Raw genomic sequence first — 72,089 nt, forward strand, 5'->3', positions numbered from 1 at the left:
CCAAAGACAACTTTGTTTATCCAGACCCTTACTCACTTTGAATAGATGATGTATTTTTCTGAATAGAGAAGTAGGTTTGGTGATACAAAACTGAGAGCACTTCATCCTATCTATAGAATTTGTCCATCACATAGCTCAATCAATTCGGATCAGAATGTGGGTTTGAGGATAGAGACGTGAGTTTATTACTAAACGTTTGCAGAGATAAGGATTGAACGTGGGAGGAAAATGGACCAAATTCAGAAAGCAAATTCCCGAAAAAACTGAAACGAAAAAAAAAACAGAAGAAAACGTGGATCCATCCGAAAATCCCATCAATAATTTATGTTTGTTTAATCATAAATGGGGATTCAATTCTCCTTGGTTTCTCTCCATAATACTGTTGTGATTGTACTTCTACATTTGTTCTTTAATGTCTTATATATGGTTTTATGTCTTCCTTCTAACGAAGGTTATACATCAATACATGCAGTTGATAGTACAAAATAAACAGGACAATCAATGAGGAAGTTCTATGGTGATAGAATAGTTGTTAAAGCTTTCAGAGAATATGCTATCCATCTAAACATACACTTTAGATAAGAAATGATTGCTATCATAACCCGACATGACTGCTACCTAGAAAAAACATTGAACTACATAACAGCAACAAAACTCTTCCAAACATCCGTAGGCATCTAATAGGAATGTCAGCTCCAAGTCTAACAATTAATGGTCAAAAGAAGTTAGATGAAAACATCCAATTGAAAAAAAATATATATTAAAAGATGTTTCTTATCTATAAAATTAGAAAAATTCAGTTTTCGTCCTAGATACGTTTAGAATGCGCTTCACTGTATGGATTTTACGGGTTGTGGAATTTGCTGAATGCAAGCTTCGCGAGTGGGCTTACTTGCATGTCTAGTTCTAATTGCGAACATGCATCTATATCTTCTAGTAGAATTTTAAATTTCACTATTTTAGTTAATTAAATATCTTGTAAAAATGCCAAAATTTCATAAAAAAATGTTTTGCTCTGTAAAAGTGACCCATCCAAACATTGGGTGTAGGAAATTCAATTGAAAGTCATTCAAATATCATATTTTTCTTTCAAATTCTAATTGCCCATCTAAACGTAGGATAAAGTTGTTCTGCTTAAGCTTTAAGAGCCTATTATTTCTTGAGGAATTTTCGTAGTACCTTGAGACATAAATCCATAACGACATAAATCTTTAACGACAATGTCATTTGATACGTCTTTTACTATACATTTCTCATTTTCCAACACATCGCACTGATTTCCAGTGAAGGCTTGATTCCACTCTGCTTGTTTGAGACCTTCAACATCTCCTTCACCACTATCTTGCTGCCAATAAATCAAATGAAGGAAGCATATTTAAACTTTTCTAAATTCAGGGACATATCCATGGAGCAAGCATCTTGCTAATTATCCTTTTTCTATTGCCTATATCATACATCAATGACATTTTTATTCATCTCGAGGCAAACTTCCAAACATGCTTTTGAATTTATTCAACATGATTCAGTAAATATATGAAGCCGTTGTACAATAATTGTCTTCTTGTATAATTTAACAATTAAACCAACAGCTTCTTAAAGATTTGATGCATGTGACCTATATTTTCTTGCGCAACAATCTTATTTTATTTGATGCTTTTGTCTTATTTCTTTACTGCTCATCCTATATACTTCACCCATTTTTGTCAAAGTTTAATTTTAAATGAGCTACCACAGTATCAAGGAAAGTTACTGCTTTGAGCAACTTTCAAATGATCTGCAGATAATTATATAGTACGAGACTTTAGGCTTAAATTTGTTGTTAGCTGCAAGCGTCTTCTGATTTTTTACACTTGGTGACTTTGTTAAATTACTTTAAATAATCTCATATAAAGTTATACTATCATCAAAATTTTGGTCAGAAATCTTTAGTCTTAACACTATTGTTGTATACTTGTATAGGAAAGAAAATTAACACGAAAACTATAATATCTACTGTGTCTAAGCCATTGACGCTCATCACGAGGCTAGCTAATAGAAACACAGTGAAACAAAACTGAGGCTGCATGCAAACTTTAGATTTCTCCAAAGTGAAATAAAGTGCCTGCTGCAGGCAGGCCTCAAAACTGCTTGCAAATTAAACTCGGGAGAAGTAGGTTAGTAGATGAGGATGCCAATGCCAAGTATGCTCTGAGAGTAATAAAACTGATGCCGCGTTTACCCTAACAAAGTTTACCAGTTTTGATCCAGACTTCACCGCAAGTTAGAGAGAAAAAGTTACAACTCGGAAGCAATCTAAGACAAAAAGGGCGCACACATATGGAGAGAGATCAAATTACACCTGCATAACACCAAATATTACACCGTCAATAACTTTACCTAAAATGTGATTTTACTTGATTCAATTGTTGATATATAACTACACAAGGTGATTAATTTAACTTTGCAAATAAATGAACAATAATAAGATGATCAAATGCTTCATGTTTATATATATTTTAAAAATAGGATTAATTAAGTTTTTTGTCCCTCAACTATTTCAAATTTCGATTCGATTTTTAGTCCCTATCAAAAAATTGGCCCATTTTTAGACCCTATCAAATTTTAGATGATTAATTTTAGTCTCTCTAATAAAGTTTGCCCATTTTAAAGGAGCTTTCGATATAATGGTGAATTTTGAGATAAAATTATTCAATTAAAAATTATTGAATGGTGTCATAGTTGGTATAATTTACACTATAACATAATTTGATAAAATAAGAGAGAAAGAGCATATCTAGTGAAAATGAGTGAAGTAAATTTGAATTGTACAATTATGCATAAATGGTCAAAATTTAATGTTTGTGATCACTTAAAAAAGTCATTTAACTTTTAACACAATCTGTGTATTAATCTTAACACAATCTGTGTATTAATCTTGACCGTTCATGATGATATATCTAATAACCTAGATTTACTACTCACTCTAACATAAAAAAGGCTCCCTCACAAGATATATATATATATATATATATATATATATGAATAACATTTTACCTACCCCAGAGCTCAGTCCATGTCCTCTGCCTGTCAATTTGACAAAAAAAACTCCCTTCTATGCCAACGATGCCTGCAAATATCCTGTCATGGACTCGAGCATATCAGAACTACCCAATTGCTATATTCAGGGATAGATTATGCAACTTTTTTTTTTGGTGAATAATAGATTAAGCAACTTATGACATTTTTATTCATGTTTTTTGGTGACCTTGGCAGTCATGGATAGTATGATTCATTTGAAAGGCTGAATGCACACAAATGAAGCAAAAAAAATTATTAGCAAGATTAAGCTGAACAAAGTGATAGAAAGAAGATAAACATGATATCTCAAAAAAAGAGGAGGGAAGACGAAGACAGAGAAGGAAGATGATAAACATTGGTTTGTAAATTCAACATTGCAGGTGGGGTCATCTTTATGATGAATAGCTCAATTCAAACAGGTCATACACAAAAGCAAGAGACACTAGAAGACATGTCCCAACGACACTCCTCACCCCTGACAAGTGAACAAACCAAAAAACAGCACTAGAATTATTCTGAAATTCCTGAAGATGTATTATATGGTACACACTAGACAACAAAATACGAAATTCCAACAGATACATAATAAAATGACATGAAGATGAATGATATGTCAGAAAAATTTGCTAGCAAGCTTTAAAAACATACATGAACCAGTTTCTCAATTCAGAACATCCTTCTTGAAAATTGTTATCCCGTTAAGATTTTCAGTTGTTCAAATGCACATTGTATTTCATGCCTTTCTTCAATTGTCGTACTGATCCGCCCTGATGTCTACATAAAAAATAAAAGAAATAATCAAAGAACGCCTATTAATTTTTTTTGGGAAACTAAATACGTTAACAGAACAATAACAAGAATAATAAACTCATCCCACAGTTAACAGAACAGTCAGACAAACAAAAATGAAAATACATCAAATCATTATGTCACAGCACAAGTATTCTTTGGGAAACTTGCAATGTTCCATTACCAGATTTCAACCCAACCAAATTTAGTATCTACTAGCTTGACTATGTGTTTGTCTAAGAAACCATTAAGGCCTGAGCAGTGTTTTACTGCAGAAGCCTGAGTGCTGATGTAACTTGGACATAAACACCCAAGAGTTCATGGGTCAGATTAAAATAAATGCACCAAAGGCATCCTACCACAGTTTATCTAAGTATAATAGAAGCAACAATGGAGACATTGTTATGTTTCAAATCCATTACCAAACCTTTTTCAAGATAATGAATTATCTTGTCTTAAAATAGCCCATTTTACACTAAATTGTCAATACAGGAACACCTTTCCATGTAATATTGTAATTCATTTCATATCTTCCTTGAAGTTATTTCCTACAGAAAGCTAGCCAATATATTTAGCATAATTGCATGCAATAAGCACTCTACTTGAACTTTATGCTGCCAAAACAAAAGGTGATATTATGGATTAAATGATAAAGGAGTGTGTGCATGTATTTGGTGCAGATACACATCCCAAAAGCAAATGATCCCTAGTATGTTGCAGGCCACAAAGCCTCACTGTAGAGGATGTAACTATCTACATACAGTAGTATAGACAATCACAAAATACTGAAAACCTTTATTAAAACTCACAATTTTGTTTTATCCAACCAAAAGAAATTCTTGCAGATAAGTAATAGTTATGAACAGCAAGCTTCAAAATAGCAATCAATAGATGTTCTTGATCACTAAGGTTGAGCCTACCTTTAAAGAAAAAACTTTATGTATGACGTTATCAATATCTTCCTTGAATAAAGACATAATCGGTTGCAATTTAGCATCCTTGTGCATCAAAAAAAGTACAGAAGTGACAGCATTCACTCTATCCAAACAGTTCCTTGTATGTTGAGTGCATTTATCAGATATCGGTGACAAACTACTTTCAGTTATAGCTGATCCCATTCTCTTCAACACAAGATTCATAAGTTTATGGCACCGATCAAACAAGAAAAAACAAGGTAGGAGATAATAATGCCGAGTACTTAATTGAATGGAGGGAGTCCCCTGTTCATCACCATCTTCTGGAATGCACTGTGGTACAGTGAAATATATGATCAAGAAAAATATCAATTCATATCAGCAAAAATTAAGATCCGTTGCTTTAGGAAAAATAACAAAATAAAACTAAGATAAATTACTAGAAGTACTTACTAGAATCAGAAAACATACTAGGAATCTAGCAAAAAACTAAAATATATATAATAATTAAATCAATTCATGTTGTCAACAAAAATTAAAACCCAATGCTTTTGAAAAGAAAAGAAAATGATGATAAATTGCAAGAAGCACGTACTAGTTTCAGAAAACATAATAGGGATCTAGCATAATAATAATAATAATAATAATAATAATAATAATAATAATAATAATTGATAGATGTCTCTAAAGCAGGATGAGAAAATGAAAAGATCTTGGTTATTTGTTACAAATAATACCCTTGAGGCCGAAGGGTTAGTTTTATATACCCTCAACTATGGAACCTTCAGCCATTAAAAAAAACACTAAATTAATGCAAGAAAAATAAAAAAGAATCAAGTCCTAGCTCAAAAGTAGGGTGTAAGCACCCATAGAATGGTCAAGTCGACATTTTTCTGAAAGAATTCTCACTTCGGTTAAAAGGGTGATGTTGATATCTCTCGTTAGATAATTCCAAAAACAATTATCAACAAAGGAAATAAACCAAAATCAATCAACTGGGAAGTAGGCAGGATTTAGAAATTATTCCCACCATCTCCTATAAAATAATAATGTCTCGTAGATATTTTGCAGATTCTGCATTTCTTTTTAAAACTTGTCAATCTTTATTTTATATAGTAAGATATCATACCAAGCAATCATAATATTTCAAAGACATTCTAAACAATTTGACTTTCAAAACAAAATTAAGGACAAAATTAAGGGAGACATGTATGTAGGAAACAACATAGCTTCAAACATATATTGATGGCTTGTCAGAGTTTTTGGCAGCATACGCACCTGCACAGCATCCATCAGATATTCAGAAAGATGCTGGCCTAGAATGATAATGCTTTGTTCAGAAAGTCTTGTGGGCTTGGAATCCACTGTAACAAGCATTCTCAGGAGAGAGCAACTATTATCCAAAGAAGGCTTTTGTGGCTGTGGTACAAAATATCAGTAAGAGAAATGGAGGAGTCATTCTTCTAGAAAACCTCTAAATGAGCTAACAAGCAAGCACCAGAAAAATACAAGAAAAAAATCTGAATGCAAAAGAAAGCTCAAAACAAACAATTGTGTCAACTTACTATCTGATCAATTATCACTTTCTCTACTATCTGCAGAACAAGAGAATTGTCACCCATCTGTGCCATGTATGAGCAAAGAACAGTTGTCATTGACTTCAAAGTTTGGCAGAGTGGATCACTCTTAAAACCAGCAGAACCGATTTCTGCAGAATTAAAAAAGAATAACATTTCTGATGCCAGAAGACTGACTACCAAAAGTAGGTTTAAAAGATTGATAAATATAGCTATTTCAATAACCATAGATAACTAAATTAGCTTTTTCTTGGCCAGGGATGAACACAACTTTCCTCAATTCAGTAGCTTTTCTAGCTCAAGAACATGGAAAAAATGCTATATAAATATTGTTATTTACAAGTTACCAAGAAGCCAAATATAGGTGGTAGGAATGCAAATTGGATAGATAAGTACAGATGAAAATTAGCAATGTAGACAAGGTGAAGGGTAACCAACTATTGGGCTTACTGTGCCTGCAGTTAGAAGTTAACAAATAAAGAGGAGTGGTAGGGTAAGATGTGAATTGGAGGGAAGAGAAGGAGAGCATAACAGAATGGATAGCTAGAAGGAGAGTGGGGGAGGGAGATGTGAGGATCATACTAGGGGGAGAGAGAATGAATATTTGAGGGAAGGTAGCAGAATGAGAGGTATGAGGATTCTTGAGTGAAAAATATCTGGATAGGCTGAGTGAAGGGGTTCTTCCTCATGAAAGGGATTATTCTTATTTCAGTTTTCTTCATTTTCATTCTGCAAGGAGCTCTGCCCCTACAGTCTAGTTTTCCTTTTAATTATCCTTAATTCCATGTTGTAACAGAAGTTTCCCCTCCCTCTGATTAGTCATATTTCAGTATCAATACTGTTCAGTTTCCCTATTCAATTTTTGGGTCCTATTTCTATTACATGGAATATGTTGTTTTGCATTGCCAATTTCAACCCCTTCTAGTTTTTTCTGATCACTACTACTGAGTATAATGTACAAAAGCTCTAAATTGGAAAAGTGAAACAAGAAATGGATATTATCAGAAGTTACAAGTTCAAACAAGTAGTCCAAATAAATCTTTGTAAGCTACCAGGGGAAACTTTGAAACGCAAGACCAAGGTGATGAAAACACTCAAGTAATCTGCAATTTTTATATGTCCATCTCTATAGGCTGAATGGAGAACCTCTATGATCCTAAATAACACATAGGGATCTAGATCTGCACCTGCAATAAGTACAAACAAAATTAATATTCATAAGCTTTAAGCCAGAAACTTGTACAGAATTAGTATCTGAATCCTATTCCAACTTTAAAGGCATTGGCTACATTGCACATTAAAAGCACTGACACAGGAAGTGAGGATTGAGGAAAAAGTACCATACAAAAGTATCCTCCATTGCTTTAACTTATCAAAACACTTATTTCTCGTTAATATCAGAGTCCTTGTAGGCATCTCTCCCGGATAACTTAGAAACAATGTCTTATCACTGTAACATTTACTTTGGGGGGAAAGTCCCAATTTTAAAATCAACATTACAAGATTTTAACAAAAATAAACCACATTATGTACTTCTTGATTGAAAAGTCCCATCATCATTGTTTACTGGAGGCCATAAAAATAAATAAAAAATAAGGCTTCCAAGTCAGACAAATATCTTCATTTTTTTTATTTGATGACACACCAATTACATGTTTTTTTATTAAATAAATATTACTTAAATCTTTGAGGACATAGACTAAGATGCTTCCGAAAAAAAATTCCTCAAAAAAAAAAAAAATCAAAGTAGTTGGACTTCTATGCTATACCTCACATTTATTAATATTACTAGAAGTAAAGAAAGAACAAAGTTGGAAACTTATTCTCCTCAAATAACAAAATCTCACATTCAACTAATTCAAAGACAACCTTTTTCTCTTATATTTAATGTTTAAATTTAAATGATAAGCCTTTCAATAACTTGCCATCATGTATCATGGTAAAATTTAATAACATTTAATATTAATTATGCAAATGATAGTAGGTAAAATGTTAAGTGAAGAGATATGGTGAACTAAAAATTCATTAAAAAATATCAAGTTAGTCAAATTTAAAACATGCGCAAAAGCTTACTTAGGCAACAACAAGCTATTGACTTTAAAATAGGCAGGTCCAAATAAGAGAAATAGTAAAGGGAACATAAAGAGAGCTCTTGAGATTCTCTAGGAAGCCTGAGAAAAGGACCATAACATATCTGTCCTGCAAGATGAAAAAGCCAAAAACTTAGAAGCCAAAGAATAACTCACACAGGTAATGTATAATTAATATTGATGTCAACAGCATGTTCATGTTTACCTCCTTGACATGTACAATAAAAATCTAGCAATGAGTACTGTGTGTTGTCATACATACAAACAAGTGATGAATTCAACAAAGAGCATTGTCCAATACGAAGTTGAAGGCGTAACACAACCTATGATGAACATTGAACATTTTAGGTAAAACAAGACACTAAATTGCAGATTTAAGATCAATACTAAAGCACATTGATCTCTCAAAATTCTGTCAAATCCAGGAATTTCACATAAAAAGCTGCTTTTCGAATCAAAATAATGACTACCTGGGAGCAGGTTGGGTGTTTATCTCCAAGCTGGATAAGCAACAGAGGGAGCTCTCTAATCCATGCGAGTAAAGCATCTTGAAGTTCTAAATTTTCTGGATTGCTTGTCTCTATGGAAAGCATGCTTTCAATCTAGATTTGAACCAAAGACAAAAATAAATGTTAATATGGAAAGGGAGAGAAGAGGAAGGAAATAAATTGCTTTCATAAATCATAAGATTATCCAAAAGTCAAGAATTTCATTTCAAAGAAGTTCCTAGAATGATATGAAGCCAAACTTACAGGAGTTAGCATATCTTCAATAGCAGAAACACAGGCCAATTTCAGCAAGGAACCTGGCTTGCTTTCCCTAAATGTCTGGGTAAAAGCCTGCAAGTGCCACAATTCCATGTTAATAGCAACATCAAAACCTGTGGAAAGGAAAAACATAATTACCATAAACATGGTACAAAATAATACAAAACCAGAAAATTAATGCAGTGTTCAGTTTATTTACTGTTTTCAGTTTAGTTAATATATTTTCACTGATTAACAAAAAGGTCACCCTTTCTTTATTATTTTCAAGAAGTCACAAGGGACTGGGAGATGGTGAAAACAAGAAAATCAGGCTTCTACCATATCTCTGACAACATCTTGGAAACAGGAAACAATTGAAAATAGAAGATGACATTTTTTGTAATTATTGAAGTAATTGAAAACATACCATATCAACATATAATAAAAACTAAAAAGAAACCAAAAGCCACTGTAGAATAAAAAAAAATCAGAATATCCAAATTAATGGCTTCCAAAGTTCCAACAAAAATAAATTATTTGGAATTCATGTGGCAACTGTCAAGTCAAACCTGAAGAAGACGTGATGTCCAAGAGCTTGCCCCACGTGAAAGAAATTTAGGAATAAATGAAAGGAGCTGAACTAAACACTCTTCCCAGACAGCCTTACCAGACTGTGTAGCCCTGCAGAACTGTATACTAACAATTCAAGTCAATTTCAGATGTAGAATGACCACTATTTTCAACTGATAATGAAACTTAAAAAGGATTATGTTATGTATCAAACCTTCCCAAGCAAAGCATTTTCAAAAAATTCTAGAAATGTCTCCAACAAATTAGGAGGAAGACTCGTCCATTCATTTAATTCAAAAAATATTTTGGCAACGATCATGTTCAAGTCAAACAACCTATCACAATCCTGCAAAGTAAAAGAAGAAAGAATTAGTTTATTTGGAATTAGAGGAATATCACAGTCCTGCTGCTTCCCCCCACTCCATGTCACAAATGGAACCAGATCACCACAACACAGCAGAAAAAGGGTAATCCACCACAAACTTTTTATAGGGGTAAACTAATTTATTTTTGAAATATACTTGACCATAACATGCCAATTTTATATGAATAGTTCTATCTTCTCTTTAGACCACAATTTTACAATTATTGTTCTACTCACCAGTCCCCACTAAAGGGTAAAATCGACACACACAATCACACACCTTTTCAGAAAGATGATCAACCGGGTTGAGGGGGAAACGAGGAAATAATTTCTTCAAGAATGCAGAAGAGATGTTAACATCCCATACAGCTGCATCAGGTCCACCTTGAGAACTTGGGGATTCTGAATCCTTATCAGTCCCATAAGCAATAGACCTGACTATAAGATATATGCTATGAAGAATGGATATCATACAACCAAAAGACTTCCCTTCAAGACTTTCCATAGAATGAACCAATGGAATAAATTCCAGGAAACTATTTATTAATACTGGCACTAGATCCTTCAAATTCTTTATGATACAAGAAAAACCTACACAAACAGATAAAGCATAGAACAGGACTGTCAGACAATTGTTAAGAACATAAAAGCTTGACAAAACTTTTAAATATTTGAAAATTATGCAAACTCATGCAACAGCAGTCAATTAGTTATTTGTTTCAAAATCAAATTGTTTTTTTTTTTTTTTTGAAGTTAGCATACCATTAGAGCTCATAGACACATCAACTTCAAAGGCATGCAACACCCTTTGTCCAGTAGCATCCTATTAAAATTAGAAAAAGTATTAGAAATAAATTGGTGAATGCACAAAAGATAAAATAAAGTCAACATTAATCACAATGAGATGTTTCACACAGCAGAAACTTACCAGGTCTGAAAAGCCAAAAATATAAATCATAGTCATAACTCCCACTCTATTCATAGTATATGTATTTATCCGAATAGTATTGTGAAATTATGAGTTGTGCAAGATTACAAAGTACTACATGTATCCTGAGAAGAAGTTACAAGTTCCAGATGCACATAAATCAACCAATTTAATCATAAAGCTAAGTGGAAATGAAATGACAAAAGAGATTGCTAAAATGAAAATGCAAAGAGGTTTATGTCATGCATAGAAATAGCAAAACTTAAATTAAAAAGACTAACAGAGCATTTACAATTGTATTGTCGATTCATGTAAAAGAGTCTTTACTAATTTTCACAGCCAAATGAAAATAAAATACCTTATTGTGCAAATCAGTTTCTTCTTTATTCCATGGCAGGAGTGACAAGCAGCGAACCAGCCCAGCAAGAGCATCCTTTAGTTTTCCTTTGTCCTGTAAATAGTACTGGTTCCTCACTAGAATATCCTCATAATTCTGAAAAATCTGTTAACCATGCAACCAAGATAAGTGAATTCTAAGCATCAAATACAAAAATACAACTACAATAACGGGAGAGATATAGAACTCAATTTCAGCAACAATTGAAGAATAAAAGCATGCAGATGAAGAATATAATAGCGTGCTAGGAAATAGATAAAGAAAATGAAGGCACTGAAACCAATCAAGAAAAACCATGGGAAATAGAAATGCAATGAATTGCAGTGTATTTTGCCAACAGAACTACGAAATAAATTGCCGCAATAATTTAAGCAAATTTCCCAAATTCATCAGACAAATATTCAAACGGTATTAATAATTAAAAAAAAAATACTCTATTGACCGTATAGGAATTCAGAATAACAACATATCAGAAATAAGAATATTTAAAATAACAAGGAAATTGCACCTCAAGTAAATTTTAAGCTATTGTTATATCTGGTTAAACACTACACAAAATTCTATAAAAAATCCAAAGACATATTGAAGCATTGGCTTATTTTTTCTTCCTATTGTTAGGCAACATTTCAGTACAGAAAATATCATAAAATTCAAAGATCACTAGCATGAAACTGTATAACAAAGGTTTTGACATTGTGTCAATAAATTATTAAAAGCTTCATCCGTAGAGGTGGAAGTAAAATCCAATTACAAGAGCATCAGAGAAGTTTAAAGAGCTCACAACTGCTGCTATTGCATGAGCAAATAACCTTCACCCCACCCCCACCCCCCAAAATCACCATAGAACAAAGAGTTGCATCTTAAAACAAAATATGATTTGAAGGAGCAATCCTAACATGTCGGCAAAAGAAATTTTAAATATGGCAGATAATATCACCTTTTCTGCATAAGATGGTGAAAAGGAAGGAGGATAAAACTCAAGAATGAGGTCTAAAAAATCAAATGCCATCATCCGAACATCAACCACCAAATGAGTCATTGCATTAAAAATGTAAGGCATCAATAAAGAAACGATCAGCTCTTGATTGTCCTACAAAATATAGGGAGAACCAAGTAACATAATAAGGCAATTGAAGTGTTACAAATCCTTACTGTAATGATATATAATCATATAAAGATTACAGGGTGCATGAGGAAAAAAATAATTGGATCCTCGATCAGAATTCAAAAACAATGAGGATAGCAATCAGCTTCAGAGAGTTATAGAGTATTACAATCAAACATCTTAATGCATCATAGATCAATAACCAGAGACAATATAACAAATCATAAATCATGAGAAAAAAACCATTATTTACTTTTTCACAAGAGAAAAAAATATCCAATATCAATGTTCCAAGCCAACACCATATTACACCTTTCCTTGTTAAGGCTCCCCTAAAGTGCGTACCAAGGCTTTATCAAGCATAAAATTTTGGTGAATAACTATCAAAATGCATTTTTTTTTTGTGAACCTGGGGTATCCCTTAACCGGAAGCCAATGAATAATCCGTCAAGGTATCAAATATTGTTAAACTAATTTTAGACTAATCAGAAATTAATAATCCCTGACTGAAATCCTTTACAAATGCTATATATTTCAGTTTCTAACAGATGAAATTTTCTCTGCAAAATATTTTTCATAAGCCAACAAGAAGTTAGAATGGCTCAACATTTGTGTGGATCAGTGGTTTAGGGAGTAGGATGAAAATATTGCGCTTTTTAGCTGGAGTGAGGTTAATTTGGTGGGAGCATGATTCCATAACCTTTAACCATAAATTTCTTCTACCCCACCATTCCTGGGCATTTTGGGCTTTTGCAGTTTTGCTGATAAGATTTTAAAGGTTCTTCTAGTTCTGGGCTTCCAGTATGTACTGGGCTGCTCTTTTGAGTTGATGTGCATTATCATTATTTTTCGATATCTATAGTGTCCTATCCAACTTTAGGAAAAATCTTAATCCTCCTGCTGTTTTTTTCTTTGTTCTACGTGAACTCTATTATCAAAAAAGGAGAAAAAAAGCTGCAGCCTAGAATATTTTATCCATCCAAATGATAATGGTGCATCATCCCAATGTATTAGAAAAGTGATTTAAGTAAACAAAATGAAAAGTACCTCTTTACAGCAAGGTAAAATCACTACTTTAAAAAGATCATATAATGATTTTCGAACCACTTTATCATCATCACCAATGCGCTCACGAAGTTTTTCTACAGCAGCATATTTGTGCAACTTCTGTTCAGCTGGATATCTGGTGAATAAATCCTTAATACCAATCAATGCATCTGTAATTTAAAGGGTGGAAAAGAAAGAGTATTAAATATGAGGATTATCAAATTTAAATGAAAATTTGAATGCTTAACTGGATTAAATAACGCAATGACATTAATCTGTGACATTACAATTCAAAAAGACTAAGAGTATATTAGGAATAGAAACCAAGCCAAGACATTAAATCAATCAAGACATGCCATTAGATTAACTTTCATAAGATCCAAATAATATAATTAATGGCTGCTTAATTTTATTTTTGACAGATTTGGAAATAATGACTAATATTGACACAGCATCCATGGTACTGATTTTTAGGCTTCAAGCTTAAACTCGAACCAACTTGAGCTATCATTCCTCAAAAATTTAAAACTAAACCAAAACCAAGGTTTTGGCTTGGTGTTTCAGCTCCAAACCAAGGTTCATTGTTATTTGAATTCATAAAAAAGTTCCATTAATTATATGAACACAAAATACATTACAATTGTAATAAATAGCTAGAATTATCTACGTAATTCAATCAGTCACATTCCCTCCACATGATCACATGTTAGTAGCAAGTGCACTAGTATAAACAGGCCTCTAACTTTTAAGGTTAATAGCTTAATAAGCTAATCTCTATTAAGCTGAAAAATTTTGTTCAACTCAGCTTATCAAGAATAATATTTTTGAAGATTTTATCGGTTTAAAACATACAGAATTTGTTCTATAGTTATGTAGAGGATTAATGACACTAATAAGTACATTTAAAGGCAATTAGATAATTACAATATATTATAAAAAAATAAATATACCTCTACGAACTTTTGGATTGTGATGAGATGTTTGCTGGAGAAGTTCTTTTAAAGTCAAACCTTTCTTGTTTACAGCCAAACCTGCCTTCTCTGCCGCAAGACTCTGTTCCGGAAGAACAATTGCTGTTGAAGACATGTTTGTTAACTTATTTCATGACATTAAAGTCATTTGTAAATAAATGTTGTAAAACAATTAAAAAGAAATTCCATTTGTTGGGTTGTAAGAGAGAGATACGGAGGGAGGAAAAGAGAGATTCTATACTATATAAGTATTAACAGCAGAAGCAGATGGACATTCTTAAACTTCAGACAAAATATAAATATATTTTAATTTGACAGGATAGTGTAGAATTTTATTTTATGTTATTTTTTGTGAAAACTTTGAAGTATGGCAAAAGAAAACAGCTCAGATTGTTATTTGCATCAACAAAATCAAACAAGTTATTAAGTTAATACAAGTACAACAAATTTCACCGTGTCTTGCACTTTGCTTTGCTAACACAAAATGGTAGTAGACTATTAGGGTGTGCAAAAGAAGCAATTAAACTTAACCAATCCATAACCCAACGCAAACCACATTCCAAAAATCCATAGAATGTAAACCGATTTTCAAACCAAACCGGTTTATTACTTCTTAACAAATGGTTCGGTTAATCAGTTTCAAAACCATTTTTTTACAAACTTCATATATATATAACTAATTTTACATCAGTTCAAAACTGGTTTTAGAATAACGTTTGGTTCAAAAACTGGTTTTGAGCCAAATCCAGTTTTCTCCATATACCTATTTGGCCAAAAAACCAAACCAGATTTAAAAAAGAAAAAAGTGAGGAGGACAGAATTAGAGTAGGATTCCTCAAATGAGGAGGACAGAATTTCAGAGCAGATTTTTGTAATGTTTTCACATAGATCAGATTATGGTTCCATAGACGTAACAAATGTCAAGGGATCAGATCTGACCTGTATTATGTACTTTTAGTACCGCTGGTACTCATTAATATAATACTATTTTTGCAGGAAAAAAAAAAAGTGATATGGTTTCAAAACTCAAACTATATATCTAGTTTTAATTTGGATAACCATGCACACCCATTGGTAAATGAACATGTGATGAACAGAACCTATTTTAATTTTGGAGCAGAAGGGGTACCTTTAGATTTAATTTCAGTATCTGTTGTATTCTTAGGTGGTGGCAGTTTCCTCCCAACCTTTCGCCTTATTTTCTGAAAATTTTGAACAAGTGACCCATGTTTAAAAGCTACAAAATACTCATAAACAGAATTTTACACATGCAGAAATGCATATTATAGAGTTGGGCAGTGCTAGGGCCATAGGGGAAACCTTGAAGTCAATGCCCTTCAGTTTCTTTGAGTTGTTGTTGGCTTTAGAACGAGGCATCTTGCACTAATAATGAAACTGAAAAAAGCAGAAGCAAAAGCAAAAGCTGAGTTAGATTCTAGTGCCATTCAATGTACTAATTCATAGGAAGGGCGAAAGCGAAGGAAGAAGTACCTGTAACTGATTTTTAATGGTATTCACAATGCTGCTGCCTCTATGCTCCTTGTAGCAGCACAATGGCATGAGTGTCTATTTGTTTTGTTTGCAAAAGAAGGCCCAATTTCAGTTATACAAAACCGCATAAATGCAACAAATTCAATTTTTTTTACTAAACCACATATATTTTTTTCTTGGCATCCCTTAAAGCGAAGTTTTGGTCGGTCCTATGAAGCATGAACAAAGACACGGAGAGAATTACCCTAACTCAAATCCAATCCACTTGGGGGCAAATTCACTTAAAGGTATCAAACCATACAGCTCAAATAAAAGAAAAGAAAGGAAAAAGGAAAGGAATGAAAAAAGAGAGAAGTTTAGGGAAATTCCCCTGCCTACAATAAAATTGAGTCCATGAAAGTATCCGATGCTTATAAAGCATTTAGGGGATGGATTACAAATTGAATGCAAGAGATTCGCTCACAGACCAAACTCGGAGAACAGGGTTGTGAGCTCCAAATGCAAAAAAATAAAAAAAATAAATAAAAAAGCATCTTGAAACCTAATGCTGTGGGCAAGAATCATTTTAAGGGTGAAGATAAATGATAGGGAACATGCGATGCATGCCGCGCCAAGGTTTCATTTTTCATCAGTTAATAAAACATAACCAGAAATTAATCACAACAGCAACACCAAGAAGAAGAAGCTCACACAGTAGGTTGTGGACGGCGTCGCCGAGGGATGCAGAGCTTGGAGAATCTCGTTGCGATGCGTTGCCTCGCTGCGAAAGCGAAGGAAGAAGTAGAAGCCGAAGTCGGAACTCCAAGTGCTGCTGGCTGCTGCTATGCTACGAAGCTTTGCTCTCGTTGTAGCGGTGGCGGCAACGGACTAAGCCTTTAACGGCCCACTATAATTATGCCTTCCCCATATAACAAATATACCTAAGGTATGTGTGCTTGGTTTGATTTGATTTTCATTGAAAAAATCATTGGAATCAAGTTTAAAAAACATATCTGGTTAAATTTGATTTTATTTTCATTTAAAATAAAATCTCAATCAAACCAAATTAATATTTTACGACTTGGTTTCTTTAATTTTTGGGATTCTTATTAAAATATTATTTCATTAAAATTTATATACTTTCTTTTCATATTTTAAATAAATTTGCATTAAAAAAATTGTTGATAACAATCTACCATATTTATTAATATGTTAAATCCCTGAATTTTCATCTATTTTAAACTAAATATATCTTTAAAAAAAATGGTATGAAAGAAAAGTAGTATACATTAACATAACACTACAAAACACAATGATATTTGCATAAAATGCATAACAAAATAAATCAATTTGGTTTGATTTTTTATTTTATTTAGTGATTTTTTATTTTTATTTTAGATGGGTCTGAATTTGAACACCCTTATATATACCTCCATTATAATATTTTTTCCTAAATACCCTTATAATTAATTCCCAAATTGTTGTGTTATGGTGCAGAACATATTAGTAATTTACTACTCACCCTTAAGGATGCCATAAAAAAGAGGAGCACTGAAGAAATAAATTGTCTCACACCTAGCAGCACGAGAGAGGAGCTGCCAGCAACAACAACGGCCCTTAAACAGAAGAGACAGAGGCCGCAGGCAACGTCGTCGAATACAACTAACCGGGGGTCCTTCCCGTCAAGAGGGGTCTTTTCCTATGTTGTACTAAGTTGTAAATTCTCTTAGTAGTATAAAAGTTTAATTGCAAATTTTATTAACAAAGATTCTTAATTTTATAAATTTTATTTTTTAAACTTTACTATCCAACTTTAATAATTTTGTGAATTTATAATTTAATTTTTTTTTTCACCAATTTTATTATACAACTTTTAATATTTTATAAATTTTATTATTTAAATTTTCATTTTTTATATATTGTATTATCATGTTGGTAATAAAACCATGTAAAAAATTACTTTTTAACATTTTGTACATTGATTATTGATTGTATTTTTAATAGACGTAGAAAAATGACTTTCTTTATTAGATCTAATTTAATCGATATAAAAAAATGATTTTTATATTGGATATAATTATAATTGATATTAAAATCTAAATCATTCATCTTTGTTAATGATGATAAAATATACAAAAATAAAAAATTTGAATGATAAAATTTATAAAAATAAAATTTAGGTGATAAAATTTATCAAAACTAGGATAAAGATGCACTGTAATTATCCTTTAACACAAAACACATGTCAAAGATGGCATAAAAGACAGCATTTTTTTAGGATTTATAGCGAGAATTTTAGTTATTTCTATTTTGTGCTGTCTAGTAGATAATTTTTGTGTTGGATACCGATAATTTTCTTTGTAGGAAGTTATACGAGTATAAATACAAAAAATAATAAAGTTTAAATCTTTGGGACGACTGAAATTTTACGATTTTAGTATTTTTATTTTTAAAAAAGTTATAATCAAACTATATATTTTAACTTTTGTAGAAGCAACAAGAAAAACTTCTAAAAGGGTAATGGTGTTTTTTTTTTAAACAACTATTTGAAAAGGTTAAGATGTATATGTTCATTAAGAAAGATACTAATAATTGATATTCATAAGTAAAATATGCACTAAAACACATGAAAATTAGCAATGTTCCTCCACTTTTACCGTTTCTTTTTGTGTGAATCATTAGAAAGTTGATTTCCTATGAGTTTTACACAATGAAGATCTTAACATGATAATTTATACTATTTTGATTTGAATTTTTGTAGATTTCGAGCAAGGGAAGTTAAGAAGTGAAGTTTGAAGGCTCACGCTCAGCGCATGAATCTTGCTTAGCCAGTTTAGCTGCTCAACGGGAAGAGACCTGCCCAGCATGAAGAAGCAGCCTGGAGAGCTTGCAGCCAACATTGTTCGCGCTAAGTGTGCAGTCAGCTCGCTTAGCGTGTGTTTAGCTCGCTCAGCGCCTAGCCACTTACTCGCACTTAGCTCAGCCTGTGCACTTAACGAATAGTCGCGGATTGTGAAACCCAAGAGGCTTTAAAGTAGGCAAAAAAAGAGGAAGATATGACGTTTCTGGGGAGAAAGAACAAAAACCCTAGAGCATAGGTTGAAAGAAGACATTTAATAGCCCACTTCTTCCTCATTTCACATCACATCATCCACTTCCCTTGCTTTTTCCACTTTTTTTATAGTTGAGCTCTCCATGTTAATGGAGGGCTAAACACTTCATTGTTGGGGAATCTCCACCGAACTCTCTTGATGTAAAAACTCTCATTATCTATTTAATATTATTGTTATTGCCTTTGCTTCTTCATGTGTTTATTTTCATGTATTTTGCTTGATCATCCATTTATATGTTGTGTTAAGGTTTAAGCATTGGAAAATGTGGTTAATCCTTAGAACTTGGAAGAGCAACTAAAATTCTTCATTTCTAGGTATAGTGTGAAGTAATTTAGTAATAGATTACATCTCATTCGTCATGTTGTTCACTTAGTTTGGCTTTTGAGAAATCAAGAACGAAACTAGGAAGGATTAGACTTTTTCATATGAGGAATCATAGTAAAAGTAATTTCTTAGGTGTAAGTGACATTTAGAATAATATTAAATAGAGAAAAATCATTATAATTACATCAAGAGAGGTTCTGGTAAGGTGTTCCCTAACATAAGCAATCATGTATTCTCCTTGTTTCACTAAGCTCGATGTTTGTTTCTTTTACTAGGTTTTAACATGGAATTGCATTATTGTTTGCCTTGCAACACAAATGATTTACTTAACTTAGTATAAAGTCATTTATTAATCGCATACAAATTGAATACGCATTATTCGAGTGCAAGAAAATCGTTGTGGACACGGTACTCGATCTTACCATTTTAAATTACTACTTGAACGAATTAGTGCACTTGCCAATTAGTTAACAGATACACATTATGACAAATATTTTTTTCACAAAAATAATTATGGGAGGGCACAAATGAAACATATAAGGATATGACAAAAATTTAATTTTTTTATTCAAAAAATTATGAGATAATTTGTTATTTTGAATCCAAATTATAAAATATTCAAAAGACACATAATTTGTTAGCTACAACAACTTTATCATGTCATATATTTTGAATTCACGTTATCTACCAATTTTAACAACTTTATCATACAGTTTATATGAGCCTAACTCAACCCTAAAAGTTAGCTCATATAGTGAAGTTGCACTCACCTTATATGCTCTATTTTGACACAATCTCTAGTCAATGTGGGACTTGAGTTTTTTCTAATTCACCCTCTCATGCCCAACACTCTTTGGGCTTGGTGCGTGATCCTTTTGAATGAATCTAGGATAAGCTCTGATGGCAAGAAGAAATCTGGACTTAACTCAATCCTAAAAGCTAGCTCATAGAGTGAGGATTACCTCACCTTATATGCTTTATCTTGACACTATCTCTAGTTAATGTGGGACTTGGATTTTTTTCTAATTACTTGTATATATTATGTATTTTGAATTTGCTAATATATATATATATATATATATATATATATATATATAATAATTTAAATTATATTAAGATAATTAATATTAAAAAGGGTATTTTTAACAAATTTAATATTATGTTTTTGTGTTGTTCATATCCTTGTACATGATAAAAATTGTCATGTACACAATGTTCTCTTTTGTCTTGTATAATAGTGTGTATCAAATGCACGCATGGAGTCTTGAACACTTAAGAGGTGTGTATACTAGTTTGCAACAAATCTAGGACCTTAAGTCATGAGGGATAATCTATTTAAAAAAATAAAAATTAATAAGCACTACTTTTGTTCTTAAATTTAAGACTTTTTTTAACTATTTCATATCTTTTAAGAAAGTTGCTTAATATACTTCATAACATTTCAAAATTATCCTTAAAATTATTGGAATTCAATCGCTCACTTTTCACTTAATTATTTTCACTCCTGATTAATTAATGTTTGTTAGTTTTTTTATTCAATTCTTGTAAGAGATAATACATTTATCTTATTAATTAATACATAACCTTTATTATAAAGTAACTAAGGATATTGGGGTCAAAAAATAATTAATACAAAATATAACTTAAAAAAAGTCTTATAAAAAGGAATAAACAAAATTAAAAAAAGAATTTTATATTTAAAGACGGATAGTATTAGGGAAAAATTATAGGTAGGGGTTAAAATATAATAAAAAATAGGAGGGATAAACATACACATTCAAGGCATTTGTATGTAACTTTTTAGAAGGCCGCTCATTTAAGTGTGGATATGCCTGGAATACTAGTATACCTAGAGAGGAAAAGAGAAAAGATAAGTAATTAATTTGACTGGTAATAAGTGAGAAAGAGATATATAAAAAAAATAAAGAGTATTTGTAGTATTATTTAAGTGTTTAAATATCATGACTGATTGATTTTATCTCATAAAATAGTTTCATTCATTTTACTTCTTTATTCTCCTCTCATACAAATGGCGTGCACTACATTATTTAAAATGAACTCCGTGGAAACATAAAATCATGAGATGAAATGAAACCTACATGTCGCATACAGAGTAAGTTACAAGTTCATTACGTGGTGAAAAGCCAGGGTCAAATGATCACCCATTTATTATTGAAAATATAACAACAAAGAATATATATCATGCTTTCATTAGGCACAAATTAAAGCACAATATTAATTAAAGCCTATTTTGTGACTGATGCCTAAGGATACAATGAATTGGGGAATGTCTATATATAGTTTTCAATAAACACAAGTCTAGTCCCATTGGTCATTGTTGGGAAATGCAAAGTTGGAGAGATTAATAGTTGACTTTCCATCAGGTCCAACTGGATCATATGGTGAATCTTCCCCAAAGTCACTTGGCATTGACCTCCAATATAAACTAGGCTCCCACTCTGCTTCTTTGAGCACCTTCAATATCTCTTTTGTTACTATCTTGCTTCCCTCAGTTGAAAGATGAATTCCATCACTAAGAAATAAAAACCAAATTAGCCACCTAATCAAACTGAATGGAATATGCAAATTTGAACCTTTAGCTTTTTAATTGAGTGAAACATAAGAGCATATATACTTACATGAAGCAAACATCTCTCCAGTTATCCTTTTTCTGAATAGCAGACCATAGATCAATGGCCTTGACATTCATCTCATGGCACACTTCCAAACATGCTTCTGCATATATTAGACAAGCTTCATTTGTCCTTAGTAGCAGGCCATGTGGATCACTGGTTTCATTCCAACAATTTATTCATCAGAGGTTTAAAAATCATATTATAATTCCAAAGGAAATTAGGATAAGAATGTCAAAGGTTAAGGTTTTAATTATAAAAACAACCGGTCATCCTCTAAACTTATATGGCAGCAAAATAGATTTAATTAAGGTCTTGTAGATTTTATGCTGAATTCATTACCTTTTTTTTTGTGGTGGCTGTGGTAATTAGTTGCTGGGTTATGGCATCTACTCACCTTCCCCATCTACTCACCTTATTTTTTTAATTTTTAACTAATTATATTTTGTAATTTGAAACTATTGGTTGGATGACTGATAGTTGTTTCAATTATTATTTCAAACAGCTCTAAAAGGGAAGACCCTGTTGATGCAAGGGTTGCTAGGATTACTATTTGGCTTTAAGCAATTCAATTACTAACCATGAGGTAGTCATCTAAATTATGTAACAGATGATGTTTTATTCTTTTATCGCACTTTTTCCCTAATTGGCTCTTTGTTGGGTTCCAAAATTGTGGTTTGTATTTTAGCAAAAATAATTTCAATATTGTGTAATGGAAAGCACGTTACTGCTGTTGCTTATGTCTTGGTGTGGGGATGGTAGAGCAATTTTTGCAGTATCTTATTTAGATGCTCATGTTAGTCTGAATAATTTATTATGATTTATGATAATCCTGTTTGTCTGTGTTTGATGTGTGATTGACCTAAGAAAGGATATCTAGGTAGTGCTAAAATTATTATGAATTACTAGTAGTTAAGGTGAATATATATATATATATATATATATATATATATATATATATATATATATCTTTATTGAATAGTATAGTTCCTCTGCACCAACCCCTATATATGTTTGACCTTACTAATTAGTAAGAATTATGTTTCTCAACCTTCTATGGTCGTAGTGTTACGAGGCTAGGTAGTCTTTTTTTTTTTTTTTATGGGTTTTACATTCATATTTTTTTGCATGACATTATGACAGTGCTATGGATTTCTCCATGTTTACTACTACTCTGTTCTGTATCAAATGTCATTTCACATATGATATTTTCCATTATCCTCTTCCTTCATCAAAACAAGCGAGCACCCATTGTGTATACCTTAAACCATTGGTATTGCGATTTGCGAGGCCATAGCGAGGGATTAGCGATGAACATGTTTCGAGCGATTAGCGACACATTAGCGTGGGGATTGCAAGCGATTAACAACGAAATAGCGAGTAAATTATTAGTCACGAATTAACATGAATAGCAAGGGAAGCCACAGAAATATGAGGAAATAATCCCTCACTAATTGGCGATTTTCTTGCAATGAACAAGATGTAAATTCTTACATATCAATCATGCTATATTATATGAATTCAATTAGAGTGTATTGTTATCCCTTCACTTAATCACTAATTGATATATCATGTATAATAAATTTATTGATTTTTATAATAATTAGACAACAACTTTTGCTATGCACATACAAAAATAAAAATCAGAAAGAGAGAATAAAAAGAGAGGTTAAAGGAGAAAAAAGTTATAAAAAAAAGGACAGTGAACCCATGTAACATAGAATGGTGATAATACGTGGTGATGGTTGGATGGTTTTTATAGACTATAGATTATTTTAAAAGTTATGTTTGACATGATTTTTTATTAGTTTACAATTTAAAAATCTTTATACTAGCATTGCATGAAAAAAATTAATACTATAATGTATCTATCTACCTTTATGTGAAATTAAAATAACCAACTACAGTCATTACCTGTTGTTATGGATTTGAGCCTCATTGATGGGAGGAGTAGTGAGAAATATTGTGCGAGTCTTCTCAGAAAGGCACTGCCAATCATTAGGATTTGTATCAAACTTAGCAACCATCAACATAAGATCAAGTTTTAAGCACACGCTGCTCAAGAATTTCTTGAATGAGGAAGGATTTCTTCCACATGATAAATAGTACTAGTAATGATTAAGACAGAAAAAGTTACTCTAGTGCGAATGTTTACCTTCATATGGATAGCAATCTTTCTCATATTTTCCTTGTATTCCTCTACAGGTACGTGAGGACCAAGGCCATTTGGATTTGGAAGAGTAGAATCATTACCACCAAAGTACACAATCACCAATGATGGTTGCTCCTTGGCATCCTGAGTTAAAGATGAACATGAAAATACATTTCAAAAGGGCAATTCCTTGTTTAACAGTCTCAACAAGAATCATCGTAATTATACAGAGCTAAATGTAAATAAAAAAAAAAAAAAAAAAGCATTGCAAGTTGTGATAATTTGTTTTATGAGCTTGCAAGTTGTGATAATTGAGTTCATTCAATAGTACGTTTAGTATATAATCTTCCAAACATATATTTCAATGGTAACTTCTTCTAAGACAAGTTGAAGACATCATGTGCAATATTTTCAAGCTCATCTATATCAGTAACACGCATATTCAATTTGTGAGGTTCATTTGTAATAAACTTTCCATATCAAAACAAGGGGTGGGGGAAAGTGGTGGAGTTAACATTTAAGGAGAAAATCTGATTGAAGATTGGAATATAGCACTTAGATGAATACCTTGGGAAAAATTGTATCCAAAACCTGCAAAGCGCGCCTTGAATTCCAAGCAGCGTATCCTCGCAAAACTATGTCCGCCTAATTATGTCATGTAGGATATGATGATAAATATTTAGTCATTGACCAATGCATTATTACTCCCAAAAAGCATATTTATAAGTCTAGATTATTTGTGTAGTATTTTTATATATACTTTTCTTAATCGTGGATTATCTTGTATAGCAATTTTTTTCTTTTTATAATAATTACTTTAAAAATTACATTTAAGATAATTTCTTTACTGTCAAAACTAATTCAAATATATATATATATATATATATATATATATATATATATATATATATATATATATATATATATATATATATAAGTAAAATTATTAATATTATAATAAATAGAAGTTATGCGTGATGGAGAGTGCGTTAAGACCACCACTTCCCCAAAAATATTGTAATATGGTCTTCTTGCAGACTGGAAATAAGAATAGTATTCCTTAATAATTTAGTTTCTTCTTCCACTTAAATTATTTTCACTTCCCACCAGGGTTGATTAAGTTGCATATTTTTAGGCGGAAAAAATACATTTAAATTTTTTGCTTCACCATTTGCATTTTGTTTGACTTTTAAGGGACAAAATACCCGTTTGCATGCGTTTCATCTACACGAACAAGAGTGCACGCATACACAATGCAAAATCATTGCAAAGGATATGCTCATTTCTTAATTTAACAAAGATTGTTTGCTGTTCCTAAAAAATATATATGTCACAAGTCAATCTTTTGATTGTTATTCCTTAATAGATAAATATAATGATGAGAAGAACTAAAAGTGTGTATATTTTAATGAATAAATAGAGTGAAGGTTGTCCTCTAATATAGACTAATTAATTTGGTCATATTTTTAGTGATGTAGTTTTTTCATTCATTACCTCATGGCTCATGCTCAACATAGACTTATGTATGAGTAATATGATGAATGATCATTGATAAATTTAAAATAGACTCTAATATTATTTTAGGAAAAAAAAACAGTTTATAAGATGAGAATTTATCATGACATGATCTCTAGCATATAAGAAAATTTCTTATTATATCAACTAGAACAATAAATAATGTTAAGATAGAATTTTGTAGAATTGAGTCAAACTTAAATCTAAATTTTAAGATGACATCAAAATCTATCTTGAATCCATTAATTAATCATCTACCATATTATTCATGCATTAAATCCAAAAGTATTAAGGGTGAAAGGATATTAAGAAAAATCTAAAAAATATCTCATATCGATTAGAGATAATGTTAAGAAAAAGTTTATAAGTAGAGGAAAATCTTAACCTTATAAATTGATTTTGTAATGATAAATCAGATAAAATTATCATATATAATTATTTATAATTATAATTAGATGATAGTTTACAATTATTTTACATTCAAAGTATAAATAAATATTCCGGTCCCTAAAGTGAACTTGTTTTCAAAAGTAATTTTGTTATAAAGAATTACTTTATATCATTAGGATATCATATATTTTAGTGTATGTAGTCTTACAATATTTATATTAAAATATCTTTTGATTGATACAAATAATATTAATAAAAATAAGCTCAATAACTAATATATATATTTTGAAAGGAGCAACTAATACTTTTTGTTGCTATATTTAATTTCTTTTTCAGTAAAATATCTCACATTCTTAATTAAAACTCCTTCAAAGGTCAACAAAATCTCTAACACCTTATTTCTTCACAACTTTATTGCCAAAGGAAAAATTAAACAGAAAAATGAGTTGCTATCTCTGATTAAAGTAATGAATAAAGATTGATGTAAGATATTGTAGTGTATGAATAAAACTAGTCAAAATTAATATCAAGCATCCTCTTTCACCCAAAGAAACCAAATGAGTCACACATTCAAGATGAAGATAACAAGAAATACCTTCCGAGCATACAAGTGAGAAAGTGTAGCACCCCAACCTTCATAATAACTGTATTGAACAATGGAAGACCCAAACAGCACAAATTGTGGCCTTGATGTTCCTAACATCTTTCTCTCTTAAACACAAAACACAACAAATTAAATACACACCAATACAATGGGGCTGAGAATATATATAGTAGTTACACACGTTTTCCTTTTTCTAAGTCAAAGTTTTCTTATCCAAAACCGCAACCTTAATTTAATTATATGTAGTTTGTTTAAACTACCATGTCAATGTTTACAACAATTCAAAGGAAGTATCAGAACTGTCAATGAGCGCCAACTCAGTTTTAAATTAAAAATACACTTAACGTGTACATAATATTTTTGGTTTCTTAAAAAAAAAAAAACAAAATCTGTACGCCAAGAATTATCATACAATTTTGAAAAGGGAGTTAGTACAATAGTTTCTTCTTTGAAAAAAAAATAAAGAAAAAAGAATTGCACGTAGACTAAAAGGAAATTTAAGGGTTTAATTCGATTCCTGAACAAGCTAAGGACTTATCATACAGCAAGATTTCATGCATAAATTATTTGACTCGGTTTAATGCTTGGAATTCGTTTACCCTATGCCTCCTATAAACAGTATGTGATAAAAAAAAAATGCGTGCGAAGTGAGGAAGAGGGAAGAAAAAAATAAAATAACGTCAGACACAATCTTGGTTGGAAAATACTCCTTCCTAAATTCATACGAAGGGTTTGATTAAAAAAAGTTGTATGAAAAAGAAAGAAATGTTATTTTTGTAAAAAAAAAATTACGGTTTTGATTAAGATATTTAAAATCGAACCAAGTCAAGCATAAAACTTAAAATTAACCCAAAAAAATCAAGAACGACAGAAAAATTAAAGGACATTGGTTTGATTTGCCTTTTGATTTTTTGGAACCGTGCAATTCAATTCAATTTTCAATTTAGCATGCGAAAATAAAAAATCATAAGATTCATATTAGTGTTATAGTATACTACAAAGTAACTTTAACCTTAATGAGAGTATCACTTACTCTAAGTCTAAATCTAAAACTAAAACACTTAACACCAATGGCTCTCACTCCACTCTCCTCTCTAGTGGAATTCTAAATTGAAAATTTAAAATCGCTCTCTATGCCGTCCTCTTTGCGTTTGGGGTGACGACTCTCTCCAATGACAACACTTACTATTATTTTTTTTAAGTTTAGTCGTTGAAACTTGGAAGAACGTATTACATATTATTTGTAATTTTAAGTTTAATAATTTATTATTTAAGTTGAATGATTATTATTCAAGTTGAAACTCTAAGTTAATCATTTATATCATTAATTGTTGAATTAATTATTATTTAAGTTTTGTTCAATTAGAACAAATTTTTTAAGTATTTTTTAATATTTATTAGCTGAATTTTTAAACTGTAAAAATTGAACGGAATCAAACCTTAAAATATTGATTTGGTTCAGATTTGATAGATAATCCAAATTAAACTAAAACACACCGCGTTTAATTTTTTTGTTTGGTTCAAGTTAATTTTAAGCTAAAATCGCACAAAATTGCATCACAAATACCCCTAGATGTTCAACTATTGGTACCTATGATTTTTGTCACAGACCAAATTTAACCTTTGTATTGATAAAATTCATACATGAAAAAATGGTAACAATAACAGTGCTCTTCTTGGTCAATACAACAGTTTGGGCAAGAAACACAATCCTTTTCTTTTATTCCTTAACGTCGGTTTAATGTGCATACAAATTTCAACGAAAGTTTATCCGAAATGAATGAATGGTGAGAATCGATGAATAGGTGCCAACAAATATCAAAAGAATGGCATAAATCGATTGTTAGAAAAATCAACTTGGATTATTTTTAATTTATTATTATATGCCAACTCGATAAGATGACTCACATAGGACAAAACCTTCCAAATTATCACCGTGAAGCAACAATTTGCAAGGGCTGCGGAACACAATCAAAGAAAGACTTGGCTTACTTAGAGCATACGCTGCTCTTTCCAGGGATTCGGTGGCATATCTATATACTTCGTGTTCAAAACTAAAACTAACACTATATATAAGAAAATGTCTAGTAAAAAAAACGAATTCCAAGGATTTCCTACAAAAAAATTACAAGAACTAAACACAAAAAATGATTAAATTATGGGATTCGTGTTTTTTTCCTTGGTCATTGCTGCTAAAAATTTCTAACAATGACTGACGTAACTAACGATTGTTTGCGTCAACAAGTGTCAAGTTAGAAAAAAAAAATCATATTACCAATGCCACATCAATATGGACTAAACAAAAAAAAATATATAGGGATAAAAAAAATTTAAAGAAACTAATAATAAAAATGATATAATTTACAAGGATTAAGAAAAATAAAATGAAAATTAAAAAGACTATAAACCAAAAAATATAATTTATAGAGGCTAAGAACAAAACAAAAATGACATTTAGAAGGACAAAATAAAATTCTTACATTAAGACTTGGCATAACCTAATTTGGTTATATTATTATATTTTTTAAAAAAGAAATGAGAGAATAATAAAACAGCCATACTATCACTTATAGTTCTAACATTACATTTTCTTATGAAGATAAAAAAATAAATTAAAAAATAGTAGATTAATTAATAGGCATATGTCAATATGATAGTAAATGAAAGAAAAACCGAGGAAAATGGGAAGTTAAAATTGGACTTAAAAATGTAGCACTGAATAAATCATTAATGTTTCACAAAATCCATTTAGAATTTAACTCCAAAAGGTTGAGTAGAGCAAGACACTGTCATATCACAGGTTTAAACCATCATTCGTCTTCTTGGGTAACTTAAATATAGTTGTAAACACTCTTTGAACTCAAAGGTTTTTCCTGCTTCGGACTAGAGCAGTATTCTCTCCTCCTAAATTTCCCTCTACCAAAAAATCCCTTTTAGATTTTGGACCAGGTCTGAGCTTCAACAAAAATATTATTAGAATACTTCTTTTCTCCAACTTTTCTTTGTTAAATAACTAAGTTGTCGTTTTTCTTGTATTTTTACTAGTTTTTTCCCCTTACAAAATGTTATCATCTCACATAATAGTAACATGTTTAGTGTTTCTAATTATTAATTGACTTCATAAATTTATCAATTCTAATGTCATTTACAAAGCATATAAGCCATACACAAGTTGCACAAAATGAAAAAATATTGTCATACACAGATACAGGCCCACAATTGATCATGTGACTTTTGTTTCTATAATGTGCCCCCACCTATCCAACTATTGTGTATAACCTTAGTGAAAGACAACCATAAAATGGTGAAAATAACTAGGCAATTAGCTCAATCAAAGTGCAATTACAGTCACCAAATCATCCCACTCACATGGTGAAAAACCAGTGACAAATGATGCAGATATGTGAACTAAGAACAATATATTTTTCTTTAGCCACAGTTCTATATAAATTCCAGTTATTTTGTGATTATTGCTTAGGCTTCTATGAATAGGGGCATGTCTATAGTTTTCAAATACACATCACTCTAGTCCCATTCCTTAGTTTCAAGGAAGGTCCAGTTGGAGACATTCACAGTTGTCTTTCCATCAGGGCCAACAGGATCATAAGGTGAATCTTCTCCATATTCAGTTGGCATTGAATTCCAGTGCAGGCAAGGTTCCCACTCTGCTTCTTTGATGACCTTCAAGATCTCTTTTGCCACTATATTGCTCCCCTCAGAAGTAAGATGAATTCCATCCCTATCAAACACCACTCAAAAAATTGAAGAATAGGCACATTTGAACCTTGTCTATTGAGGAGCATGTGATGTGTGACTATGAATGCATATACTTACGTGAAACAAACATCTCTCCAGTTACCCCTTTTCTGGAGTGCAGACCATAGATCAATTGCCTTGATGTTCATCTCGTGGCACAGCTTCAAACATACTTCTGAATATTTTTGACATGATTCGTTGTTCCTTAATCGCTGCCCCAGTGGCACACTGGTTAAAGTTAAAAAATTTGTTCATCAGAGTCTTAGATCTAAATAATATAAATTCCAAAAAAAGAAAGAACAAAGGAAATAAGGATGTTAAATGCTCTAGGAAAGCAACCAGTCATCCTCTGAACTAGCGATATGCTAGCTATATATATATATATATATATATATATATATATATATATATATATATATATATATAAATTCAAAACTCAAAAGCTGTTTGTTTTAAGTGGAAGATGTCAAATTTTAAATACAGCCACGCAGTGTTACTCAAGGTGAATCTAAAGTCTGAAGAACAATATAAATCAATCAGGAAATGAGAGAATAGCACCATAAAGTATAATTGATCCACAGAGAGCGAGCGAGCGAGAGAGAGAGAGAGCGAGAGAGAGCGAGCAAGCGAGAGAGAGAGATACAGAGACAGAGAGAGAGAGGAACATTGGGTGGGAGAGGGTTAGGACTAGAGGTCAAGCAATAGAGAGAGACAGAGTAAGCTCTAAGGGGATCTCACGATGGGAAGACCTAGGAAACAGAGGAAGAAACCAGCAAACTCACATTTCAAACTGGAGGGATAAAAAGGATATATCATCCTTTTACTTCACTCGATTTTCTGACGACATCACGGAGAAGGAGCTCTGGTATCACTTCAGAAAGTGGGGCGACGTGAGGGAAATCATTATACCCAGCAAAAGGAATAATAATGGAAGGCGGTATGGATTTGTTAGATTCAAAGAGGTTAAAGACACTCATCACCTGGCAAAACAACTCGACGGGATCATCATTGGGGGGTTGAAGATGTATGTGAACATCCCTAGGTACAATAGGGAGGGGCCAAGGCAGAGAGAAACAGGGAACAAGCTACGTGATCGAGAAGACAGTAACCAGGTTGCAGCTGACCGTATTGATAAACAACATCACACAAACCAGGGATCATACGCTGAGGCACTGAGAAGAAATATGGGCCTTAAGGGGCCACGGATGCCTTACAACAGCTATTCCCAAGGACATCAAAGTTCCATGTCCCCGATCCACCTAAACATAGACCCCAACGACACCAATTGGTTGAAGGATGCGTGGGTAGGGCGACTAACAAATCCTGCTATGTTCGACAAAATTGAGGACGAGAGCTGTTATAGGAAACTGGACTGGATATATCACCTAAGTATAGGTGACAATCTAGTCCTGTTACTTGGACTTACCGACAGCGGAGCTGAACAACTCATGAATGGCGGACATCATGGGGGGAGACCACTGTTCTATACAATGGAAAAATGGAGCCCAATCTTATGCACAAGTTTCAGGTTGACATGGGTTCAAGTTTGGGGCATACCGCTTCAGGCATGGAACTTGAAGTACATTAGGAGTATACTGGCAGCAATGGGGGACATGGTGGAAGTGGACGATGACACAGAGGCGAAACGGAGGCTTGACAAGGCTAGGGTGCTCGTAAAGACACCATGGAGAGCGATAATCAACCACACAGTTGATGTTCACATAAGTGGCGAAAATGGCGAAAGCTTTAAGGTGTTTGTTGTTGAGGAAAGTGGAGGAGGAAGCCACGATTGTCGACGAAGACGTTGTAGCCTGAGTGGGTCGTCGGAAGAAATTGTTTTCGACGATAGCTCTCTCGGACATCTTACTCCGAGATCAAGCAACTCCTAGAACCACCGAGACGACGGGTGGACCAGTCCGACGAGGTCAGGCGGAACCAACGACCAGGATACAGACAGAACATTGGTGCCTGACTTGAGGAACGCCGACGCCGACGATGTCCAACAGACAATCATATTACCCAGCGGATCCCGTGTCTGCAGTTACGCACTGGGCAATGGTGTTAGCCAACGTTCAACAACTAGCACCTGTCAGAACATACTAGAAATTGTGGGACCAAACTCAACGGCTACATACCCAGATGACATGCAAACTGCACAGGGAATGGTGAAGTGTGTCGGGGACGTAAACGCTGCAGGAGGAGAGATGTTTCACGTTAAAGGAAAGAAAGGTGAGGGAGAAACAAGAGGCCCAGGAGGGGGAGAGATGTTTCACAACATTTGATAAAGCAGATGGTGACGTGGCATTTACAAGCAACGTGGCAGAAGCTAATGAATCTGGGGCAGGCAGTTTCAAAAATAAAGAAGCCCAGGTGGAAGTGTGTGAAGAAACAGTGCATGTGGAGAGGGAGGCCACTAACATGCAGGAAGAAGACCCAAATAATAATAAGGGGCTTTCTATCTGCACCCCCCCACAGCACAAACACCCCTTCGGCCCAAATCTGCAAAATAATATTGGAGGATATGGAAGCAGCTGCATGGTGTATACAAGAAAGAGATGGTTCCAAAAGAAAACTGCTGCGGGTCAGCCCTCATCCACTAAGGCGACACCCATGAGGCTCGATAAATCCCAAACCCAGCACCTCCAAAGAGAGGTACAAAGGGAGACTGCTGCCATGAGCCATAATTACTCCACAACACAGGAAGCAAATTACTCTACAGCACAGGAAGCAGTTCTCAACGAAGGCATCCAGGAAACTGATGAATTATTGCACTATCAAGAGGCTTCCGACATCTGGAATCGGACCAAAAAACTAGGGGTTACAGAAGGTGAACATTTGCATCCAGTTATTGACAGATTAAAGGAAATGGAGGATAGAGATAAGAAGGAAGTAGAAAGGTTGGGAAATAGCAGCGGTTATCCATGAATATAATATCCTAAAATGTCAGGGGATTAGGGAGGGGTGTAAAATGGGCAGCTATTCTTGGACTGATCAAGAAGGAGAATGTGTCAGTCAATTGATAAAACAATGTGTCAGTCATTGTGGGGAGATGCTGAAGTCAGCTGGGAGATACAGGCAGCTATTAACAAAGTAGGTGGTATATTATGCTTGTGGAGTGAACAAACATTTAAATTACAAATGAAAGTTGTTGGCATTGACTTTATTTTCTTGAGAGGAGAATGGGTGAGGGAGGCTCAACAAATTAGTATACTTACAATTTACTCCCCCTGTGAAATACAAAATAAGAGGCTACTGTGGGATCAGGTTAAACAGCTGAAACAATCCTTATCAGGGGACCTTTGGTGCATCCTGGGTGGTTTTAATAACATCAGGGATCTTGCTGAGAGATTTGGAATCTGCCAAAGGGGTTCAGGGACGAAGACATCAAGGAGTTCAATGATTGGATAGAGGATCTGGAGTTGGTGGAGCTGCCATGGCTGGGGAGAAAATTCACCTGGTTTAGACCAAACGGGACATCCAGGAGTAAGCTCGATAGATTTTTACTCTCTCCTGAATGGCTAGAGAGATGGCCTGCAAGTATTCAATCCACCCTTCCTAGGAATTTTTCATACCACTACCCTATTTTGCTCAGGTCTACATCAGTGGACTGGGGTCCTAAACCTTTTAGGATCCTAGATTGCTGGTTGCTAGACAAATCTTTTAAGGAAACTGTTATCAACTGTTGGACCTCCAATCAGCAATCAGGTTGGGGTGGATATGTCCTCAAAGAGAAAATAAAGACTCTGAAGCAAAGACTGAAAATGTGGAATAGGGAGCATTTTGGTGATATTCTCAAGAGGGTCAAGAGGATTGAAGAGGAGCTAAACAAACTAGAAGAGGATACAAGCCAAAGAAAGCTATCTACTCAAGAAGAGATGAAATTGAGACAACTGCAGGAAGATCTGTGGACAACCGCCCAAGCTCATGAATCAGTATTGCGGCAAAAGGCGAGAGTCAGATGGATCAAGCAAGGAGATTGCAATTCTCATTATTTTCACTTGATGATGAATGCAAATCGTAGGAATAATTATTTGAAGGGTGTCATGGTTAGTGGAACTTGGGTTCATGAGCCATCTACGGTAAAGGAGGAAGTCATAACATTTTTCTCAAAAAGGTTTCAAGAATCTGATTACCACAGACCTACATTGGATGGCATTTGCTTTCAGAAAATAAATCAGCACCAGAATGATAGGTTGACTACCCGCTTCCAAGAGGAGGAAGTTAAACAAGCCATATGGGATTGTGGGAGCGACAAAAGCCCGGGACCCGATGGTTTGAATTTCAAATTTATCAAGCAATTTTGGCAGCTTTTTAAACCTGACATCCTACGCTTCTTAGATGAATTTTATGTCCATGGTGTTTTCCCAAAGGGCTGCAACGCTTCCTTCATAGCCTTGATACCCAAGGTGGTTGACCCCCCAATTTTTGAATGATTATCGACCTATCTCCCTAATTGGATGCATGTATAAGATTGTTGCTAAGGTGTTGGCCAATAGAATGAAGAAGGTGATGGCTCTTATTGTCGACGAGACCCAATCTGCATTTATCGAAGGAAGACACTTACTGCACAGTGTCCTTATTGTAAATGAGGTGATTGAGGAGGCCAAAAGGAGCAATAAGTCCTGCCTCGTATTCAAAGTCGACTACGAGAAGGCATATGATTCGGTCTCCTGGGAATTTTGCTGTACATGCTGGAAAGAACAGGCTTCAGCTCCAAGTGGATCAAATGGATTGAGGGGTGCCTGAAATCTGCATCCATTTCGGTTTTGGTCAATGGTAGTCCTACGGGGGGAGTTTCTTCCGAAAAGGGGATTACGCCAGGGAGATCCACTTGCACCGTTCTTATTTAATGTGGTAGCTGAAGGGTTGAATGGTCTGATGAGAAAAGCTAGGGAGGAAAATATGTACAAGGCCTATCAAGTAGGCTCCAATAAAGTGAAGATCAGCATTTTACAGTTCGCAGATGACACAATTTTCTTTGGGGAGGCGAATATGGAGAATGTCAAAACAATCAAGGTTATCCTAAGGTCGTTTGAACTTGTATCTGGCCTTAAAATCAATTTTGCCAAGAGCTCTTTCGGAGCTTTTAGTCAATCTTATCTTTGGAAGCAGCAGGCAGCCACCTATTTGAATTGTCATTTGTTGGCTCTTCCTTTCACTTACCTGGGAATACCCATCGGAGCAAACCCAAGGAGATTTAATATGTGGGATCCTATCATCCACAAATGCGAGCGAAAGTTAGCTAAGTGGAAACAGAGAAATATATCCTTCGGGGGGAGAGTGACACTCATACAATCAGTGCTAACTTCGATTCCTATTTATTTTTTCTCTTTTTTCAGGGTGCCTAAATCAGTGGAGGATAAGTTGGTGCGATTGCAACGTAGATTCCTTTGGGGAGGAGGACCCGAACAAAATAAAATCGCATGGGTCAGCTGGGAGTCAGTGTGCCTGCCAAAAGAGAAGGGTGGTTTGGGTTTAAAGGACATCAACAACTTCAATACAGCATTACTTTGGAAATGGGAGTGGAATCTAATGCAACACAAAGGGGAGCTATGGGCTAAGGTGTTGGAATCAAAATATGGAGGTTGGAGAGGCTTGGCTGAAGTGGATAGGGTGGGCCACAAATCCATTTGGTGGAGGGACTTACAAAAGGTTCTTTTCAGCACACATAAAAGACAGCTTATTCAAAAGGGATTGAAGTGGAAGGTGGGAAGCGGAGACCAAATCAAATTTTGGGAGGATAAGTGGACCGGGGAGGAGGAATCATTGGCAGAGAAATACCCTAGACTCTATTTAATATCACTACAGCAGCATCAACTCATAAGGTCCATGGGAATGCATCAAGACATAGGGTGGGAGTGGAATCTTACTTGGAGAAGGGCATTGTTTGACAATGAGGTTACCTCAGCGGCTAACTTTCTCAGAGATATTGCAGAAAAGAAAGTACAGCAACAGGGTTCAGATGCTTGGGAGTGGTCTGGAGATCCAGCGGGCCAATATTCAACACGCAGCGCATACAATTTGATAGGAGAAGAAGCAGTAGCTGGCAGTCAGGAGGAGTGTTTCGAGAAATTATGGAGGATAAGGATTCCAGCTAGGTTTGCGGTGTTTGCGTGGAGGTTAATAAGAGACAGATTGCCAACAAGACAAAACTTGCGGAGGAGACAAGTACAGCTCACGGATACACTATGTCCTCTCTGCAGAATTCAAGAAGAGGACGCATCCCATCTATTCTTTCACTGCAGTAAATTACAACCCATTTGGTGGGAAACTATGTCATGGCTGCAAATTAAAGGTGTTTTTCCATTAAGCCCAAAGCAGCATTTCCTTCAACATTTGGGTGTTCAAGCTGTTGGTGTAAGGAATAATAGATGGCAATGCTGGTGATTAGCCTTAACTTGGTCCATTTGGAAGCTTAGAAACAGTATAGTGTTCTCTAATGCAAATTTCGAAGCTAATAAACTGCTTGAAGAAGCAATATTCCAACTATGGTCTTGGCTTAGGAGTTTTGAGAAGGATTTCACAGTGCATTTTAATCAATGGTCAAGTAATTTTCCACAAAGTTTTATGTATCAGCAGGGGACTGCATAGTTATGAGCTCTATACATGTAAATTCATATGCAAATTGTATCCATAGCTTGGTTCCCCCTCAGAATATGAATGACTGACTGTGGAACCATCTCTATGGCCTCTTTTTGTATTATAAGTACCTCTGGTACTTCTTTCAATATATAAAATATTATCTTTGCTGATCAAAATAAATAAATAAATAAATAAATCAGATAAAATTTTGGGAACAGATTTTATTTATATAAAAGCAAATCTAGTTCATGACTTCTATGGATCAGTTCTCTGGATACTCTTGGTATATTTGTTAGTAATCATATAATCATAGTATTGACCCAAGTGCAGAAATCTAAAGCATATAGTTATCTGTTTTTTCTTTTTGTTGAAATTTTAATAATTAAATAGCAATTAGATTGAAGTCAAAACCTGGTTCCATAAATTTGTGCCTCATTGACAGGAGGAGCACTGAGAAATATAAGGCGAGTCTTCTTTGAAAGGCTCTAGCAATCATAAGGATTTGTGTCAAACTTGGCAGTAATAACTATAAAAGCTAAAAAGAAGGAGATTCTCCAAGCAGTGCATTAAGAAATACTTTAAGGTTGAAAGGCGTTATTCTAGTGTGAAAGTTTACCTTTAGATGGGTACCAATCTTTCTCATATTTTCAATGTATTCTTGGAGAGGTACATGTTGACCAAGACCACTTGGATGTGGAAGAAGAGAATCATTACCACCAAAGTACACAATTACCAAATCTGGTTGCTCAGTGGCGTTCTAAGTTAAATAAGATGACAGAGCAAAAGGGTGATTCCTTGTTTGTCAGTCTGAGCAAGAATCAGATTCAACATGATTTGCAAACAAGAATCTTAAATAAACAAATAAAAAAGCTACAAGTTTTGATAATTAACTAAGTACTTCATTTTAGTACTTTGCAGATTGTAAAATTTAGAATAATCTTCCTAATATGTCCAAGTTCATTTCACACGAGTTGAGGATATCATGTGCAAAGATTCTTCAAACCACTCCTTAGCTACAAGGCTACAACCTAGTCACTTCCTAACTCTTTTCCGAGGTTCCATTTGTTTCTCAATGACAATGACCACAAATAGAATAACCAATAACTGTCATTCAGGATGAAAGGACGTAAGATTCAAAATGAAGAAAGAGGGTGAGCTTTTGAATCAACAGGGGTAACACTCATTGTTAATACCTTAGGGAAAATTTCATCCAGAACTTGCACAGCACGCCTTGAATTCCAACCAGAGTATCCTCGCAGAATTATATCCGCCTATGTCATGTCAAAGTGTAATAAGTTAAACTCATTGACTATCATAATGCATCCCATAAAGGCATATATAAAGGTAATTATCTCATTCAATTACTGGCCGAAAATTTAAAAAAGTTAAGGCATTTTATGTGCAATGCTTTCATATTAGTCTATTTGAAACAGTAAGATATTGTTCTAATACCATTGCCTTGTACTGGAAAAAGAAAGATTGGTAGAGAGTAGAAACCAAGTAGGACCATCATTACCACAAACTTTCCTCAATAAGGTGATTTGTTGGCAGAAAAATATTCCTCGACAATTTAGGTTTATCTTTCATTTTAATATTTCTTCCACTTGAAAACAAGTTGCATTATCTAGCATATTTTCGTATTATCCAATTATTGCCAGAAGAGTGTTTGTAAGCCACCCTTAGCCTCAATTCTACTCATCTACCCTTTACCAAGAGAGTGTACAACAATTCATAGCTATTATTTTGATATCTAAGAAGACTTCCACCCAAAGCTTTTATTTCTGTTCTAGTTGATCCCAATTCGACATTAAAAGTATAATTTGATTTTCCCCAACCAAATACTCTGTAAATACTACATATTTCATTCAAATTCATGAATCTACCTTCTTTTCGGCAAGTACTAATCTCAACTAAAATACTAGTTTTTAGTGTTGATGAGTTATGATTTGAATATACAATACCAATCTCTCTAGTTACAAAGAAAAAAACTTATACAATTTAAAAATTTACTCACACACATACATCACAACTCTATAGTCAATAGACATAGTCGTTCACAGTTTGATTCACAGATTGAAACCATAATGAGTATGAGACAGTAAGAGAGGTTTAAAAGTTCAAAGTTTTAAGGAGAAATGAAAGGTAGCATACCTTGCGAGCATACAAATGAGCAAGAATAGCGCCCCAACCTTGGAGAGAGTAACTGAGCTGAACAATGGAAGAACCAAAGAGCACAAACTGAGGTCTCACTGGTCCCACCATCTTTTCTTCTTCTTCTTCTGCCTCTCTCAAATGTTTTGGAACAGATCCGAACCCACCTCAATAATGTATTCTTGTTTTTTTTTAACAGACTATAATAACAACAACGGATAAAATCAAATATATTCAAATATGGCTGAATTTTAGGGTTTAACACAGTCACCTCAGTAAAACACCAAATCCAAGGCCAAACTACCGGAAGAAGTAATAATTTTTGTAAATTATTAAATAGGATACATTCTAAATTAATACTTACAAAAAAAAAAATAGATGCTAAAATACCTTACAACTTCTAAATACAAAGTTATAAATTAATTTATGACTTTTTTATTTTTTTACTAGAGTCATAAAAAATTTTGATTTATTTTAATTACAGCTTTGAATAGTAAATATTTTATTTTATTTTTAAATTTTTTATTAGAAGTTGTATATGATTTATGATTTTAAAATTACAATTTTTTTTAAAAATTAATTATTAACAAATTTTTTAAATGATTTATGCCTATGAAGTAGTAGATCATTTACTTCAAAACTGTTCACGGCCCGATCCATCTAAAATGAATTATACTAAATTTAATTAAAAGGAAAACAAACATCAATTTGGTCTCTAAAATAATACTTTTTCTGAATAATCCTTAAACTAAATAAATTATATAAGTAAATTTTCAAGTATAAAAAACTACATTAAGTAATTTACTAAAATATTTTAAAAAAAATTAATTAGTCTCTAAGTAAAATATATCAATATAAGGATTAAAATTCATAAATATTTAGTCATTTTGATATTTTAATGACTAAATATATAATTTTATTACTTGGGCTAATAAATTAATAGTTTCCTCCATTTAGTTTTGAACCCCTATCGAAATGAACGTGGCAATTTAATCCACTTTTAATCCCAAATTGACTTCTAATAAAAATTTTTAAACATTAAATATTTACAACTTCTAAGTCATAATTAAAAAAATCATGAAAATTACTTTTTTACAACTTTAGTAAAAAAAGAAAAAAAATGAAAAATATAAGTCATAAATTAATTTATGATTTTGTATTTAGAAGTCATGAGATATCTATGATTTATCTCTGTGTAGATATTAATTTAAATTTTATCCTTGTTTGATAGTCTAAAAAAATTATTGTCCCCTTTTGGCATTTTTGTCCAAATCCAACCACTTATAATTTTTCTCATCTTATTTTATTTAAAATTAAAGCTAAGGAGGAAAATAACTGCATTTTTTAGGAAACATTTCAACTCACGACACATCTAGGACCCCAGGTCAGTAGACAATCTATTTTGAAAAATAAATTTGATAAAAATGATCATAAGACTAAAATATATGAGATAAACAAGCAAAAACTTACACATGATTAGGTATTGAGTCTCTCTTAACTAAATATATAATAGACTAAAATAGAGCAAATTAAATATGTTCTCTTTTAACGAAGTTTTTTCCTACACATGATTAGGTATTGAATCTCTATTATTATACTTATGAGACTCATCAATCCACTAATTGTGTCGAATGATAACTGCTAAATAATTGTATTTTGATAGTAGAAAATTAGTTAAATATTGGCCTAAAATTAATTATTTAGCAGTTATTTGTGATTAAAAGTTAGAAAATTAATTAAATTGAATTTTTGGTTGCAGATATAAAAATTGGAGGTGTAACAAGCAAAAAGGGCAGGAAAATTGAAGAAAAGTAGAAAATCTGAAGCAGGCCCAGCCCACCACGCGCGCTAAGCGCGCCTATGAAGGCCCAAAGCTCACTTTAGTTGCTATAAATAGAAAGCTAGTCTAAGGGACAGAGACGACAACAGAACCCCATCATTTACTCCCTTTCTTTCTTTCAACCCTTCTCATTGTAAAGCCCTCATGACCATGAGTGGCTAATCCCCCTAGCTAGGGCCTGACAGGCCTAAAAAGCCAATGGAGCATTTCAAGAGTTATCAATAAAAAGAGGAATTCCCTCCATGTTCTTTATTTATTTACCGTTCTTTCTTTTTACATCCTGTATCTCTAAACTTGCTTTCTGTTAGGGTTTAGTCCACTCGGGAGAGGGTAAAGCCTAATTAGGGGTAAGGAATGAATACTTGCATCTGTTTTAAGGGTTAGGCCACTCGGGAGAGGGTAACGCTTAAGAGAACACTAAAATGAGGAAATTATCGGGTTATCTTTTAGAGGGTTTTTCTTCCAGTTTCTTTTATCTGCTTTTCTTTCTTGCTTATTCTGCATCTCGGACCTTGTTTTCTGTTAGTCTTTATGCCACTCGGGAGAGGGTAAAGCCTAATTAGGGATAAGGAATGAATGCGTGAATCGGTTTGAAGGGTTAGGCCACTCGGAAGAGGGTAACGCTTAATAGAACAATTAAAGAAAGAAATCATTGGGTTATCATGACTTAATGCCTCAATGCCCATGCTTTAGCAAACATCTAGAATGTAATCTTAAAACATCTTAGTTATTGAGTCTTCGCAAATGACATTTGGAAGATAGGTAATTAAGGTAGGCTTGTCATCGTGAGGCATCAAGGGCAAGTAGATGGATAGATGTGGGACATAATTAATTCACTGGTATTGATAACAGACAAATCCAGAATCCATATATCTAGGCTAATTATACTTGTTAGGTTTTAGCGATTTTAATATATAGATTTTATTCCCTATTTTTATTGTTGGTTTTTCTTAGAAGTAATTATTCCTTATTTTACTGTTGGGTTATAGGAGTAAGTATTTAGATTTAGTAGATTTAGATTTTATTTATTTGAATTTCGTAGAAGTAGTCATCTTTATCCCAATTTAAATATTTTATCTTTTATTTTGATCTTTTAATCTATTATCTTTTAATTTTATCTTTAAATATCTTATCTTTTCTTTTATTTTCTAATTTTATCTTTAAATATCTTATCTTTTCTTTACCTTATCTTCTATCTTTCTTTATCTTTTATTTTAAATTCTTATCTCTTGCTTTTAAATTGGGTCTGTATTAATTTAAGTACAAACAAAGTCCTTGTGGATTCGACACTCGAACTTCCGAGAACTTTACTACTTGTGACGATTTGGTACACTTGCCAACGAGTTAACATCGAACTATGTTGATACATAGATTTATAATATTAATACATGCTAAAAAACATCTTATTATATAATCATACTCCTTGCTATTCTAGTGAAGGTTTTAATTGATCTTTGTAGAGGTGTGTTGCCCTATCCATTAAAAAAAATACTCCTTGTCCTTTCGTGACTATTGCTTGGTGCTTGAATAATAACAAAGCATATCTTCCATGACATACTGCAAGGTAATTCCAAATTAATACTACATAGTTTCTACAAATCATCCCATTGCAACCATTTTTGCGAGATACAATAGGACTCATTAATGGTTGTTGTTCCATCATGACTTGGAGGATAATAAGTGTAGAAGCAAAGCTTCAAGCAAAGCTTCATGGTGAATGTGATTCAAAGGTGTTTTGATGATAACAATAATGACAATAAAAGATGATGACAAAGGTGATGAACAAAAAGCTCAAAGATCAAAGAACATCTCAAGTGAATCAAGAACAAGTCAAGAGTTCAAGAAGAAAGCCTAGAATCAAGAATCAAGATTCAAGATTTAAGATCTCAAGAATCAAGATCAAGATTCAAGACTCAAGATTCAAGAATGAAGAAAAGACTCAATCAAGATAAGTATTAAAAAGTTTTTTCAAAATTTTGAATAGCACATGAGTTTTTGACAAAACCTTTACCAAAGAGTTTTTACTCTCTGGTAATCGATTACCATATTGGTGTAATCGATTACCAGTAGCAAAATGAGTTTGAAAAAGTTTTCAAACTGAATTTACAACGTTCCAATTATTTTCAAAAAGCTGTAATCGATTACAATGTTTTGGTAATCGATTACCAGTGCCCTTGAACGTTGAAATTCAAATTTAAGTGTGAAGAGTCACATCCTTTCACTCAAAAGCTTTGTGTAATCGATTACACTAATTTGGTAATCGATTACCAGTGACTGTTTCTGAAAAAATCAAAAGATGTAACTCTTCAAAAAGGTTTTGACTTTTTCAAATGGGTTTTAAGTTTTTCTAAAAGTTATAACTCTTCTGAATGGTCTAAAAGTTATAACTCTTCTGAATGGTCTTCTTGACCAGACATGGAGAGTCTATAAAAGCAAGACTTTGTTTTGCATTTCAATAATCTTGAATACTTTTCATATTCATACAATCTTTTACAAGCCTTGAATCTATTTGAACTTCTTCTTCTTCTTTGTACAAAAAGCTTTCTGAAGTTTTCTGGTTTTCCAAACCTTGAAAACAACTTGTGCTATTCATCTTTTCATTCCCTTCTCCCTTGTCAAAGAATTCAAAACGACACAGTTTGAGAATTCTTTTGATTCTTCACATTCCCTAATACAAAAGTGTTCAAAGGACTAACCGCCTGAGAATTCTTTTGTATCCCCATTCACAAAGTATCAAAGGTTTAAGAGATCTTTGTCTTAACACATTGGAGGGTACATCCTTTGTGGTACAAGTAGAGGGTACATCTACTTGGGTTTGACTGAGAACAAGAGATGATACATCTCTTGTGGATCAGTTCTAGTGGAGGGTACATCCACTAGGTTCAAAGAGAACAAGGAAGGGTACATCCCTTGTGGATCTTTGCTTGTAAAAGGTTTTTTACAAGGTTGAAAGAAATCTCAAGGATCGCAGGTCGCTTGGGGACTGGATGTAGGCACGGGTTGTTGCCGAACCAGTATAAAAACTCTTATGTGTTTGTTTCCTTCTTCCCTACTCTTTTACTTTCCGCTGTGCATTTAATTTCTGCTTTTACTTTCTGTTAAGTTTCTCTTCTACTCCCCATTCTCTTAAGAATTTTGTAAAAGCCTTAGAAGAATAATTTTTTAATTAGTAAAGGTTTAGGAATAATTAATTCAACCCCCCTTCTTAATTATTCTAAGGCCACTCGATCCAACAATATGGTGAGTCTTTAGCAAATTCAATTGCCATTGACATCCAATGCAGACTAGTCTTCCAATCTACTTTCCTGAGAACCTTTAATATTTCCTTCACTACTACTTTGTTTCCCTCAGCTGATAGATGAACTTCATCCTTACGAAAGTCAACAATATGAGCAAAAGATCACCTAATCAATAATCAAACGAAAGAAACACTAATGCAAAAAGACCCTACAATGATAGTTCTAAATCACTTTCAAAGACGGTTTCGAACCGTCTTTAAAGTTAACGTTGTCAAAAGTCATGATTTTTTATGATGGTTTCATAAAAACCGTCTTAGAAAAGAATACCCTTAAAAATCGTCTTAGAAGGGTATTCTTCTAAGTTAACAGTTGTCTTAGAATATACACTTTTTAAAATGGTTATTTAAAAGATCGTCTTAAAATATTTTATTTTAGAAAAAAAAAATAAAAAATAGAAAAAAAATACTTTACAAAAACAAAAAAAGGCAAGGAAACAAATTATATATCTCAAGTCCTAAAATAATAATCTAATTAATGAATGGAGTAGATTCTATGGATCTCTACTTAATAAGGAGCACCAATCTGCTTGAAATCAAACAAAATAATTTGTATTTACATATAATGATCCAGAGTCCAAAAAAAATAATAATTAAATTATCCCTAAAATCAAAATGCTAGTTATCTTACCTACATTCCGATGCATTATGGGATTTCACTAACCACCAAGTAAAACAAATATAGGTATCTAAGTATTTGGAAAAGGTTTCTGATTTGCAGCATAAACAAAATAGATTGTAAGAAAGTCAACATCTTTTAATTGTAAAAACAAAAAAAAAAAATAGTAATCTCCACACCAGTACCAATTGGTCATTATCTGGTACACACATTGTTAATCAATAAACTGATTATGGAAATAAAGAAGCATGAGATAATATAATGATTCCAAAGTATCAAGTTACTTCAACATCATCTCTCCTCCGTCTCTCCCTGTATACCTTCATGTTCATATTTTAAGAAAACCCCACAAACCATCATCATCATTATTTACCATTCCCACCCCATGAAGCCTTCTCTTTGTCCCTCAAAACCATGATTCACCTATATAGCTTTATCATACATACGTTGCTACCTCAAAGTGTACAACTCCAATTAAAAAAATTATTTTGACTTTTGAACACAGTACTTACCATGGCACTCACTAAATTATAGACAAGCTAGGTTCATTTTACTGTTTTTATATTTTCGTGTTGCTTATGCAGAAGTTAGTCCAACAGAGCCTAGAGTTCGAGGTCACTCTAAATACCAAGCCTAATGCCAGAGTATAAGGAACTGGTACATGAGCAAAACTGACAAGTAATTAACGAACGAATTTTACTTACCTCACCAAAGTTGGATCCACAACCTAGCCCGGACAAGTTATCGAAAGGCATGACCGACGAAACGCGAAAGCCCATGAGGGAGGGCTCGACGGAGGAGGCTAGGTAACACAAAGAACCAAAAACGTTTTTATGAGATGAAGGAGGTTACGAGGCTAGGGATGGCACGACAGAGATCAAGGGCACAACGAAAGGTAACGGCGGCACGATTTTTTCTGAGATAAAATTTAATTTGCAAAATTGAAACAATGACTATGATGTCTTAAAAAACGTCGTTGTATTCATTGCCTGTAGTCAAATACGATAACATTTTTTTTTACTGAAACGTCGTCGTTTTATGAACCGCGTCAAATACGACTTCGGTTTTGACCAAAAATGTCATTGTTCATGTCGTGGTATTTACAAAAATGTCACCGCGTTGTATTCAATGACGGTCCCCGAAGCACCGACGTCGTATTGATGTTGTAGAATTTATGTTTTTCAGTAGTAATACATATGAGAACAAATTTTGTTAAAAAATACGATAATTAAATCTTCACTATAAAAATTTATAAATTAGAAAGGAAGTTAGTAGTTATATATCCACTCTAAGAGGTCAAATATTTAATCTTTTAAGGTCATATATACTAACTAGTGTCTTAGGATAATGGTTAAGGATTTTTATTAAAAATCATGAGAGTGTATTTTCTTCTTTTACTCCCTTAAGAGCATATGTACTTACGTGAAACTATCATCTAACCAGTCATCCCTTGTCTGAATTGCAGACCACAGACTAATGGCCTTGATACTCATCTCCTCACAAAGCTCCATTAAAGCATCTGCATACTCGATCTCTACAGGATTCATTGGTTCTTCCTGATTGCGTTGCACTGGATTCAGTGCAGCCAAAAATTCATTAGAAAACTGGTGGAGTACAAGGAGTTTATGGATTCTGATATGCATTCTAGCTAGTTAATTTAAGGGTAGATGAGATATATATGTAGTTATAATTAATGTGTTACATTTAGTAGCTAAAAATGTATGTGTAAGTGTGGAGCTAGTGAGTAAAAACATTATAATAAGCAAATAGGAAGCGTATTTATGAACCTGAGCTTTTTGCGGATTTGTTCTTCATTGATCGGAGGAGAAGTGAGAAATATAATGCGAATATGGTCCGAGAGGCTCTGTCAAGCATTATGATTTGTGTCAAACATTAATGCCACCAACAAATTAAATATTACGCACAAAAGACAATAATAATATTCGAATAATATAAGGGTTATATTAATATATTGGGGTGGATATGATGAATAAAGTTTGATGTGGAAAATTATTTATTTATTACCTTAAGATGATTAGCAATTTTCCTCATGTTTTCAACATATTCTTCAAGGGGTACATGAGGACCAAGGCCAGATGGGTGAGGGTGAACCGAATCATTACCGCCAAAATACACAATTAACAATGATGGTTGCACAGGAGATTCCTAAGTTCAAGAAAATAACAAGAGTCACTAGTTACATTTCAATATAATACATGAACAAGAATCTAAAAAATAAATAAAATTATCACATATTATCTAAAAATAAATGATAGCAGGAAAAAAAATAATTCACTTTTAAAGATTTTAGATGAAAATATAATGTCAAGTTCTCTTATGTGATCGTTTATAACTTATTGGTATAAATTTATCTGATGTTTACTTCCTTAAATTCTCCAACTGAATAATCATATGCTTCCACAAGAAATTGAAGAATTTCTTAAAAATCTTGCAAGAGTTATTCTTTCTTTTTTCTTTGATAGATGATCAGAACTTCATCTGAGTTTAAATCCTACTGAGAGATTTATTAGAGATCAGAAGTTATTGAAGAAAGAAAAAAAAAACATTTTATTTTTTCTAGGCAATAAAAAAATAAAGAAATAATAAATTTATTCAAGATAAGTATGTAGTTATAAAATATCGTCTGAATTCATCATATTTCATCCTATCTCAAATGTGATATAGTTCTAAATGGTGCACTGAAATTGAACAACTAGAAATTATTATTTATAACAATCAATTTTTCTTTCATCTTATTTTCACTCCTTAATTTTTTTCTTATCCCTTTTTACATTTCCTATCCCATCATATATTAGGTATATCTATTTCCCTCCTCCTTACACTCATGCATACATTTCAAATTTGGAATATACGTTTAGTTTTATCCTAACAATTCAATTCTTGTTTAGTTAATGACAATAAATAAAACAGAATGATTTTAAGAGACACAAAATAGATTCCAATGGATACAAACGAAATCTACGTGGCAACGAACATGTTTGCTCCGTACCTTGGGGAAAACTTTATCCAGAACATCCAAAGCTTGCCTTGAATTCCAACCTAAATAAATATCCTCGCAATATTATGTCAGCCTGTATGGCCACATCCGCAAGATATAAAAAACAGGTTCATTCACTTTAATATCGATAAGCACTACTAAAATCAAATTACTTGGCTATTTTTTTCTTTTCTAACTACTATATTTTCACTCAAACTTCAAATTTTCCACCTTTTTTTTTTAATGATAGAGATGATTGAAGTGAATTTTATTTCTTTAAACAAAATCTTACACATAATAAAAAATGAACCATTGACAACATGTTTATTTAGAAATCCAAATGTTTATTTAGAACTAGACCTGGTTAAATTCATTATATATAGTAACAACATTTTTTCACAGTTTTATAAATTAAGTTTGGTAATAATTAAGCGTCTCTTGAAGTGTACATTGAATCTAAACCCTTAGTTGAAAGAAAACTATATATAAAGAGAAGCATAATATATAATGTGTGCTTGCCAGCTTATGGAACTAGTTTAATAGCAGTTGTAACCATTAGAATTAAAATTGATGAAAAAGAGAAAGAAAAAAACCTTTCTACAATACATATTAGTTAGAATAGAACCCCACTGTGTTAATTATTTGGTAAGTGTACCAAATATTTAAATAGTTAAGATTCGAAAGTTCAAATGACGATTTTTATATGAATTTTATTTTGTACTTGTATTGTATAATTTTTAATTTATAAGAGAAGAGAAAAAATGACATAAAGGATGGGTAATAAGAACAATAAGTAATAACATATATTAGTAAACAAGGAAAATAGTAGAAAAGAAAAGAATTAATAGGGAATTCAATAAAATGAGAATGTTAGGACCTGACATGTCTTATTTGTCTAAGATGTATTTTTTTTTTTTTTATCAATCAGGTAAATTTATCTTACTCACATCTATTAGATTACTTGTTCCTAATGATGAGAATCATGAAACTGGCCAAATACAGGCTAAAGGCCCAAGTGGAGAAGGACAAATGCCCAAGTGGAGAAGGACAAAGCCCCCGAGTGGAGAAGGATGAAGGCCCAAGTGGAGAAGGATGAAGGCCCAAAGACAGAGACACTATCAAGACAATTAATTGTTGTTGAAGACCCAAACTAATTTGAAGGCCCAAGTTAAATATGTTTTTTAGTTATAATTTTTATTTATTGTAATTTTGGCCCATGTCTATTTTTATCTTTTTGTTCAGATACATTATAAGTATTGGTTTTTGTTTTGAATAAAAGAAAAACTTTTGGCATTTTCATAAAATTGGGTAAGAGTTTCTCTCTGGGTTCCTTGTTGAACCAATTATTAGACTTATCAAGGTAATCCTTGTGGCGTCTACCCTGACTTATCTTCCTTCACTAGAAGTGGCGTCGTCCAAAAACTCTACAGCCTGTATCAAGCGATCCGCCCCGTAAGGTTCACATCATCTGGTATCAGAGCTTCGGCTCTTGATACAGGTTCTATCCTATCCTATTATTTTTCTTTGTAATTTGTCCAGGTTCGTGTTTTGTCCTTGTTCTGTTATTTGTTTTCTTGTTTGCGTCTTGTTGCGTTCTTGCTTGTGTCTTTGTTTCGTTCTTGTTCTTGTTCTTGTCACGTTTTTGTTCTTGTTCTTGTTTCTTGTGTCTTTCAGACTTTGTGTAAAAAAAAATTTGTTTGAGTTTTATTTCAAGTTAAAAAAAAAAGTTGCAGAAATTTAAAAAAAAGAGAAGAAAAAAAAAAGAAAAGAAAAGACAAGAAAGTGGGGTGTTTGATCTTTGAACACGAAATTGAGGAAGTTAGAGGCTTTTTTTTGGCAGAAAATCGTGTACCAAATCCCCTTATCTAGATTCTCCTTTGAATTCTGAGCGTTTTGATATATAGTGGGCCTCAAACGGACAACCGTAGCAAAAGTTATGAGCATTTAAAGTTTATTGATCATATCTGTTATCTTATCTGTTATCCTATCTGTTATCTTATTTGTTATCATATCTGTTATCCAAATTGAATCTAATTTGTTATCCAAATCTGATCTATTATCCAAATCAAATCAAATCAAATTTTTTTATCCAAATCAAATCAAATATAATCTGTTATCCAAATCAAATCCAATCTGCTATCCAAATCAAGTCCAAGTTGTTATCCCAAATCAAATTTGTTACTCAGATAATTATATTGTCTTTCCTTTTATTTTATATTACCTTGTGTGTCTAATTCGATCCATCTAGGAACTTAAGAGGGAGTGAGTGGTAAAAGGCAAGAGTGAAAAAATCACACAAAAGCCTATATTGAGAGCATCAAACATGAGTGAACTACCATCAAAGAGAGAAACACGTGAGTAGAGTGTGGTGAGGTCCTGAATTTTTTTTCTAATTTACTGCAAAATTCTTTGTTCCTTAATCATGGCAAGAGCTGGTGACAATGGTGGTGTATATCATCAATTGGACGAATCTCAGCGCTTATTTCTGGACGCGTGAACTACACAAATGCAACGTTTGTTGAACCGTAACAAAGAAGAGCCCTACAGACGAATAGCCAAATCTTCCTCATTTACTCTTAAACCTCTATCCCCTAGAGAAGTGTGTGATGACCAAATCAGAATGAGAGAAAAGAGAGAACAAGAGAAAGAAAATAGTGAGGCACCACAAAGGAATATGAAAAAGAAGAGTGATACACCCGAGGAAAAGAGTGATACACATAAGAGAGAGAGTGATACACATGAGAGAAAATTTAATTATTTTTCAGAGGCGAGTGAAGTGAGGAAAGTGTTACCTGCTCATGAACCACTCAATCTACAGTATTGCAAAGACAGTAAAATTTCTACTGATAATTCTAATGAGTTTACTATTTCTATCTCTCCTAGTGTTCAACCCTTATTGCAGGAATTTAAAAATGTCTTTCCTAAGGAGATTCCTCATGGACTGCCACCTTCAAGAGGCATAGAACATCAAGTTGATCTCTTCCCCGAAGCTTCATTGCCTAACAGGCCAACTTACAAAAGCAATCCTCAAGAGACTCAACGTAAGGATGCACATGCCAAAGTTGAGTATTTGAAAAGATTGTATGACCAAGTGAAGGTGCAAATTGCAAAGAAGAATGAAAGCTATGCCAAGCAAGACAACAAGAAAAGGAAGGAAGTGGTACTTGAACCCGGTGATGATCTTGGACATTTGAGGACAAATGTTTTCCAAGAAGGAGGGAATGATGAGAATCATGAAACTGACCAAATACAGGCTAAAGGCCCAAGTGGAGAAGGACGAAGCCCCCGAGTGGAGAAGGATGAAGGCCCAAGTGGAGAAGGATGAAGGTCCAGAGGCAGAGACACTATCAAGACAATTAACTGTTGCTGAAGGCCCAAACTAATTTGAAGGCCCAAGTTAAATATGTTTTTTAGTTATAATTTTTATTTATTGTAATTTTGGCCCAAACTATTTAGAAGGCTCATGTCTATTTTTATCTTTTTGTTCAGATACACTATAAGTATTGGTTTTTGTTTTGAATAAAAGAAAAACTTTTGGCATTTTCATAAAATTGGGTGAGAGTTTCTCTCTGGGTTCCTTGTTGAACCAATTATCAGACTTATCAAGGTAATCCTTGTGGCGTCTACCCTGACTTATCTTCCTTCACTGGAAGTGGCGTCTACCCTGACTTATCTTCTTTCACTGGAAGTGGCGTCTACCCGGACTTATCTTCCTTCACCGGAAGTGGCGTCTACCCTGACTTATCTTCCTTCACTGGAAGTGGCGTCGTCCAAAAACTCTACAGCCTGTATCAAGCGATCCTCCCCGTAAGGTTCACATCACCTAATGTCTCATGATAACAAGCCTATTTTACCTATATATCTCCTAAATGTCTTTGCAACGATTCAATAGATAAAATGCATGAAGTTCTAATTCTAGATGTTTGCTTTGATGCATGAGTATAATGCAATCACTTTATTTCTAGCAATTATTTTATTAAGATATCCCTTCTTTTTAGTTCTATTAGAAATTACCTTCTGTCGAGTGACTACTTCCTAGAACAGATGTATGCAAAATCTTCATTGTATTTCTATTAAGAATTATCCTAATGTACAATACATCTTTTGGCTTTTTAGACATGTCAGTCCCTGACTAAAGGTTTTGCTTCTCATAGCCATAAAGACCTTTCATCTATTCACAAATATAGGCCTTTTAGTTAAACATTTTTTTGAAATAAAATAAAAAATATTGCACCATCCAAGTGTGCTTCCAAACACATTAATAGTTATTGACTTTATTTACATTTTTCTCAAGGTTCTTATTATTATTTCAGTCTGATTCATTGAATTAATGAATTTTATACTAAATTATTATTGTCATTTCTAACTCTTATTTGAGAGTCACACATGTGTGGTTCCAAACACATTAATTATTTATTGACTTTATTTACATTTTCTCAAGTTTTTTATGGTCATTTTCATTGTGTGATTTGTTTTGGATTAATGAATTTTATATTGTAAGACTTCATTTTATATTTTCTTAATATATTTATTAGAATATTCATTAATCACTTTTTATTTTTAAACCCCATCTCATGCTAATTTATAATAACAGAAAAATATTAAAAAACATTATTAGCATAAATATTAAGTTTTACTTTAAATGATCTATCATTAGTCATTTTCATGTTTATATACTTAACTTTAAACCCTAATTTAGGATGAGTAAACATAACTAAAGGACAAAAGAGAATCAATTGAGATTAAGGGTGAAAATAGGTTAGGCTAGGCTTTAAAAGGCCTAAGCCTAGCATACGATGAATTTTTGAGGTCTGAGCCTGGCCTATAGCCTATCAAAGGCTTTTATTTTGGCTCGGCCTGACCTTTTTAAAAGCCTAGCCTGAATAGCCTTTTTAAAAGCATTTTTATATTTGTTTGCTTTGGGGTAGGAACGTAATAGGAAAGTTAATGAAAAAGGAAATGTTAACTAGAATAGGAAAGTCAATAAAAATAATGAGTAATATAAAAGGGACTCACACCTAAATTGTAATTAAAGTCTTACTTGAGTATAGGAATGGAAATTATGGAGCATAAATGTGTAATCAAAGTCTGCTAGTTTTAAAAAAAATTAATTGTACCCAAAAAATAATATAAGTTTAAATTGATACCAAAAAATTATATATATATATATATATATATATATATATATATATATATATATATATATATATATATATATATATATATATATATATAGGTCGGCCTATCAGGCTTATAAGACTTTTTAACAAGTATACGCCTGATCTATTTAATTTAATAGACTTTTAAAAAAGCTTGAGCCTAACCTTTTAATTAAATAGGTCAGTTCAAACCAGACTTTATGTAGATCAGGTCGTAGGCCCCTGTAGGTCGACCTGACCTATTCCCAACCCTAATTGAGATGTGGGACCCAAGAATATTTACCCATTCATTTGTCTTTTTATTTATTTATTTAAAGAAAGCATTATTGGAGTGCTTGTTTGTTTTTAATCAACCTAATCGAATGGTAAATTCACGTTATCTGGCTGGCTGGATAGCTGCCAATCATGGCATATTATATTGCCACTTCATGTTCGGCAATTCAATCCAGCATAATATTAAATGTTTCATAATTGGATTCTGAATATTCTTGTCTCGGTGCAGTTATTGCACTTTATAAGCATTCTTTTCTGGTAAGCTTTCCTTTCTACTCCGGTCCTATTACCATATACAATAAACCTAAAATAAATTATCAAAAGACTAAAAAACTGGTAATCACGGTTAATATTATTATAAATTCAAATTTTATTTTAAAAGTATTTTTAAATTTAAATTTAAATATTATAAGTGATAATTTAATGTTAATACTTATAGTTCAATAAGTGAAAGTCTAATAAAAAAATTAGCAATAAATTAAGGATAAAAAAATATTTAACTCTAAATAAATTAAAAAACTAATCATTATTGTTCATAATTAGGAAAAAATACTATTTATTATTTGTATATAAGACGGGAGGTAATAATATATGATAGAGGTCACATTCTCGTGTAAAGTAAGTGTTAAATTTTATACCTGTATACCGAATCTTATCATCTTATGTCACAATTTTATATTTAAACAAATAGTGTGACCTAACATCTGAACAAAAAATTAAACAACACCTAAACAACTTCCTTCTCTCTTTCTCCATTGCGGGCGGTGGCAACATATGAGAAAGTGACGGATATATATATATATATCTTCGTTGGTAATTTCTCCATGATTAATTTTACCGAATGAAACTTTGTCATATTTTTTTAACAGCAAAACGAATTTTATTAAGGCTAATGGCCACGAAATGTGACCACACCAACAAAAGCGAATTCAATATAATCAAATAAAAGCTCTTTGTATAAACAGACAGAGATTGACAAAGTCAGCTCAATTTGCTAAAACATTCCAAAGGATGCAGGTTCGCTTTTGGCATGATATTTGGATATAATTGATAATGTTAGTCTTAATAAACACTTTCCCATTCCTATTTCAAGTTGCTTTCGACAAGTAGGATACTTGTGTAGTTGAAATAGTTGATCAGTATAATAATATTGATTGCATAATATTCCCAATAATTTCCTTAATAGTATTCAGTAGGTAAGAAAATATGTCTGCCTCACAGTTAAAATACCAATAGACGTATTCCTTATTAGTTAAAATAACTAGTTAATCTCAAAAAGAATGTTATCAACCTTGCAATATTTATATTATAAGTTGACATAATTTTCAATTTTATATTTTTTTATGATAAGATTGTTTGGGATTATTTAACCAAAAAAAGGTGTCGGCTTACTCTCTTAATTAACTCGTGCTCGAGTCATATATATTGAAAAAATATTCATAGTATAAGTCGTGGCAAAAGAGATGTCTAAATCTAAAAATATATTTTTTATTTTAACATGATAACCAACACATGTTGAAGGTGTGGCATACAAAGTATGTTTGAAATATTTTTTTTGAAGTGTTTCTGATTTTATCAATAAATAGTAATGTTGAAAATAAGAAAGTTAACTCCAAGATTTTGGTTGAATTTAAATGACAGAAGATTCTCCTAACATGTTACAATAATAACAACTTATTCTACCTACATAAATCAAGAAAATACTAATTATTTCAAATATACACATCTGCTTCATAATCTTTACTGTCATTGTTTTCTTTTTTTATAGACAAAAGACAATATATTACTTGTAATTAGTAGTATGGAGCACACAAGGTGTGTGCAACGTGACAAACTATACCAAGAAATGAGAAGAACATGTTACAGTGTCTTACATAGTCCCTTTGAATCAGGTAGAAAAATGTAAATTATATTAAACCCAAAATGATACAACAATAAATGGAACATACCCCGCAGTTAGAGAAAATCAAAAGTGCTAATACAAGAAGACCTATATCAAGATGCTAAAACAAATAGAAGAAGTGTATTTGTCTATACATAAGAAACTTAATCTTGCTAATACAAAAAACTTTATCATAGTATACATGTGTTTATTTTCACCTCCACACCTTTTTGTGGACTCCATGGAAGGCATGTGGATCTCTCACCATCTCCAAACCCCACGGATAATGCGCTACCAACCTCGTCCACGGAAGGCATGTGGATCTCTCACCATCTCCAAACCCCACGGATAATGCGCTACCAACCTCGTGCATGCATATATATTTAGATAGGTTAAAAGGCTTATCATAGTTATCACGCATACTTAATTATTTGTCTTTTTTATTCGCGGTTAACTCGCTCGCGTCACATTGCTATAGATCCTACAAACGTACAGTGATGAAAAGGATGCTCTCAAAAAAGAATAATTAACCAGTTTTGGATCTTCTGAAGATTATAAAAATAAATTACGTACACCCGGTGCAGTTTGATCTAACGGAATTCACTGAGAGTACGTATTTAATTATTTATTTACTTTTTTATTTATAAAACTTACTAATATATATTCAGTTTAAAAATTAAACTGTGCCGAAGATCTCAATCCTTAACCCATATTATAGTGTGTGATGTATTTACGAGTCAGAATTCATTGGAAGTACAATAGCAGAGGATATTATATATGCATAAAACTTTCTGCCAATTAAAAAATTATTCGTCTGAGTCATATTGAAGTTGATTTTTTTTAAACAATATCTTAAATTAGAACTTTTTGAATGGAAAAAATGTTATTCGAAGGCGAAACTCCACTAAGGAATATTGAAATTAACTCACAAATTAGTAGCTTTTTGACCCACATTCTTGCAGCTAAGTTTATTAAGCATTAGACTCTGATGCTTCCAAATTAACCTGATACCAATGAGTTTGAAATGTACACTTTTGTATTTGATTAATTTAATTGATAAAAACATCAACACTTTTATTCTTAAGTTAATTTTGTAACTAGTGTAGTGAGACATCAAAATTAAAAGATGGTTCAGAGTTACTTAATAATTTCTCCATAACAAATGAGAGTGGCAATTAAAGAGCTTACTGTGTATGAGATTGAAAGCTGAAAACAAGAGAGAATATAAAGTGTAAATTGAGTGGAATTTTAATTTATTAACACAAATTTAAGTACATGTAACAAATGAAAACTAGAATAGAATAATTAAAGCGCCCCCAAAACGTATGGGGTAGGGAAAATATCACTTTTCCAAGAGCTCCACTCCACACAACATAATTGAGCCTCTTATATGGTACGCAATATAAATACATAAAGTACTATATATCCCACTGCAAACACCTTCGGGAGATAATATGAGACACATTTATGGTTGTTGTTCCATCAGGACTTGGAGGATAATATGGTGAATCTTCTGCATATTCAGTTGGCATTGACATCCAATGCAGACTAGGTTTCCAATCTACTTCTCTTAGAACCTTTAATATTTCCTTCACCACTACCTTGCTTCCCTCTGCTGATAGATGAACTCCATCCCTAAGAAATTACCAAAATCCATTATCAGGATGAAGGAAATGCAGAGATTTTGAGTTATTTCCAATTCAGGGAGTTTGTGGTCCCTCATGTTTTATCCTTAAAAAGTTTATAATTTTTTATTTAATTTCTCACTTTTAATCATGGTTACTCATTTAAAAAAACAAAAGTTTAATTTTATTAAGACTTTCATACTGTCAATCAACAAAACAATTATTCAAAATATAATTATTATAAAAATTAATAAATTTATCATACGCATGACAATTTGATAATAATTTCTTTTTAATTTTAGAAATCATACTAACTAAAAAAATTTATAATAATGCATGCATATATAGGAGAGAGATCATATATATTATATACTTACGTGAAGCTAACGTCTAACCAATCCTCTCTTGTCTGAATTGCAGACCACAGATTAATGGCCTTGATATTCATCTCCTCACAAAGCTCCATTAACCCATCTGCATACTCTCCACAGGATTCATTGGTTCTTCCTGATTGCGTTGCACTGGATTCGGTGCAGCCAAAAATTCATTAGAAAACTGGTGGAGTACAAGGAGTTTATGGATTCTGATATGCATTCTAGCTAGTTAATTTAAGGGTAGATGAGATATATATGTAGTTATAATTTAATGTGTTACATTTAGTAGCTAAAAATGTATGTGTAAGTGTGGAGCTAGTGAGTAAAAACATTATAATAAGCAAATAGGAAGCGTATTTATGAACCTGAGCTTTTTGCGGATTAGTTCTTCATTGATCGGAGGAGAAGTGAGAAATATAATGCGAATATGGTCCGAGAGGCTCTGTCAAGCATTATGATTTGTGTCAAACATTAATGCCACCAACAAATTAAATATTAGGTACAAGTAAAGACAATAATAATATTCGAATAATATAAGGTTTATATTAATATATTGGGGTGGATATGATGAATAAAGTTTGATGTGGAAGATTAATTATTTATTACCTTAAGATGATTAGCAATTTTCCTCATGTTTTCAACATATTCTTCAAGGGGTACATGAGGACCAAGGCCAGATGGGTGAGGATCAATAGAATCATTGCCACCAAAATACACAATTACCAATGATGGTTGCACATAAGCATCCTGAGTTTAATTAAGAAAATAACAGAACATATATAAGGGTCATTGTTCATATATATGTCTCACTCGGAGCAAGAATCAAAGCAAATCACATTTATGAAAAGTTAACACCAACCACATTGTGCAAAGGATGAGTACAAATCTAAACAATTGAAAACAAATAGAACTTCTTAACATGTCCAACTTTTCCATTTAAGGCATTCAGGATATCATGTGCAGGATTCCTCAAGTTATATAATTGTCAAGACATATTTGGGAATTAATATTTGACTTGACTTTGTTAGGGCTTCTCTTCTTCTTAAAAATAGATTTTTTTTAAAGCAAGATACTTTTTTTTTACTGGAAGTCATTAGATTAATCTCTCAATAATGTAAAGAATTAGTTTTTTTATATTGATTGTAAATATTTTTTTACTAAACGTAAAGAATTAATTAAGAAAAAAATTAAATGATACAAATTACTAGTTGTTCGTGTCGCAGTTTCTAGATTTAAAAAAAACTTACATAAAAACATTCCACTAAAATTAATTAAAAATTAAGTAATTTAATTTTTTAATAAATTAAAATTTATAAAAAAAACAAAGTACGTGAAAGAGTTTTTGAAAATAAAAAATGACTTTTATTCTCTTTGCTTTTGTCTCTACTCATTCTGTTGTCAGTCTCCTCCTCTTTCTTTCCTTATTGTCACTCTTTCTTTTAAGTTTTTAGTTTATTAAATCTCTTATTCTAAATTTTAACTTCAAAATAACTAAAAAATAGTAATTGGATCCAATCCAACACTCCACAGACCATGTCAAATTTCATGTCTCTTTTAGAGAGATGTTGCATGCCTCCATTAATTGGTCAATGCCAGAGAAAAAAAATATTCAAAAGCAAATGAAATCTGCTGATGAAGCATTCAACATGCCGTTGTGTCCATACCTTGGGGAAAATTTCATCCAAAACCTCCAAAGCCCGCCTTGAATTCCAACCAGAGTATCCTCTTAAGATGATGTCCGCCTATGTTATCATATATATTAAACATTATATAATTTAGGTTCATTCATCCATGAAAATTGACAAAAAAAGTATATACTGGAATATACACTAAATTAAAAAATTGAATTTGATCTATCATTATTTTAAAAAAAAAGAAGTAATGATATTATTCATCCTTAGGTGGAACATTGGAGTTAGATATATATAGGAGAAAAACAGGAAGAAAGAAAAAAGGATTGAGAGAGAAAGTGACTCATGTAAATGAGTAATGTAATAAAAAGAAGAAAAAAAAAACAGAAATAAGAAGACAAAAAATATATATTTGATCTATTATATTATTAACAAAAAGAAAAATAAATATTGATATTTATCCACACCATTTAGGGGTGAAATATTAGGATAAAATAGGTGGAAAATAAGGAAAAAAGAAAAAAAACATAAAAATGATTTATATAATAAGCAATATAATGAAAAAAACGTGGAAGTGTTATATATATATATATATATAAAGCGAGTATCACATCCTTATCATAGTAATTAAATGTTTTCACTGTTTTATGTATGCATAAGTGTTACTAATCTTTTTGTGTGCATCAAGATATGCTTAATCATCGCTAATTAATTTTGAGGTGTAGAAATGACCATTTGTGGTGCGATTCCTTTCAAAAGAAATAAAATTGTGGTGTATATTCAAAGAAAACTCTGCTAAGAGTTTCAGGCTGTTGAGGAAGCAAAACTATGATGAAACTCTGGTATATAGAATCAAATTAAATGACCATACATAAAATGATGAATTAGGATAAAGAAAAACACCTTCCTAGCGTACAAGTTAGCTAGAATAGCACCCCAACCACCATTGTCGAAGCTCATTTGAATTATGGAGGAGCCAAATAGCACAATCTGAGGTCTCATAATTGGGCCAGCCATCTATCTATGAATAGAAAGTAGAAACTATTTATGTGTCTCTCCCTTTAGGCTATAGCTCAACCTTTCTCTCAAACACGTAGACTCACTATAGCACACTGCTCCTAAGACATTGGGATCTTTCGATTTATAGACGTGGAATAGTGAATATTCTTGCATATTTCTCTCTCTCTCTCTCTCTCTCTCTCTCCTTGTTCCAACCCCACCACGTTACATTTGCATAGTTAGCTGAATCAATGCATAGCTGTCATTTGTCTTATATATTATATTATGTTCACAAGTTGCCCTTTCGTCACAATGCATGATCCAATCCGATAAAATATAAGTGGTATCAATTATTTCTCAACACCACACTATGGATGATATTTTCTTATATTATTATTTTAAAAATTATTTTTTTATATTTATCATTTTGTTTTTTGAATTTCATCAACTGTTTACATTTTTTTAATAACCAATTAACCATGTTGAAACTTCTTATATTAAACTTTTATTTATATATTTCCTCCATTTTAATTAAAATGACTGATATTAATTTTAGTATTTAAATAAAATTCATACTGATTAATATTTTAAGGTTTTAATGAAACATTAAAACTGTTCCGAATTTATTTCAAATATATTACATCAATCTAATAATTTTGACTTTTGAGTGTGTCCATTAATTTTTCAATCACTACCACTATCACCTAATAGTTACAAATAATGTATTTATAGAGAGTAAGCTTAGTAAAATTATTTCAATAACATATTTATTGTTGTTTTTAATGTGTGACAAAAATTTGAAACATCGGTCATTTTGAAATAGAAAAAATATATACGAAACATATATAGTGAGAGAAATTTTTTTGGTATAAGAGTAAGAGAAATAATATATATATATATATATATATATATATATATATATATATATATATATATGTGTGTGTGTGTATGCATGTATAAGAATATTCTGTAATATTAAACACGCATATAAAACATTGATTGTAAGATTGTATGAGTAATATTTACTAATGTTTTTTTATAAAAAAAATTATGTAATAATTTTAATCATTTAAAAGAAAAAATATTGCACGGAATATTCAGATGGTTGGTACGAAGTTAACTCTTGTTCAACTACTTCATGATTGTGGTAATACAAAATGATACTTCACGATTGTGCACTGCATAGAGTTTTAAGAATATTAGTTAAAGTATTAATAATGGTATAATTTGATTAATAATTATTACAAATATAATAAATTTCATTATAATTTTATAGTATAAAGAAATATTACGTACATTGTTATTTAACTGTAGATTATAATGCATATTATGATTGTTTAATTATGTAATAATTATTTTAAAAGTTATATTAAGGTTAAATTCTAAGTAATTAATACTGTTAAACTATTTGCATTTACAGTGAAAAAAATTACAGAAAAATATATACGATTTTAATTCTTCTGAAATGTCTCAAATTCAATTTTAATCCTTTAAAAAATTGTCCTTTTTTTATCCTTCTAATTTGGATATATTACTTCACTTTTATCTTCTATCTTCAAATTAAGTAGTTATAATTAGCATTTATAAAATGTACATTGAGGATTAAAAGAATTAGAGGAACGTAAAAAGACAAAAAAAAAAAAAAACTAAAACTGAATTTGAAAAACTTTAGAGAATTTTACTCTATAAAATTAAATTATAGAGATATAAATTTAATATTGAGACATACATTATTATTGTAAAAATTCTTATGCTATTAATAAATTAAAAATAATTTTAAATATAAGTTTTAGAATATTTATATATTACAATAGTCAACAATATTATTATATATGACAATCTATCATTAATGATAATTTTTTTGTTACAGATTAAATGGCGATATTAAAATTCTAACACTATTTTAATTAAATTTTAAAAATATATTTCTTTAATTTCACACATGTATTTCTTTCATAAACAATTTTGTTTAAGGTACAATAAAAAATTAAATACGAACATCTCCTGCAATAATGGAGATTCGAATATGATTGGTTAAGTTACGAGGAATAAGCTCTGTTAGATCCAATCTCATTGATAATTTTTAAAATATAATTTAACATTAAATATTTTACATTATATTTAAAAGATTTTCCTTAATTTCTTAACTAATAGTAATATTTCCTTAGTCTTAATTGGATGCAATATAATGTTTTAAAAAAATGGATGCAATAATTGCCTTTTAAATACATTTTTCAACAAATTCAACTTTGTTTTCAACGTGTGAACCTTCATGAGGTGGTTTTATCATGGTGGGGCATTGGCCTTGCAGTATTATGTTTTATTAAATAGAAAGGTTTAAATAGTACACACGTATATATTTTTAAACCGTGTTTTTAAATTTTTGTATGTTTAAAATAATTGATGATATTGTAGTAGTTGATAAGAGAATTAAAAATAAAGTTTATAAAAAATATTTCGTTAGACTTTTTAATGACATTACATGTTATTAAATTGTTAATTTATTATTACGTTATCATTTAACGATATTAATTATTTGATAACAGAGATTAAAATAAAAATTTAAATATTTAAAAGACTAAAGCAAAGAAAAAAACTTTAAATTAAATAAAAATATCATATTTTATAATTATAAAAGGTTATTTAAGCTCAATAGAAGACATGAGGCATATCACAATTCTCTGTCACTGAAAAATTATTCATTTTTTAATTAAAGTGATATACTTTTATTTTTATTTTTTTCTTTTAATTTTAAGAATAATTTCATTTCATGGGTTGTTATTACCTTGACTTTTTTTTTTCTTTTTGTTTACGTGTAGTTATAAATTATTGAAGAAAACGTTTCTTATTTGATGTTGGTGTATAATATATATATATATATATATATATATATATATATATATATATATATAGATGAAAGTGAGAGGAGAGAACATCAATTATTGATTTGGATGCAATAATTACCTTTCTGATGTGGCTATATGGCCGTGGGACTCTCCTGGTACTACGTTTTATTAACAGAAAAACACGAATATATATATATATATAGATGAAAGTGAGAGGAGAGAACATCAATTATTGATTTGGATGCAATAATTACCTTTCTGATGTGGCTATATGGCCGTAGGACTCTCCTGGTACTACGTTTTATTAACAGAAAAACACGAAGCGTGTCACGATGTCTCTCGCTAAAAAAATGAATTGTTATTTTTTAATTAAAGTGAGATACTTTATTAATTATTCTTTTAATTGTATTTTACAGAATTATTCTTTTAATTTTAAGAACAATCTTATAGCTTGTTTACGTGTAGTTATAATTACTTACAGAAGTAAGGTTTCTTATTTGAAAATGTGTCTGTGTGTGTGATACATAAAAATTTAAACGATGAATATTCATGTTCGATAAAAATAAGTTTCTTTTGATAAAATCAAAGATATAGACAGGTCTAAATGTGAGTGAACAAGCCAAAGGCAGCTAAAGTCTTTGCTTTGGACGTTTAATAATATTAGTTTATTATATATATATATATATATATATATATATATATATATATATATATAAAATAAACTTAGCATGGAAACCTTGGAGGGTGATATACATCCTAACTATGTTGGCACCCATAATCCCAAAGATCACACCAAATATTCTATTTTAAGTCCTCGTGAAGCTTCTAATCTTTGTAACCATTTCTTCTTTGATAATCGAAAGTTTCTTGTATTGGTTAGTTCTTTTTGTTGAAATATAAACTTGATTTGGGTCCAAATTAATTATTTGGTTCCTTGAACTTAGTTATTTTGAGCTTAAGTAATTATGGGTCATGTTTCTAGAAAATTCTTTTAGTGTTTGGAGTGTCTAGATACTTCTTATGGTTGTAATATTCTCTAGAATACTCTTTGGATCTCTAGAGTTGAGAACTCTCTAGAATTAGTGTGTCTAGAGTTCTCCTTAGAGTAGTATAAATAGAGATGTAATCCTACACATTTGTATCAAGCAAAAATACAAAGTTCTCTCCTCCATAAAGAATTCTCCTTCCTATCAAGTTTCTATTCAAAGTCTCCAATATTCCTAAACACTTTTCCTAAACATAAAAAGCCTTATTTCCAACAAAGTGGTATCAGAGCTTCAAGATCCTCAAAAGATGACGAATGGAGGTTTTCCTTTCCAAATGTCGATGCTCACAAAGAACAACTATGATAATTGGAGTATCAAGATGAAGGCACTACTAGAAGCTCAAGATGTGTGGGATATCGTAGAGAATGGCTTCGAGGAGCAAGATGAAGCCTCGCTAAGCCAAGGTGTAAAGGAGACGTTAAAGGAGTCAAGAAAGAGAGACAAGAAAGCTCTCTTTCTCATTTATCAATCGGTGGATGAAGATACATTTGAGAAGATATCCAACGCAACGACGGCCAAAGAAGCATGGGATAAGCTTCAAACTTGCAACAAAGGAGTTGAGCAGGTAAAAAAGATTCGTCTTCAAACTCTTAGAGGTGACTTTGAGCGTTTGTTTATGGAGGAGTCCGAGTCAATTTCTGATTATTTTTCTCGAGTATTGGCCGTAGTCAATCAACTTAAAAGAAATGGTGAAGATGTTGATGAGGTGAAGGTCATGGAAAAAATACTTCGAACTTTAAATCCAAGTTTTGACTTCATTGTTACCAACATTGAAGAAAACAAGGATTTAAAGACCATGACTATTGAGCAACTCATGGGTTCCTTACAAGCATACGAAGAAAAACAAAAAAGAAAAATTAAACAAAAGGAGGCTACGGAGCAACTACTACAACTCAACGTAAAGGAAGCAAACTATGCAAATTACAAGAGCCAAAGAGGACGAGGTCGCGGCCAAGATCGTGGACGTGGACGAGGACATGGAGGAGAAGGAAGAGGTGGTTACAACAACCACTCCAACAAATTCAACAATGGAGAAAGAAGTTGGAATCCAAAAGTAACAAGAGGTCGTGGAAGAGGAAATTCATGGTCGAGGTATGACAAATCACAAATCAAGTGCTTCAATTGCAACAAGATTGGTCACTACGCATCCGAGTGTAGATTCTCGAAGAAGGTTGAAGAGAAAGCTAACTTTGTAGAAGAAAAAGGCGGAGAAGAAGAAACTTTGCTACTCGCGTGCCAAAACAAATTTGAAGAGAAAAGAAACAAGTGGTACCTCGACACCGGTGCAAGCAACCACATGTGCGGCGATAAAAGCATGTTCGTGGAGATCAATGAAGCGGCAACTGACGATGTCTCATTTGGAGACAACTCAAAGATACAAGTCAAAGGCAAAGGTAAAATTCTCATACGTTTGAAGAATGGGAGTCATCAATTCATATCCAATGTCTACTATGTGCCTAACATGAAGAATAATATTTTGAGCTTGAGACAATTATTAGAGAAAGGCTATGACATCCATTTGAAAGAACATAGTCTTTTCTTAAGAGATTGTAGACATAACTTGATTGCTAAGGTGCCTATGTCAAAGAATAGAATGTTCCTCTTGAACATTCAAAATGATGTGGCAAAGTGTCTCAAGGCTTGCTATACCGACTCTTCGTGGCTATGGCATCTACGGTTCGGGCACCTCAACTTCGACGGTCTAGAACGTTTAGCGAAGAAGGAGATGGTGAGAGGCTTGCCTAGCATCAACCACCCAGACCAACTTTGCGAAGGATGTCTAATTGGAAAGCAATTTCGTAAAAGTTTTCCAAAGGAATCAACAACAAGAGCAACAAAGCCGCTAGAGCTCATACACACCGATGTCTGTGGACCAATCAAACCCAATTCATTTGGTAAGAATAAGTACTTTCTCCTCTTTATTGATGATTATTCCAGAAAAACCTGGGTTTATTTCTTGAAGGAGAAATCAGAAGTGTTTGAAAACTTTAAGAAGTTCAAAGCCCTTGTGGAGAAACAAAGTGGTCTTTCCATCAAGGCCATGAGATCTGATCGAGGAGGAGAGTTCACTTCAAATAAGTTCAACAAATATTGTGAAGACCATGGAATCCGTCGCCCACTGACAGTGCCAAGATCACCACAACAAAATGGAGTAGCAGAGAGAAAGAACCGGACCATACTTAACATGGTGCGAAGCATGCTCAAGAGCAAGAAGATGCCGAAGGAGTTTTGGGCTGAAGCAGTGGCATGTGCAGTTTATCTAACAAATCGTTCTCTAACAAGAAGCGTGCATGAGAAGACACCACAAGAAGCATGGAGTGGAAGGAAGCCCAGGATCTCTCACCTCAAAGTGTTTGGAAGCATTGCCTATACCCATGTTCCAGACGAAAAGAGGACAAAGCTTGATGATAAAAGTGAGAAGTACGTGTTTGTGGGTTACGACTCAAGATCCAAGGGGTACAAGCTCTATAATCCAAATAGTAGAAAGATCTTCATAAGTCGCGACGTGGAGTTCGACGAAGAAGATTGTTGGGATTGGAGTGTTCAAGAAGATAAGTATGATTTTCTTCCTTATTTTGAAGAAGATGATGAAATTGAACAACCAATCATAGAGGAACATATTACACCACCTGCCTCACCGACACCAAGGCTGGATGAAACAAGTTCAAGTGAGAGGACACCGCGACTAAGGAGCATTGAAGAGATTTATGAGGTAACCAAAAACCTAAACGACATTAACCTCTTTTGTCTTTTTGGTGATTGTGAGCCTCTAAGCTATCAAGAAGCGGCGGAAAACATAAAGTGGAAAGACGCCATGGACGAAGAAATCAAGTCAATCACGAAGAATGATACGTGGGAACTTACTACACTTCCACGAGGACACAAAGCAATTGGAGTAAGATGGGTGTACAAGGCAAAGAAGAATGCTAAAGGAGAAGTGGAGAGATACAAAGCAAGATTGGTGGCTAAAGGCTATAGTCAAAGACAAGGAATTGACTATGATGAGGTATTTGCTCCTGTTGCTCGTCTTGAAACTATTAGACTGATCATTTCTTTGGCAGCCCAAAATAAATGGAAGATATATCAAATGGATGTGAAGTCAGCCTTGTTGAATGGTTTTCTCGAAGAAGAAGTATATATTGAGCAACCATTGGGCTATGAAGTAAAAGGGCAAGAAGAAAAAGTCTTGAAGTTGAAGAAGGCGTTGTACGGTCTCAAGCAAGCACCGAGAGCTTGGAATGTTCGAATCGACAAGTACTTTCAAGACAAGAACTTCATCAAGTGTCCATATGAGCATGCACTCTATATCAAAGCGCAAAGTGGAGATATTTTGATTGTGTGTTTGTATGTAGATGACTTGATCTTTACAGGGAACAATCCAAGCATGTTCGAAGAGTTCAAGAAAGATATGTCAAATGAATTTGAGATGACGGATATGGGGCTCATGGCATATTATCTCGGCATCGAAGTAAAACAAGAAGACAAAGGAATTTTCATCACCCAAGAAGGCTATGCCAAAGAAGTCCTTAAGAAGTTCAAGATGGATGACGCCAATCCAGTTGGCACCCCGATGGAATGTGGCAGCAAGTTGAGCAAGCATGAAAAAGGAGAGAATGTGGATCCAACTCTTTACAAAAGTTTGATTGGAAGTTTACGTTACTTGACATGTACAATGCCGAATATTCTCTATGCTGTAGGAGTAGTAAGTCGCTACATGGAAGCTCCAACCACAACTCACTTCAAGGCGGCAAAGAGAATCCTTCGATACATCAAAGGTACAACAAACTTTGGCTTGCACTATTACTCTTTTGACAATTATAACATTGTTGGCTATAGTGATAGCGATTGGAGTGGAGACTTGGATGATAGAAAGAGCACTACTGGTTTTGTGTTCTTTATGGGAGATACTGCTTTCACTTGGATATCAAAGAAGCAACCAATAGTCACACTATCAACTTGTGAAGCCGAGTATGTCGCGGCCACATCATGCGTTTGTCATGCAATTTGGCTAAGGAACTTGTTGAAAGAGTTAAAAATGCCACAAGAAGAACCTATGGAAATATGTGTTGACAATAAATCAGCACTCGCTTTGGCAAAGAATCCTGTCTTTCATGAAAAAAGTAAGCACATCGACACCCGTTACCACTTCATAAGAGAATGCATTGAGAAGAAGGAGGTAAAGTTGAAGTATGTGATGTCTCAAGATCAAGCTGCCGACATTTTCACAAAGCCACTTAAGTTGGAAACTTTCGTGAAGCTAAGGAGTATGCTTGGAGTCACAAATCAAGTTTAAGGGGGGATGTTGAAATATAAACTTGATTTGGGCCCAAATTAATTATTTGGTTCCTTGGACTTAGTTATTTTGGGCTTAAGTAATTGTGGGTCATGTTTCTAGAAAATTCTTGTAGTGTTTGGAGTGTCTAGATACTTCTTATGGTTGTAATATTCTCTAGAATACTCTTTGGATCTCTAGAGTTGAGAACTCTCTAGAATTAGTGTGTCTAGAGTTCTCCTTAGAGTAGTATAAATAGAGATGTAATCCTACACATTTGTATCAAGCAAAAATACAAAGTTCTCTCCTCCATAAAGAATTCTCCTTCCTATCAAGTTTCTATTCAAAGTCTCCAATATTCCTAAACACTTTTCCTAAACATAAAAAGCCTTATTTCCAACACTTTTAACTGATAAATGTCATTTTATAGTTCTCTTTCTATTTTCTCCTTGAACTTGTATTCCTGCGTCACTAAACGTTTTTCATTAGTTTATTCACTCACCTAATAAGGAACTTACATCGTACTATTTAATCTTTAGGATTGGAAAAAATGAACATTCATATATAATTTAACACTTGAAAGATAAAGAAAGAGAAGTGAAAGAATAAAAAATGTAATAGTTAAGAAGAAAGAGATAAAATAATAGTAAAGATTAATAAAAGTATCTATAGTATGAGTGTGTTCAGATGTTAATTATTAATCGTTATGTACTTAGAAAAAGAGAAAGTCTAGGATAAACCTTAACACATTATTTTTTAGCCATATTCAATAAAAAATTTACACATCGTTAAAAGGTTTAAAATAAAATTTTCTCTCTCCATTCATCCCTTTTTTCTACTTTCATTTATACCCTATGGTCTCATGTCTATCTTCCTCCACTGATAATGGACAACAACGAGACCATTAAAAAAAATCATTTTTTTCCCCACACTGTCATTGGTTCCCAAAACAGCCATTTTCAGACTCACATGAAATAGTAACCCCAGTTAACCTAAAAATAAATAAAAACATAAGCTTCAATTTTCTTTCACATTGTCATGTTAGAAAAAATTGAAGTCTCATATCAATAAAAAAAATAAAATCAAATTAAAATATAAAAATGAGGAACAATTCTCATCCTTAGAATTATTTTTTGGAGTTGAGTTTCATCTAAATTTATATTTTTAAGATTCTAAGATGTCAATTAATAGTCCCGTCATTTTCGGATGCAATTGCAAGGAACCAACAGGCATAACACTTATTGTAACAAAACAAAAATAATGGAAAAAATATCAAAATCTAAAAAAAAAAACAAAAAACTTCTCTCGTCGTTGGCTCTGCTTTGAACTATCAAATAGCAAATAAATATATAGCTTTTGACACAACTTGAAAAAAGAAAATAGGTATTATAGCAAAATAGAATAGAAAATATGATGGGGGTGTAAATGAAACAACAAATATTTTGAAATTTCATGGTGGGTTGTGCCGTGATGGTAACCGGTGTCAATGGAGGAAGAAAGAGATGAAGCCATAAAGGGGTGTAATGGAGAGTGCCAAAAAAAGGGAATGAACGGAGAGAGAAAATTTTCTTTTTCTTTTTTAATAATGTGTAAATTATTTATTGAATGTGTCTAAAAATAACGTGTTTCTCCTTAGAAAAGATCACCGTCAGCATAGGATCCGAATCATTCATTCAATTTTATTATTATAATAATTCGTACTTATAAAATGAAAATTTTAACAAGTTAACGACGAGAATTCAACAAAGATATATTTTTTCACTGCACAGAGGATCATTCCCATAACTTTTGAGTCTAGTTATTAATTTTGTATGATATAGTAATATTTCATACCACTTTTATTAAATTGTTTTTAATTTAATAAATCTAAAAGGATAAATTTTAAATAAAGTTATAATTAACTTTAATCAATATTTTATAGTAGTATTTGTTAAAATAAAGTCTTATCTTATATTTCACAATAAGCCTAGAGAACCGTACTGTACTGGGCTCACTCAGTCACATGATGTTACCAAAATTATCACAAAAGAGTGATGATATATAGATAGTTTCATATGCTATATATTTTTTCTGTTTTTTACCATTAGTTTATAAAACAAAAAATTGAACATATTACTTTCTTATTTACCATATAATAATTCTTCTGTAAGCAAAAGACAAAATAATTTTTCAAAACTTGTTTCAGATCTCAGTTAAATCGACCCTGCTGTAGTAAACAAAAGCACAAAGTCTTTGACAAATAAGTCTCTTAATTTTTCACTTGGTGTAACAGACACGATGATTCTATTTTATTTAAGCAAGATAGAAATATATATGTCAGCATGATCCAATCTCGATCCACCGAATAGCATCCAAAATAATTTTATAAAAAAGTACTATAAAACAAAGTCTTTTAAGCTTTGCTGAAAGTATGACTTGAACTTAGCAAACATCCTTTAAACCTAAAACTTCCTAATAATACAACACATGACAAAAAGTATATTCGAAATATTTACGCTTTCATGTTTTTTAATTATTTCAGTCATATGATAAAACAAGGCCCTGCAGGCAACGTGGGAATAAAAAAATATCACTATTATATTGTCTACTACTGCACGTTTCTAAATTAAGTTGAAGAATGAAACTTGGTAATATTTTATTTTTAGAATGGTTAGATCCTGATAAAGCAATTGGAGCTTACGGGAGAGTGATGATATACCCTAACTAATCCTTTATGTGAATAATATCATTCTAAAGTCTCATGAATCATGATCAGATGGCCAGACCCATATAGACTCATTATAATAACCAATACGTTCACATGATGATTAATAGTACATAAGATAGCTAGGTTAACATTGATATCTAGCAATATCTAATTATACAGATTAAATGGATCGTAAATTAATTATTTTGGAAAATTATTGTCCTTTCCATATTTTATATTGCTGGACAGGGTAGAGCCTGTAGGGGCTATATATATTATTGTGCAATAATTGCGAGGAGTTGCTTAAAAAAAAATCTTCTTTTTCTTGTCAGTTATTTTAACTTTCACTTGTCTCTTAAACATAGAAACTCTGCAATGTACCTTCATTGCACGATAATTTTACATTTTGCATGTAGTGATGTAGGTACATAGAGCATGAGAACATATTGAAATATTCATGTTGGAGTCACAAGAATCTTTAGGAGATCGATGTCTTCAATGAATTCTTGAAGTCAAATTAAAGTGTTGTCACTTATAAGGATTCTGACACACTCTAGTCTGTAAGTAAAAGCAGTGATCCATAGTGGATAATGAATGAATGTCCACTTGATGTTATTTGTGTTTGTTTATATTAATCTCCTTTCGTTGTTAGGGTGATGTCTCTTGTGTGAGTGCATAAGGATGCAATCATGTAGGCTACCATAACTTTTGAATATATGTTTGTAGGTATTTGTCCTTGATTATGATTTAGTACAAAAAGATTTTAGATGTTGACAAAAAAACCACATATATCAACAAAAATGTTTCAACATATAATTCTCTTATTTAAAACATATAAAAATAATTTTACTTAAAATCTGTTTTAGATTTTACTTTTTGTTGGATCCTGTGAGCTTACATTAGTTCCTATATGCTAGCTGCTAAAGATATTCATGAGCTAGCTTACATTTTTTTTCTTTCTAAAAACCTAATATTTGTAACTTTGACGCATCCAAGGTGGCTACTTTTTTCTTAATATCATCAAATGTCCCATAAGGGTGTGCACTTGCGCAATGTAGTACTATTTTCATTCACAATAGTGGGTAACCGTGGTGGAGTGGTAGCTGCATGTGGTTTGCAAAAGAGAACACAATTAAGGGGCAAAAATACTAAATAGGATTCTTTTTATAAAAATTTTATCAAAATGAGTCTGTTTTGAAGTTATTTACTTTATGAGTCTCTTTTATTACTACAACGTGTTACTGGATTAAGCGCGTTCCACGAAAAACTGACACGTGGCATGACATGACTAGGTGACA

The 72,089-nt window shown here is 32.4% G+C and overlaps 4 protein-coding genes and 1 pseudogene across 9 annotated transcripts; all 5 read right to left on the bottom strand.

Annotated features, from left to right (window-relative positions):
* Positions 1-1,924: 1,924 nt before the first annotated feature.
* LOC100775525 (uncharacterized) lies at positions 1,925-16,876 on the bottom strand. 4 transcript variants are annotated; one of them, XM_006583591.3, is made up of 23 exons: positions 16,737-16,876; positions 16,047-16,121; positions 15,876-15,950; positions 15,685-15,757; positions 14,535-14,657; positions 13,585-13,754; positions 12,370-12,522; positions 11,394-11,537; positions 10,870-10,930; positions 10,388-10,698; positions 9,958-10,089; positions 9,743-9,862; positions 9,180-9,266; positions 8,898-9,029; positions 8,633-8,750; positions 8,411-8,536; positions 7,390-7,524; positions 6,326-6,468; positions 6,039-6,179; positions 5,045-5,093; positions 3,706-3,831; positions 3,038-3,117; positions 1,925-2,338 (listed from the first exon to the last, which is right to left on the bottom strand). In XM_006583591.3, exons 3-21 carry the CDS (start codon positions 15,930-15,932, stop codon positions 3,803-3,805), a joined length of 2,304 nt encoding a protein of 767 aa, XP_006583654.1. In that variant the 5' UTR covers positions 15,933-15,950; positions 16,047-16,121; positions 16,737-16,876; the 3' UTR covers positions 1,925-2,338; positions 3,038-3,117; positions 3,706-3,802. The 4 variants fall into 4 exon arrangements, with proteins under 4 accessions (XP_006583654.1, XP_040873017.1, XP_006583652.1 ...); XM_041017083.1 differs by having other exon boundaries at positions 3,034-3,117; XM_006583589.4 differs by having other exon boundaries at positions 4,767-5,093.
* A 4,720-nt stretch (positions 16,877-21,596) lies between these two features.
* On the bottom strand, positions 21,597-26,905 carry LOC100781048 (GDSL esterase/lipase CPRD49). The gene is made up of 6 exons (XM_006583592.3): positions 26,748-26,905; positions 24,815-24,892; positions 24,251-24,391; positions 24,010-24,083; positions 22,102-22,251; positions 21,597-21,995 (listed from the first exon to the last, which is right to left on the bottom strand). The coding sequence occupies exons 1-6, from the start codon at positions 26,853-26,855 to the stop codon at positions 21,782-21,784; spliced, it is 765 nt and encodes a 254-aa protein (XP_006583655.1). The 5' UTR covers positions 26,856-26,905; the 3' UTR covers positions 21,597-21,781.
* A 3,023-nt stretch (positions 26,906-29,928) lies between these two features.
* On the bottom strand, positions 29,929-39,442 carry LOC100305638 (uncharacterized). Of its 2 annotated transcripts, none has more exons than XM_041016825.1 (6): positions 39,246-39,442; positions 38,288-38,365; positions 37,711-37,851; positions 37,506-37,567; positions 30,591-30,740; positions 29,929-30,495 (listed from the first exon to the last, which is right to left on the bottom strand). In XM_041016825.1, the coding sequence occupies exons 1-6, from the start codon at positions 39,354-39,356 to the stop codon at positions 30,282-30,284; spliced, it is 756 nt and encodes a 251-aa protein (XP_040872759.1). In that variant the 5' UTR covers positions 39,357-39,442; the 3' UTR covers positions 29,929-30,281. The 2 variants fall into 2 exon arrangements, with proteins under 2 accessions (XP_040872759.1, NP_001238350.2); NM_001251421.2 differs by having other exon boundaries at positions 30,059-30,495; positions 37,506-37,579; positions 39,246-39,421.
* A 3,235-nt stretch (positions 39,443-42,677) lies between these two features.
* On the bottom strand, positions 42,678-55,628 carry LOC100776072 (GDSL esterase/lipase CPRD49-like; annotated as a pseudogene).
* Positions 55,629-56,536: 908 nt separating this feature from the next.
* Positions 56,537-60,180, bottom strand: LOC100792188 (GDSL esterase/lipase CPRD49-like). Of its 2 annotated transcripts, NM_001255442.2 has the most exon segments (6): positions 56,548-56,946; positions 57,314-57,457; positions 57,676-57,752; positions 57,917-58,057; positions 58,975-59,052; positions 59,845-60,055. In NM_001255442.2, coding segments are annotated over 6 exon segments (771 nt in total). In that variant the 5' UTR covers positions 59,959-60,055; the 3' UTR covers positions 56,548-56,729.
* Positions 60,181-72,089: the final 11,909 nt, after the last annotated feature.

Source organism: Glycine max, chromosome 7 (assembly GCF_000004515.6).
Source record: "Glycine max cultivar Williams 82 chromosome 7, Glycine_max_v4.0, whole genome shotgun sequence".
Taxonomy (NCBI): Eukaryota; Viridiplantae; Streptophyta; class Magnoliopsida; order Fabales; family Fabaceae; genus Glycine; species Glycine max.

What these genes read in the sequence shown, in the direction of transcription:
- LOC100781048 (XM_006583592.3), bottom strand. Translation starts at nt 26,855, where the DNA reads ATGTTAGGAACATCAAGGCCACAATTTGTGCTGTTTGGGTCTTCCATT. An exon ending in TGGATACAATTTTTCCCAAG is followed by an intron (nt 24,392 to 24,814) that starts GTATTCATCTAA and finishes TCTTTAACTCAG; the next exon opens with GATGCCAAGGAGCAACCATC. An exon ending in TGGAGAGATGTTTGCTTCAT is followed by an intron (nt 21,996 to 22,101) that starts GTAAGTATATAT and finishes TTTATTTCTTAG; the next exon opens with TGATGGAATTCATCTTTCAA.
- LOC100305638 (NM_001251421.2), bottom strand. Translation starts at nt 39,356, where the DNA reads ATGGTGGGACCAGTGAGACCTCAGTTTGTGCTCTTTGGTTCTTCCATT. An exon ending in CTCATTTGTATGCTCGCAAG is followed by an intron (nt 38,366 to 39,245) that starts GTATGCTACCTT and finishes GACATGACATAG; the next exon opens with GCGGATATAATTCTGCGAGG. An exon ending in TGGATGAAATTTTCCCTAAG is followed by an intron (nt 37,852 to 38,287) that starts GTATTAACAATG and finishes TATTTAACTTAG; the next exon opens with AACGCCACTGAGCAACCAGA.
- LOC100792188 (XM_041016868.1), bottom strand. Translation starts at nt 59,958, where the DNA reads ATGGCTGGCCCAATTATGAGACCTCAGATTGTGCTATTTGGCTCCTCC. An exon ending in AAATTGCTAATCATCTTAAG is followed by an intron (nt 57,753 to 57,916) that starts GTAATAAATAAT and finishes AATGCTTGACAG; the next exon opens with AGCCTCTCGGACCATATTCG. An exon ending in CTAATCCGCAAAAAGCTCAG is followed by an intron (nt 57,458 to 57,675) that starts GTTCATAAATAC and finishes CACCGAATCCAG; the next exon opens with TGCAACGCAATCAGGAAGAA.
- LOC100775525 (XM_006583589.4), bottom strand. Translation starts at nt 15,932, where the DNA reads ATGCCTCGTTCTAAAGCCAACAACAACTCAAAGAAACTGAAGGGCATT. An exon ending in CAATCCAAAAGTTCGTAGAG is followed by an intron (nt 13,755 to 14,534) that starts GTATATTTATTT and finishes TTTAAATTACAG; the next exon opens with ATGCATTGATTGGTATTAAG. An exon ending in TTATTGTACATGTCAAGGAG is followed by an intron (nt 8,537 to 8,632) that starts GTAAACATGAAC and finishes TTCATCTTGCAG; the next exon opens with GACAGATATGTTATGGTCCT.